The following is a 70,151-nucleotide window of genomic DNA, read 5'->3' as shown; positions in this document are numbered from 1 at the left end:
GCCGTTTAACTGAGGGGGCAAATTAGATTAGTGCAGACTCCAGACAGGTCAGTGCATTAAAAGCCAGCTCGCTGATTTCATTAAGAAGCTCGTAGTTTCTGTCACCTGCATGCTACAGCTTCACCTCCGTGCAAGTCAACGCAGCGTCAGAAAACCGAATCATTCATTTTCAGCCTAACAATACTGTTTGGATCAATGCATGAGACTCACTACGTACAGTTAGTTTTAGCTTGAGCCGGAAACAAGCCACCCTTTAATCCTGAACCAACATGAAAGATGCTCCATTGTGAATAATACTAACATTACACTCCCATCCACATAACCTGTGATGCATTAGCAATCCTAAATTAACATTCGCTTCTCTTTCATTAGCTGCTTGGGGTTTATCTCAGCAATTTTGTTGCTGCCCTTTCTCCTTGTTATGACTTCACAGGACGCACAAGCGTCCAGGTTATATAGACAGAGAATCTTCCTGAAACTCAATGAGGCAACTTCAGATGAACCTCACCAGGAAATCAATCGTTGGAGCGACTCACGCAAGTTGCAGCAGCAATACAAAGATACAACTAGTTACTCCATTACTTTTTAAAAAAAGAAGTATCGAGTTACTGCAATCAAGTGCTCATTTTCAGTTACGCAACACTGCTAATCACACAACGTCTGTCAAAATAAGCAGGGTCACGTAATGAAATGCTGATCAGCTGCTCTCTGCTATACAGGCATGTTTGATTTATTGTTTACTAATTCATTTATAAGAAACTGTGATTCAGTCATAAAATGTTCAGCGGCACCAGAGTCCCTCATTAAAACACAACAGCATCATCTATCATTTCTTTGTAGAGCATCAGGCTTTGCTAAAACCATTTCCCATTTTTTGAGACTGGCCCGGTAATTTACAAAAATCTATGAATAATTGGTTTCGCGTGTCAACAACATCTGCACCAAATATGTGTTGCAACGACTCTGTTACTCCATAATCTCATCCTCTTTAAAGGGAGAAATTTCAAATACATGCATGTTGATTTAAAGAACCTAATTCAAAGGCATGCAGCATTTTAAATATATTAATGTCCATTATTCACATATATCTTTGTGGTAGAACTGCTTGGTTAAAATCCGACCCTCCACAAGTGAGGATGGGATTTGTGTGGCCCTTATGGCGGTTAGATCTCTCCATCCCTGGTTTAAACCATTAAAATCCCTCTAAAAACATCATAATAAATAGAAAGTGAGGGCAGCGTCTAGCCATGAAAAGCATTGAGATAATTGCTCTGTTCTTGTTTCACATGCTTGCAGCCCCAGTCATTTATCATTATTAAGCACCTGGGTGCACAAGCACAAGACTTTTGGTTTCCTTGGCAATAAGCAAGCTAAATTCTGCTTCACTTCTTCAGGTGGAAGTGAGTCAACAGAGCTGTTGTACAAATCGCCCCCATATCATCCTCATGCTTTGAGCGAGCTCGTTGTGGAGTGGAGGAATGAAAAAGAAGATCCGAGGCGAGCGACAGGGTCCAGTATTTGACGGCGAGGTTGTCAACACAGGCCGAGCACTCACAGACACGCAGCATACAGCTCTCTTTTCACTCATTCATTCATGTAAACACAACAACACAAGTGCTCCATTTGCTCCTTTGCAGCTGAATATGAGCTCAGATGACACATCTGGGAGCTGTTAGTACATCTGACATGCTATTAGCATCTGAATAAACAGTGCTCGTTCATTCAGTATAAAATACATGTGAGGACGAAACTCAAGTCTGCTCTTTGCATTTTGCCGTGTGTGTGTGTGCTTTTAATTTCAACCATTTATGAAGAATCCAATCGATATATTCATTGATCCTAAACAATACCTCAACATTTGGCTCCTTTTTTTCACAGCTGCCCTTTGAAATTTGTTTGATTAATTGATTAACTAACATCGACCTTACTGATTAACTTCCTACCCAGTTTAAGGAATGTTGATTATAATATAGGATGTATGTATGTATGTATGTGTGTGTGTGTGTGTGTGTGTGTGTGTGTGTGTGTGTGTGTGTGTGTGTGTACTCAAATATAGATGATCTATTTTTTCTTAATATATTTTCATAATATAACTTTAATTACTTATATTATCATTAAAGGGTTTATATATGGATTTATATGTATGTGGGTATCTGGAGTGTATATGATTGCACACATGTTTAAAATATGTCTGAAATGAACTTATAACAAAAAAACATGTCAGTGATGTATGGAATCTGTTGCAAAGTGCAAAACTGACTAAATATTATTTACTTGATACTACTGTACTATTGCATAATGTGTTATTCACGCAAAAACGCCACACATTTAGGCACATTGTCTGAAAATTGAATATTGGTTTTCTGTGCACAATAACTAGATCAATCAATCCTTTTTCCGACCCCTCTGACCCTGTTGTACATGTTTTCAAGTTGAAATCTATACTAACTGTGTGCGTACATTATAGAATGGTGACTGTGACATTGCTATGTGCATTTTCATCCATTTTGACAAATTCTACAACACAACAATCTCACTATTTAGCAGAGCTCTTATTTTTTCTGACTGTGGTTAATCTCGTATATATTCATTCGTTTAGTAAGAAAAGAGGAAATCTGTGAATAAAATCAAGTGTCTGGTCAATAAATGATGACTTGAATCTTTTGCATATTTGACATGCATTATTTTATCATGAAGAGACACGCTGCATTGTCATAAGTCTCAATAGACACCCCAACTAAACAGAATGTAGCATCAACCAGCATTATTCGCTGGTTTAAGCTCGGTGTGACGTACGACCAGCATATCAATACCAAAGCACAACATACAGAATAACCAGCAACGGAGCAGCACACACCAGCATAGATAGACTGTTCATTGATCCCTTTCCGGACATCGTGTGGTTACAGCAGAAAATCAAAAATGCCCAACTAAAGCAAGAGCATGCTGAAGTAGAATTGTGTAACAGAAACAGACTAGCTTGGCCCACCATCAGACCAACACAGACCATCACAGAGCAGCAAGAAAGTGCCATTCTATACTGTTTCTATTAGCAAGTATGTGTCATTTCTTTTATGTTCATACCTTCAGAATTGAAATAAGAATTAATCGTCTTGTGTATTTTCACTTCACTGAGATTTTTCTGCTGAATGATTATTTAAAATGTTGTAACACATGACTTCATTATGATATGACACACCGCTTTTTCATAATGCTGAAATCCTCACAAAATAAACAATCATATGCAATCATATAAGAGAATTAAATTAACAAGTTAAATCAGTTTTCCTGCTTTAAGATACTGGCAATGCATAAGGTGACTGAACAGCATCCAAACACTGAGGAGCCCATGCAGGCGTGGCACTCCTCTCCTATCATTTTGCTGAGAGGACGGTGAATATGACTGTGGCAAGCCGATAAAATGGCCCGGGAATACAGCTCTGTGGTAAGACACAGCAGCTGCTGCTCTGAGGACCGTTTAAAAGCCTTTATTTAATGGCATCACGGGAATAAACACTACAGCACATGTGATGTCTGTCTAATCGTTGAACAGACAGACGCACAAATCCGCGCTGTGAATTAGAGCAATGAGAGAAGAGCGCGTTTTGGTTTGCGATGCAAATATCAACGATCCTTCGGTGTGTTTGACTGATTGTCATGAGATATGTCGGTGATATCTTAATTACACTGTGGTGCCAGAGATGCCGTTGACTCAGTCAGCATAAAATGCCAAGTCACCATGGTAACTGAGGATGCAACACACACTTTGTAGAGGCTGATGGAGACAGAGGACTATTCACCGAGGGACATGTCGCAATTTAAATCGAGGGGGATTAAAGTCGAAGAAAAAAAAGACGTGGAAGAAAGAGTCGGATCAGATTGTGTGCACCACGGTCACAGCTTGTTGGGCTACTCCAGGTCACGTTGAAGCTTCTGCATATTATGTAACTGCGTTGAATTAAAGTGGTAGCAATTACTGAACGCTGACGAAATCAAAATTTACACATGGACGTCATTGAAATCTTCAAAAATATTTTTTGATTCACCCCAAAACAGCGCCAGTGTCTTTTTGCGCCAAAAACGCGCTCGTTACCGCTCCAGTCCACAAAGTTGCGTAACATTTCTGCCACATTTTCCCGTTTCATAGTGTTTACTCCCATTCATGAGTTAATTTAAGACGGGAGAAATGTATTAGGAAAAGAGCAATCTTCCAAACCCTCGAAAATAAGATAGGTGTGTAATTCGTGGCAATTAATCGTTTGCGTAAAGTGCGCGCGCATTTCTTCCAGTGCGCCCACATCTGGAACCAAATTCTGACGTGCATGTTATGGGTGTGGGGGGTGCAGGATGGACGAGATGTGCACCTACCTGTGCGCAGGTTGAAGGAGAGCCGGGCTTCAACTAGATAGGGGGTATCGCTCTTGGAGCGCAGTCTCCTGATCGGTCGGCGGTCTGTGCTGGTGGCCGAAGTGGTCGCCATCAATTAAAGCCAGTGTCCAGTGGTGACTGCTGGCCGACTGAGGCAGACGCGCAGAACCGAGACCACCGACACGCTGGGAGGTAGATATTGATGACGGGGGAGGAGGGAGCAGATACACACTCCAGGAGAAAGAGAGAGAGAGAGAGAGAGAGAGAGAGAGAGAGAGAGCGAGAGCTTGTGTGTGTGTGCGTGTGTGCGTGTGTGTGTGAGAGAGAGAGAGAGAGAGAGAGAGAGGGAGGGAGAAAGAGAGGGACAGAGTGGCGTTGGTGGATTTTGGCATGAAAATAGTGTGAAGGAAAAAATAAATACGGCATAACATGTGATCTATTGACACATTTAAAACAGAAAAGGCTTCTTTTCTTTTTTTGACATATGAAAGTATCACATGCCTGTAAAACATAATTCTATGACTTGAATCACATTACATTACATAGTTAGTAAATTGTGGTTTATCATTGATATAACACATGTCTGCAGACAGCATAACAGATGGCTTGTGAGGGGCACAGTATATATATATATATATATATATACCCATGCTATATCACACAACAGCAGACCTACTGTCAGCCATAGAATAAACAAAACATTATAATAATAATAATGCACAACAACGCACATGATACAATGAAACGCTCCTTGACAATAAAAGAGAAGCGGGATCTAAAAAGGAGCATGCTTTTGTTTGATTTTTTGAACTATTTAAGAGAAAACATGATTGGAATGGATGCATGAACACATTGGAAGCCACAAAGAGATTTCTAGGTCGATTTCATTTTGTTTATCATGGATTTTATGGTTTATGATCTGATATGGTGGATAAAACTGTGCTTTTCAGGATGTTAAATGTCTGTTGGCGTGTATGAAATGCTCAAAACCTCCGGTGAATGAATCATGCTGAATGAATAGCTGTTACCACAGTCTGCCACCAGGAGACGCGCCAGATGAACGTTTATCTCTTTTACGTCACATGCCATTCTTCACGACAGTGTGATTCACTTACGGCAGTGTCAGAAGTGCATGTAAACAAGCTTCTCTTCGTGATTTTCTGTTCCAAACGTTTTAAAAACACCACACGGCGGGGTAAGTGTGACAACTTAGTGAAGAAAACTATTTCGTACACGCGTGTGTTCTCTGTCCTTACTGTGTTGTCACTTTAAAACCCATATTTGAGTGTCGACCCTGCTCGTGCGGCAGCGAGCAGGTTTAGGTCGTTTCTTTCGAGTTCAGCTCAAGATTAAAAAAACCAAAACAAAACTGTCTTTAAAGTGTGTTTTCTGTTTGGAATCGTGTTTACTGCTATCGGAGACAGCTGCAAATTCCATCTACGTGCGATTTTTACGGGCAGGCAGATTATCTCCGTCACTCCGGGATTAACTTTGTGGTTTATTCTCACCTGTGACAAACAGCAGGTCAGATTAACGCAGTCACATTTGAGTTTATTTATATTCATTCAATTGTAAATGACTTCACAGAGAGTTTGCAATCGGATGCTTTTGTAGGTCATTGTTGATTTATAAAAACGTATTCGTTTTCAATCAAAATTCTACTTCCAGGGCGCCTGTTCTGTGTATTGGTCAAAAACATGTCTAACATGCCATGCAGCATGTCTGTTTGTTGATTTTCTCTATTATGAATTTATCCAGTTTCTTAGTATAGATTATTGACATATGAGTATTGTGACACCTTATTTACGTTATACAATCAAAGCTTCTCTCTTTTAGAATCAAATTATCTCATTTAATATAAATCACTATGTGGCTGGAAAAAAATCAGTAATCAGTTCAACCATCCATCATCCATTTTTTATATTGCTTTATGCTGTGTAGGGTCGAGGGGCGCTGGAGCCAATCCCTGCTAACTATGGTCTAGAGGCAGAGTTCCCCCTGGACAGGTCGCCAGTCCATCACAGGACAAACGCAGAGGCCGACAACCACACACACGCACACACACATTCACACCTAGGGGAGAGTTAGGGGTCACCAACTAACTTCATGTGCATGTTTTAGGAACGTGGTAGGAAACTGAAGTACCCCGAGAAAACCCACAGGGAGAACATGCAGACTCCAGGATTTTTGGGCAGGAATTTGAACTCTGATCTTCTTGCTGTGAGGCGAGAGCACTAACCACTTTTCCATCGTGCAGCCCTCAGGTTTTTAATTGAGTAAATCAAAATGTGAACTTAAACAGGCCTCTGTTGCACATTTGCGAAACGTCCTGTGAACATATAAATGTCATTGTCTGACATGTCTTGATATGAAGAAAACCTATTGCGTGTTGTTGAAACTTCATTTATTTACAAGAGAGAAATCTACTTTCAGGATGTTCTGGATCTTGACACAATCCAGATATTCCAGCAGTACAATTGCCCAAAACCGATTCATAAGCCAGTTGTCAAGTGTAATGGCAGTAAAAGATTCCAAACTCAACATTTGTTTATACAAGCCAGCCAAATGGAGTGATCATTTTAAAAAAGGACCTAAACTATTCTTAACACTCAAGCTGACTCAGACTTTGATTAAAGGAAGGTTTTCAAATAGTTGCCGTTGTTGATTTGCAGGAGAAAAGGTTGAATGCTTCAAAAATGTTTCACCTCAACTTTTACACGTTGCGTTTTGAGTTGATCTTACTCACAATATAAAATGAAGATTGAGTGGCCTGGTCTTTGCATTAGGCCTGAGCATCCAGTTTGACCTGTTTCAACACAACTGTTGGTTAAGGTGTGTTTGTACGCCCTTTTTTTTTCTTTTTTCTAAAGAAGCTAAGATACGGTCGAGACATTTGTTCTTGGTGGATTTCACACCAGACTGTACACACGTTTCTTGCTTTAACTGAGCCTGAAACCAGGTTATCAGTTTTGCTGTCATTGCAGGCTGCAGAGTGCAGAGTGCCACCGCTCTGTTATATACTGGCATAGTTTTCTCCATTTTTTACACCGTCACTGTTTCTTCTGTAGCTGTAAATACAAAAACATTTTTTTAAACAACCTGCACTGACTAACTTCTTGTTAGGGAAATTAAAAAAGCTGTAAACTGTATGTAGAATTCTCAGTCCTTATCAGTTCTTTTCTGTGTTCTTCTTATCTTCTTATCTTCTAGTGACAATGCTCCTCCAGCAAAGAGCCATCACTGCCCTTGGCCTTCGCATGTGCTCCACTCATGTGACCAAAGGACCTTTGATTGATGCAGCGAGGCCGAACTCGGGTATATTCACAGTACAGAATAAAAACTCGACAAACATTTCACAACACCCAGAGTCACGTTTTGTTTTTGTTGCTGTTGTTGTTTTTCCAGATATGGCTGAATTCCGCAAGGTCTTTTCCAAAGCCAAGCACATCGCCATCATCACGGGGGCCGGCGTCAGCGCAGAGAGCGGAGTGCCAACTTTTAGGGGGACGAATGAGAAGTGGAGGAAGTGGATGTCTCAGGTAATGATTTTTCAAACAAAACACGTGCACTCTTGAGTTACATCGATCACCACAACATCTGATACACTTATTCAACTTTATATGTGTGCTGTACGCGTGCAAACAATGAGCTGTCAACGTGTCTGTCCTCACCTCCGCCAGTCTTGTCAGGAGTGGAATCTGCTACTCTCCTTCTCGCAGAGATTTGTTGTCCAGGTTTTGTCTAGATTTGAAAAATAATCTTATGTAAGGCAAAGTACTCTACCCATCCTGTTTTGATGAAGAACTACGGTGTTACTTGGTGATTTGAAGAGTGTGTAGCTCATGAGACACTGAGCAGACCAGGAAGCCTAAAGCCTGAGAAGGTGTAGTCTGCCAGTTTACACTACGAGCAAATAAACTCCTGAGTTACAGACAAATTGTAAAAGAATAGAAATCGCAAACAAAACATTGCATGGACATTCATCTCTCAAAAATGATGTTAATCACATTATGTGTACCTACAATTCTAAGCATGCAGTCATTATCCTCATTATAGACGTGCAAAAATCGTTCCTTGGTTGATCTTGACAGCCTGCGTTCAAATCCGGTTTGCAAAAAGTGCATCCTGGCAGCGTCCGAATAGACGAATCAGAAAACACATACAGACTACTGTGGTAGCCCCACATTTGTAATTGGTCGGTTACGTATCTACATTAACCGTCAGATGAACAAATGGACCAGTGTTGTGGCTCAAAGCTGATGGGAGATGACGCAGGGTGAACCACACCCTCAAAAGTTGTGCTTAATAAGTCTGTATCCACAGGACCTCGCCACTCCAGAGGCTTTCTCCCGCACCCCGTCTCGAGTCTGGGAGTTCTACCATTACAGGCGGGAGCTGGTGCTGAACAAGAAGCCTAGTGCCGCTCACCTGGCCATAGCGGAGTGTGAGGCCCGGCTCAAGAAGCAGGGACGCTCCGTCGTCGTGATCACTCAGTGCATAGACGACCTGCACCAACAGGCCGGGTCCAAACACATCCTCAAAATCCACGGTGAGAAGCAGATTTTTGCCGAACCATCAGAAGAACTTTGGATGAAAACTGGTCTTGTGATAATTTTATATATATATATATATATATATATATATATATATAAACACTTGAAAGCTTTTTGTTGTGCAGAAGAGTTCTCACACTGACATAGAAGCACAAGCGTAATTTCTTTTTTGTGGTAATTTACTCCTTGAATTTACTGGTTTTGGATGTGATATATGAATAATTATACTGGAAGCTGGCGTACATTTAGTTATTAATTGGTACTTTGACACATGTTAAGTGTTTTACTGGGATACGGAAACGTCTGAATCTGCTTTTAATTCTTTTAAAAACTCGTTTTGTTGCGAATTGTTGCAGAATGCGTATTAAAACATTTACTAATTTCTTATCATCTTTATTTAATCCAAGGAGGGTGTGTCTTGGCTCATAAAGTGATCAATTTAAATGTCTTTTAGTGATCAGGACTTTCTTTTTTTTTTTTTGACTGCTCCGAGCCTAAATGAAAAGCAGCTGTGTTCTGTGTGGAATGACAGGCAGCCTGATGGAGACGCGCTGCATGAGCTGTGGGGAAGTGACCGTTAACAAGCGGAGCCCCATATCTGCCGCTTTAAAGGACAGAGGGTAAGAAGCAGCACATCTGACAAGCGTTCAGACTGTGTTGATCATGTCTCCCGGTTCTTTCCGATCGTGAACTGCTTTTCAACCCGTGGTGTTTTTAATTCCGCTCGTGTGCAGTGCACCTGGTCCAGATGTCCCTGATGCGGAGATCCCAGTGGATAAACTGCCAAGGTGGGATTGCTTTTCTGGCAGATTTGTCAAGTTGGTTCTCATGCATATTGTGACAAAGCAGCAGAGAAATGATATTCGCACAAATTTTGCAACAAAACTAAATTAATGAAGCAGCGAATTGAGAAGAAAAGATTAGACTGGCCTACACAGTGTGTTGAAAATGTTGTAGTGTTGGCCTCCACAACGATGGTGCTGAAATAAGTTCTTCCACTAGTGGGCAGTGCTGCAAAATGTGTTAAAATTCCTTCACTAATAGATATGATTAAATAAGGATTTTAACTGCTATCCTGGCAGAGGTGGTTTATCATCCTCACTTATCACAAGAATAATTCCTACATCATTTATGAGATCGACATGAAAAAAATAACACAAAGCAGAGAAATGGAAGTACAGTCGCTGCATATTGCTATTTTCTCATGTAGGAGGTTCTGTTAACGACATGAACTGATGGAAGCACTTAAAGGGTAAAATGTCTTCTAATGCACTTGAACAAGTCCAGTTGATTTGATTCAATTGCTTTGAGATACAGAGCGTTTTGGTTTGAGCTTTTATATTTTAGTCATCACAGTAGCATCCTCAGTACTATCAGAAAAAACACTAATATTTCTATCTTGGATTAAAAGAAACACTCATTCATTTCACATGATCTGACACCAAATAAAGTCCAGGAACAAAACGGTTAAAAGTTACACAACAAAATTGAAGTACTGGATTCTTAATTTAGCATGCGCTTTATCTTTCTCTCGCTTCTCGTCATTTGTGTGATGACTCATTATTCCGAGTTAAAGGCATGTGTGGTGTAATTAATATGGGGACTGTCTGATCCTGCTGTATGAAGGTGTGATGAAAGAGACTGCCACGGCCTGCTGCGGCCCAATGTGGTGTTTTTCGGAGAGACTCTGGACTCGCACATCCTGACCAAGGTGGAAAAAGAAATGGAAGTCTGTGATCTCTGCCTGGTGGTGAGTCATCCTTGATGTGTACATAACATATTTGTCCTGCTTGCTACTATTATATAATCCCCCCAAAAATAAATTTTAAAAATCAGTCCAAGAGATTTAAATGAGCCTTTTGGGGACATTTCTCCCTGTGTGTTTCCCTGCAGGTCGGCACATCTTCTATTGTTTACCCAGCAGCCATGTTTGGCCCCCGGGTTGCATCCAGAGGCGTTCCAGTGGCAGAGTTCAATACAAACGTCACACCAAAATCAGAATATTTCACGTGAGTCAGTGAGAACGAGTGTGGTTTTAGCGACGCCGGCCTCCAATTTCAGACCAGCCACACAGTCATCAGAGTTCTTTGCCACCGCTCTTTGCAGAGTGTATATCAACCTCAAACACAAAAATACTGTGAGCGGCATGTCCTGCATGTGTCAAATCTTCTTCAGTTTTTACTGTCATGAATTAGGAGAATTTAACACAGATATCAATTGCAGTATTTCTCTTTATATACTCGTAATACTACATGCATTTAGGTGTGAATCCTATCAAATACATGCATGTTATGAATGTAAAGAACAGACATGTACATGAAATAATAGAAATAATTCTGGTATCTACTTGTCCTTGGTCACAAACCGGCCCTCAGGTAGAAAGGATGAAATGTCTGTGATCAAACTTGAGCTATATTTGCTTAAGATGTATGGATGTCTGCTTGAACAGGTCACCCTCAGGTTTGTCACGAGGAGCTTAAGAGCAGCCTTTTATAAAGGTTGATTTCAACACCAAACAATCTATGAAATCTTAAGTTACAACAGGAAAAGCTCAGAATGAGAACGGAGGAATAAAGTCATACAACAACAGAAACGAGGATTTCCACTTTCAGAAACTTAAGTCGGTCATCAGTGAGTCCTTTTAATTGTTGGTCTGGCCTGAATCGGTCCCACGTATTTTGACCTTGTCTTTCCGTTTTTCTGTGTGTGACGTGGAACAGGTACCATTTCCAGGGTCCGTGTGGAACCACGCTGCCTCAGGCTCTGGCACAGCACGAGTCTGAGGTTTGAAGAGCCATCAAAGGGACTTTAATGGTCTGTAGCCTCCTCTACAGTCTAATGCAATTCATAATTATGGGATTTCATAACAGGGTTTCCAAATGTTTTTCCAATCGCTTTAGCTGGTGATTCTGGTAGCTGGATCGTTGTAAATATTTGTGTGTTCATGCCGCTGGGACCTGGGAAAGCAGCCAAACAAGTTAAATTGTTGGAAATAAACAGATAAATGCACACACACACATGAAACAAATTTACACATTTAACAATGCTGCCCGACTGTTTCTGCAGCCAGCTATCGATTTTTCTCTATCGTCACTCTTGACTGTGAAAATGTTGGATTAGTACAAAGTGCATCATCAAGAAATATTTTCTTTGATGTACAAAGTGATTCCCACTTTCCCATTGGGAATCGTAGGTAGACAGTAATTTCCCTCACTTTGCAAGTCGGAACTTTCCCACTTCCCAGTTCCTCATGAACGCAGCCTAATTTAGCTTTTTGACCTTTTTGAGCTGGAGCTTTGATACTTGAATGATGCAAACTGGAATCGGAACGTATTTTGTGTATTGTTTGCATGGCTGAATTAACCCGGAGCTTTGCAACCCGGTGAAAGAAAAGGGACTGCATCATGTTTGTAGCATGTGCAGATTTCTCCACAGCCACCAAGAGAATATCCCTTCATATAAGACGCTGTTGTTTAGCCTGTTGTACTTTCGAGGCGATCGTACGACATGCGGTGCCAATGGAAAACTTCCCATTTTCTCTATTTGACCAAATCATCTTGTTTGCAGACTGTAACACAACTTTGTGCCTTTCCAAACTGTTTACAGAACCATGACCAAACACTTGTGTTAAACCTCAAGTGCAAATCAAACAATGTTACAGAGATTTAGTCACGGAAATTTAGTTTACTGTCGACCAAGGACAGGGAATAGCCTGTAAAGCCTTGGATCATAATGTTTTACTATGTTTATTTACATCTGTGTGGTTACAAGTCATCGGTTTCTCTCTGTTAATTATTGTATGTTACAATCTATGTTTTCAGAAAGAAAAAACAAACTATCTCATGATAGAAGCTGACTAAGCGAAAGCATTCTTCTAAAAAAAGCAAATAATGTATGGCTTTTTTGTCTATAAGCATTACGCACAATCTCTTCTTATGTAAACCTTCTGTGCATTTATACAACCTTGATTATTAAAACACTAAAACAAACAAATTTGTGCCATTGACTGCTTTTCTTTTTGACCCACAGTGGACGCCTTACTGTAAGTGCTTGAAATGAACAGTAGATGGCAGCATTTCACACAAATAGTTACAAAAACTCAGCAAATGATACGGTATCCTCTGAGATCTGCCTTTTTGTATTTAGGAGTGAAAATGAACGCGGACATCAACAACCCTGAGGCGATTGGGTTGTTACAGAAGTAATACCGTTATGTTAGTTTACTCATTTGGGTTAAAACAAAAATATCACGTGTATTTGCCATCATAGAGTATTGCTTGGTGCTATGCCAACTTGTGACCATGATTCACCAGTTCTGTCTACAGACTAAAAACACTTCAACTTCCTGTGTTATATCCATCCATTCACAGGGCAGACAGACAGTCGTCGTGGTGAATGTGTTAACCACTCTGCTACCCAGGGTTATACTATGTTTTTGTATGTCAGAAGCATAAATGCAATATGAATTCTACAATGATGAAAACTAGTGAAACTACTTTTTGTGTGCATACTCTGCTTTTTTTTTCTTCTTTACTTTATATTGGAAGGTTCTTTGCAGGGTCTCAGCCTCCAGGTTTTGGAACAATTACCCAATGAGGTACTTGAGTTTAAAAAGGCAAATAACAAGAGACCGGTGTTTTTTGGAAAGAAAAGTATTTTTACAATTATCAAAATTCAAAGGTCTGCAAAGGTTCAACGCTCTCGAGCTCATGGATGGAGCCCAGTGACCAAAACAAGTTGACCCATTGGTTTCCCCTTGGAGGCGTTGAAGATCTCGGTAAAGTTGAAGTTCTCACACAGAACAATTCTTTCCTATTAAAGCCAATCTGGCTGATTGAACGGACGAAGTGCCGCCCAGTGTGAGCCTCTGATGGAGCTGGGAGGCAAAACAGACGTGGAATGACGTCAGTCACTCAGGCACAAAGTGAAGACACAAAAAAAAAAGAAAACTAATAGACTAAATGTGTCATTATAAGAGTACAACACTTCAGAAATACTTCATAATTGATGGAGTGATTCCTCATTGTTGCCACCAAGCAGGACAGTTATCAGTTCAACAGCTGCACCACAGTGACAAAATCTCTTGTTTGATTTGAGTCTCTCTGGGTGGAGTTTGCACGTTCTCTCTGTGCAGATCAATGTCCGATGCTTCCAAGCACATGCATAATAGGTGAGTTGGGATTAGTGTGAAAGAATGTCTTTGCTCTGTGATGGATTGGTGACCGATGACCAAGTACAGAGGGTGGTTGTATAGATGGAAAGAATAAGATCATTTTGCAAGCGATGGCTGAAACTCCCACAGAATGCTGTTGTAAGTAAATGTTAAATGCTCAAATGAAGTTGTGAAGAGGTTGACATTTTCACAGAACATCAACTCATCACTTTGGTCAGCGAGTGATGTTCGCAGTATTCATCACCAACTGTACAGAATCTCACACAAACTTTAAAAAAAATCAAGTGATCGTTTTCAGATTTCACAGCTTTTGAGAAAAGAGTGGAAGTAAATCAGACAAACTGTACTAAGACGGCTTTCTGTGGGGCCACCGAGCCCCTGCAATCCAAACACTGCTACCACATATAAAGCTGTGAGTTTGTTCTTCCCACACTTTGTTCAAATGACCTTAAAAAGTATTATCCTGCTGTCTGCTTGGATGGTTCATTTAACTTTATTGTCTGTAAGACCACGACGGGACTTAAGGAATCATTTTTACTGTAACTGCTCTGAGCAAGGTTTAAAATAAATGTCTGATGTTGCTTTTCATTTCATTTGAAATTGCCTTGTTTGCAGCATCTGATCTTGTGCTGGTGGAGCGTCTGGACAGCCCGCGCTCTCTGTCTAATGCTCCTGAATGTCTGCAGCAGCGTGTCTGCCCATAAAGCTGACTTTGAGTTATGGCGGTAATAAAAGTGGCTGTGGTGATGCAGGCGCCAGATGTTGCTGGAAACAGAAGATTTTCAGTGATTTCTTTTCTGCTGTCACAAGTGTTGTCACAATGCCTGAAATTTCCCTTTAATGGTCACACTAAGGAAGCTTTCTTTTTTTTTTTTTTACTAAATGCAGTGACGAGTGACCCAGTCAGTCCTGCTTAGCAAAGCTTCTTGTTTCTTTTGGCAGTGATTTTTTTTAAGATTTTCTTTTTCGGTGGAGTTTCTAAATTGATTCTTTTCATTTTTTATCAGACGAGAAAGGAGCAGTAGAAATATGATTGAGGTTACATTGCTGAAATTGGACTCGATTGCTAAAAAATAGTCAAACCATAAGATTGAAAAATATAATTAAATGAATAGAATTGAAAAGTTGCAAAGTAGATTACATGTGTAAAGTGCACTTAATGATGAAGAACATTATACACGAGACAAAAATGACTAAATCCTTCCATCTATCACAGGGCAAACAGCAATACAGTCAACCACACACAATCACATTCACATCTACAGGCAATCTAGAGTCACCAATTACCTATAATGTCACTTTTTGGACGGTGTGTACTCTCCATGGATGTGTAGTTCATTATTTTCACCCCTTATTATTACTTTCTGGTACAGCTACATCACACGCAATCTTTTTATTTCTTTATGTTTAAATGCTAGCATAATGTGCTTTTAATACAAAAATGAATAACAACTTGCATTTCAGCAGCAGATGTAAATTAGAGCCCCAAGATAAATGCAGCTCCAAAGGTAAACCTACAGGAAACTATATGACTGAATGTAGGAAGACGACTTGACTCAACCCAGTAATAAAGTCTGTTTTTAATCATTATGTCACAACTCTAAAAACTGAAACAATGAAAAGGAGGAATGAAGGAAGGGAGATGAAATTCAAGGCTTTGTGCTGATCAGAAGGTTGAATTTATGGAAATGGCTTGTTACCGTTTAAAAAAGAAAGTATTAAATAAGGAACTGTTTGGACATAAGCTGATGCCAACAGTTGGTGCAGTCAGAACAAATCAAGCTTAAAAGAAAACAATTAAAGAGCTTCTGGGAAATTCAGTAAATACGAATAACAATTTGATACTGGACTTTTATTACTACCAAAAAATGTTGGTCTTACAATGACGTGTTCCTTGTGTTATATGTATCACGAGTCATACATGTACATTAGTCATGATACTGTCACTTTAATTGCACTTGCATTGCCCATATGCTCGCCATTGTATTTCATTCAAACCTGATTCATGTGTGCAGGAGCTATCTGCTCTCTAATTAAGGCTCCGTGGTTCCAAATCTGTGAGGAATGTGGAACATCTGAGCACCTTATGGAAGAAACTTGGGAGAAACCTTTCAGCTTGTGCCACTTAACAGCAATCAGTCAAATAAACGAGGCGCCATCTTGTAGTAAAGTTGTTAATTCCTCTATGTTTCAGAGCAACATAATCTTGAGACTCACCTTTTCGGTTATTGTGGATCTGAGAGGTGCAGTAATGAAGCAGCAGCACTCGGCTCAGCATGCTGAAACCTCAACTAGCTCTGGAGAAAATGATGTCAGAATAGCAGAAGCATCCTCACAGAAAAACAACAACTGCCTTTTCAGGTCTTTGATGACATTCCACTTTTAGGTTCAAATTACAAGTGATTTTAATTTGCCTGCTTTCCTGCAATTTGATCCAAAGACGAGTTCCAAGAACGACAGCAGGAGAAAATCAAAGGAGTGACACAATGGAGGATGTGAGTCACGATGAAACCCCCGACCCCGTGACTCTGTGGTTTCTGTGTCTGCGGGATCATGGGAAAACCGAGCAGGATTCCAACTTAAAAGGCTCTCAGAGGGGATCGGCTGCTTTGACTGGACTTACAGTAAAAGTGATTATTTTTTTTGTTTTCTGGCTCACTGAGCTATTCTTTTTTTTTTTTGGCAGGGAAATGTTGGAGTCCGTCAAAAGTGCAATATTTGCAGATTCATTCAAGAACTCCTTTCTGACGCTCCACAATGAGCTATTTCTGTCTCTGTTTCTTTTAGACTTTTACTGACTTGGCTGGAGGCAGAAATGGCCCACCATTCTATTTTCCTCTCGGCGCTTTTGAAGTGTGATTCAAAAATCCTCAGACCTCCAACTGTTTTATAATTTAATCCTTCTCTTATGTATCTCTATGTGGATTAAGCTGCCTTTTTGTTTGGTTTTCTGTATGGCATATTTGAATTTACAATTATACAGTATTTCTTTCAGTGCGTCGGCTGTGCTTCTGGTGTCTCTCCGTCTGAGACGTCCAGAGTTACAAACCAGATGTTCAAATCTAATGTCTGGGGGACACATTAGCTCTTTCCCTTGTCTCCTTCTCCTTCTCCTCTCCTTCATTTTACATCTTTGCTTCTCTGTTTCCTCTCCCCTCAATTATTTTCCAGCGCTTTCCTGCTCCAGTGTTTCCTCTCCGACGGTGCGGGTCGTCTGGCTGGAAACTGAACCGGCTGAAATATTCAAAACTGCTAAACCTCTTAAACTAAGCAAATGTGTCCACATGAAGAAAAGGAAGTCTTACAAACCAGAAACCGACTTATCAAATGCCATAAACTATTTCACATATTTCTCACGTCATGGTGATACACCATGAAAATCTAATTCACAGTCATGGTCTGAGTCGATTCCGGAGCCTTTTACGTTAAGTCTAAAAAAAAAAAAAAAAAAAAAGCCTCTTTTCTATCATCCAGCTTTCTAGCAACTGCACCAGAAGCATATTTCAAAAATTCTCCCAGACGTGCCTGTGAAGAACATCCACAGATGCTCAAAATGATGAATGACAGGCTGTGCAGTTACGTAACGGAAGCTTTGGATTGATTTTCCTCCCTCCAAACGTGCACGTTGGCGTTGTGTCTGACTTTCAGGAATATCATCAGAGCACTTCTCCCCCCATCATGCCAGGATACTCTGTTGAGTGTGTCCCACCTGTTGAGGAGAAAATGTAGCTCTATGACTGTGGTGGTTCCCATCCCATTTCTTTAACCAAGGGACAGCCCAAGAAGCCTCCCTCTCAGATCTCATGCTGCCAATGGCTTTCTCTCCATTCTAGATTTCAGTGTGTAGTTTCCCTTCACATGTGCAAATCTAATCTGAGACGCCACCAACGGCGTAGTGGACCTTAGGTCGATACCCACTATTTAATCTGACATCATCATTGAACTAATATGTGCATGTTATGAGTGAAATGTAATTTAAAAAGCAAGCACTTAAGTGGCAAAGCAGTATTTCTAGGTGCAATAATTGGAAAATGGAAAATCAGAAACAGTTGTCACAATTTGTAAATAGGAGCTCTCAGGAGAGAAAAACCCCAAACTACTCCAAAGTACTTCAGTATACAGTTATTTTGGCAGGCTCACTTCTTGCTCATGGACAAAGTGCATATGTAGGAACATTTTATCACAGCTCACTAATGTCCCTTGGCAGCGACCCACAGCGACTTCTGGTAAAGTTTTGCAACACTGGTGTTGTTTGAATGCTGGAAAACAAACATAGCTCAGCACTTAGAAATCAGGCTCCAAGCTTTCAGTAGAGTTTGACTTCTTTCATTCAATATTCATTGGAGCCCCCCCCCCCACCAAAAAAAGGCAAAAACAAACAGATGTCCTCAATATGCATCCAAATCCAGGAACAGCAAATGTGTGTGTCACTCTGCAAGTGAAATAAAATAATCCCAAAGTATATGCTGTTTTGTTTTCCTCTTTTTATTGACCCCACTGTTCTAGTTTAAGATTTTATTGCTCAAATCAACATTATATAAATAAATAGACACACGAATTAAAGCCACGTGTTTACCAGTGAATGGAACATGAGGACATTTGACATGTGAACGTGCCGACTCATCGATAAAGGGATTACTTTTTCTCTTTTTCAGCCACACAGTGAATAAAGTCAATGTAATGCCTCTGGTTTTGGAAGGAGCGTTTTCTTTTAAACTGATATTATCATAAGTAATGTGAGTGCATAAGTTGTCACTTTTGTTTTGCATACGAAAAGTTGCAGAGCTGCTGTCTAAAGCTTATTTGCTGTAACTAGTAGAATAACTCCTCTGGTGATCATAGTGTCAGCCAAGTGTAACGAGTCGCTACTTTTAACTAACTTGTGGGACAAAGTTACAACTTGACTCGTGCAATAAAGCAATTTTGAGTTTCACTTCTCTCATTTTTCCTGACACTAAACTCCATGAACACATTTCAGTGGGAGGAGAGATTTTTCCGTGAGTCATCTGGCTGTCAAGCTTCAATCCATCATCTGTGCTGCTTCATGCTGTAGAGAAAATAGCCAACACACACTCGGACATTCATTCACACCTGCTGGCCTGTTTCTCTGGGCTTGAAACACACGAGACTAGAATCAGTAATTCCACAGCTTACAAACAAGTTAAAACTGAAAATATTCTTCCTGTGAGGAGTCAGCTCTGCACTGTGTCGTATCAGGTAAAAAAACGAACTATTGTTTTTACACATGAATTAATCTGTAAGTCTGTAAAAGACACCCTCTGCTTATTTTTGATACAGATAATTTCATCAGGCCTTTTCTTCTTTCTTCTCCTGTTTCCATGACCTTTGACCTTTGGTTCAGTCGTCTTCTCTGTCATCTCTCTCAAACGAGCCCCGTCTATCACCCAGTCTTTTCTTCTCTCCCTTGGTTCTCTGCAGTTAAAAATAAATGTCCTCTGAGTGGAGTGTTCTTATGCAACAAAGAACTTGATCTCTGTGATTTGTCTCCCATTTTCTTCTCTTTCTTTTGTTCAGTGTCTCAGTTCACTGGCAGCCGGGAATGCGCATTTAGATACCGCTGCTATCTTTGAGCCAGACATTATAACGTTGTGGGTGTGCGCTCAAAACCAGACATCTCACTGAGGGAACTCGGAGTGATAGCATCCTGCGCGGGTTTTCTGCTGACTCTGCGTGAACGTCTACTCGTGAGTGTTGTTGTGGTGACCTGGATCTCTTAACACTCACAAACAATTTGCGTTTATCTTAAGCCATTATTGAGCAACGTGAGAACATCTCTTTTTAAAGGGATGTCTCGCCAGTACAGCAGTTACAGCCCAGCAAAACCATCACCAAACTTTCTAATAAACAAACACACACTATGTTTATATGATGAAATGTGATTTAAACCTTACATAGAGACCGCAGTAAACACAATCATGTGAAACACTGACACAATCACATCCGGGACTCCAGAGATCATGCAAGTCTTTTAAACTTTCTAAAAGAGATTAGATTTATTTTTAGCTGGTATTCATCTGTAAATTACTTTGTGAATGTGGCAATGCAAATTTAAAAACTTTCCTCAGAACAACCAAGAGCGAACAGTCTGGCGATCGGAGATTCAAAACAGAGGACAGAAAAGGAAAAATCAAGCTTCAATGTGTCAAAAAAACCAAAAAAAACCCCAGCATTTTTAGTTGAGGACATGTATTAAGGTTGGATAGTGTTTGGGTTTGGTTAAGGTTAATATCAGGGTTATGGTGAGGCAGGTAGTTGTTATGACTGAGTTTAGAGTAAGTCTGCAGGAAGTGCATTCAAGAATTTAAGCCAATTGAAAGTCCCCAGAAAGTATGAACACACGACTCGTGTGTGTTTGTCATTGTTTGACCCATTTTGTAGGGTCTGCAACCTGAATAAACACTGCTCTTCTGGGGACAAAGTGCTGGACCCTACAATGTTAGACATGCTAAAGAGTCAAACTGTGAGTTTCTTTTCTTTTTTTGGTTAAGGTTAGACACAGTTATGGTTAGTTGATGGGTGAATCTTACAGTTCTCCACACATGTTTGTGTTAGTTCCACCTGGTTTTGGACATTCCGAGCAAATAGTTCAGAGACTGGACAGAAAACACACACAGTGTATTCACTCTGCATCCTTTTGGAGTATGCAGTGGATGTGAATGGGCGTCTGTCTTGAGCATCCTACTAGGTGGTCACTTACCACACACACACACACACACACACACACACACACACACACACACACACACACACACACACACACACACACACACACACACACACACACACACACACACACACACACACACACACACACACACACACGGTTATATAACTTTTAATGTCATCTCTGGAGGATCCAATGGGCTTCAGTGGAACTTTCCTGTTGTAATATATGCTTTTCTGGTGAAGATCTCCTTTATGCTCTAGCATTGCTTCTAACACTGTTGCTTGTAGTAAAAAAAAACTAACAACTACTACTTTCATTGTTTTTCAGGAGATTAAAGTTAAGTGTATGTTTGAGGTCTCTCGGGAAACTGCATGAACCTCCTGTGTGCTCTCCAGCTTTGGACCCATGCTGTTACAACTCATCTTATTTTCACTCCATTTTGAGTTGAGGCGGATACATTTTTTATGTGGAAAGAAATGAGCCGAGCAGATTGGAATGACAAGCAGCAGCACTTTGTCTTATCAAACATCGCTCTATCACCCGGTCTGAATGTGTGTGAGGCTCTATAGCACGTAGAGGGGATGGTCTGTGTCCTGAGTATTCCCAGCTGGAGCTTTGCCGAAATCTGGCCTGGTGCTTATTATCCACACTGGGATCCTTCCAGAGGCTCTACTGCTTCCAGGAAAACTACAACAGACCCCACAAATAATGTCCGCAGCAGGCTGGACAGCCACACACAGAAGAATTAAGACTTAAAAAGGACTGCTTCCCAACATTTTTTTTTAAAACATTTAATTCCAAAATCAATCAATCAAATAGGAAAACTTGTAGTGAAGCAGTAAAAAATAAACATTGTCATAGTTTCTTAATAGAAAAATTAGGAAGGTAGTAAGAAGTGTGTACCGGTGTGAAAAGGATTGTAAGCAAATCAATTTAACACTTTTAAAACATATAAGAGGGCATCAAGTCAAACATACAGCTTTAAAGACAATCAACATGGACTTCGGCCACATAAAAAGACTGTAAACTTGATAATGTTAGATTTTGCACGAACCTCGAACAGAAACAAGATATTTACATCTCGAGTCACATGATTCTTATGACTTCTGTTACCTGACCACCACAGTTATTTTCAGCAGAATGAACTTCACTCAAATCTTAATGAGCTGAAAAATAATAACATGGACCATTCTTTTATGATTCTACACCCGCATTTGCAAGATTAATGTGCACGGATGTGCGTGAGCTCTGTGATTTCTCCACCACAGTCGGAACATGCTCCACGGCTATGCTAAAATCAGGAAAAAAAAAAAAAAGTTCAATTGACTAAGTAAAATGTAAATCGTGTGCACGTATAAATACATTCCTTCCTATCATATTGCCCCGGGGGTTTTGGGGGGTTGTTTTTGAGCAGCAACACACTAAACACACAGAATTCAACTGATCCACAGTCAAAAGCAAATAAACATACAATTTCTCATCACGTATTGCTTCACGTCTGTTGTTGTGAGCTCTTTGCACTGTTTCTTCCATCTTTGAGTCCTTATTGTACTAATAGGCAAATATGACATCATATGTCATCTGATGTCCATTATCCCATGCGTAAAGCTTCTTGTCCAGTGGGCAGTAACTCAGCTGGGAAGTGTGTCCGTGCGTGTTTGTGAAAGCCAGACTCGGCACGGTGTGTGTGAACGTGTGAGTGTCAAAGGCGTACGTCACGTTGGCGTAGAGGCGCTCCATGCTGTCCACGCCGTAGAGCACGCCGCAAACCAGGAAGCTGTTGCCGTAGCGACTGCGCCGGAGACCCGTGCGGAAGCTTCGTATCGTTCGGAGTTCCCGGTGGTCGAGGTGGACGAGCAGGATGACTTCTTGGTGGAAACCCTCACTGTCCAGAGCCGGGTAGAGCAGCCACAGACCCGACTCGTCAACAGCAAACTCCACCTGGAAGTTAAGCATAACGGAAAGACTTTACTTGTATTCAAATCGAACTTACCCACAAAGACGCAGCATTAGAAAAAAGCTATAAGTAGTAAAAGTGTACACTCAGAGTGATCGATTCAAACTCAACATTTTAGATCAAATTTATTGGGAAAATCTATTTAACTGTAATGTGTTTTAAGTAACTTATTGCTTTGTTTTACCTTTATTTCTGTAGGACCACCGTGAGTATTTAATGCTAACCTTTAGGATCACACTTTAACATTCAAGTTCAAAAACAACAATGAGCGTCAAATACATTATTTTAGTCTATTTTAGTAAAAATTCATCACACCTTTGTTAGTTCAGTGCATTGATTGCCAGTTTTCTTCCCTGGAACTTTTTTCTTCTTCTGTTTTCCTTTTGCATATTTAATTAATTGGTCTTGATGGATTTTAACACAGCAAGGTATTCCATTTTTGTGCCTTCAATCTCATTCCCAGAAACTCAGTAGGAAAAAATGTATTTTCAACATGCAGAGCTCTCCTTTTGAAGCTTTGTTTTTTCAACACCTCCAGCCGTTTTTTTCCAATCTTTGCTATTTGCACTTTTTTGAACCCTTTAGTGATTTGTTGTATTTCTGTGCACCCCACCGACCTTTAATGACACTTTAAAGACTCCCATGGGTAAATATTCCGTCATACAGCGTGTCTCGCATCACTAAACTAAACAAAAACGTAAAGTGAACCATGAGTCTTACTTCACTTTGTGTCCTGTGAGCCTCCTCCTCCAGTAAAGCATCATGCAGAGTGGTCCAGGCAGCTACAAATCTGTGTCTCAGGTCGTATCTGATGACGTCCCTGCTGAAGGCACGGTTGTAGTAGAACGCCCCATTAAACACGACGTGACCAGTTCCAGTGAAACTGTAAGGCAGCTTGTATGAATTACTGGGCTGACCTGAGCGGAAAGAACACAGAAAACACACACACGTGTCGTCAGGAAATGTCCAACCATAACAGCAGAAACTGTGTGTTCCACCCATACACTAGCCACAAACGTACTATTTTCCCTCTTAAAAACCTCCTTTAAGATTCTGCAATACAAACTTGTATACCTGATTTGAAGGTGTCAAGGTCCCGAAACTCCTGTAAAATGTTGCCGTAGTGACCGTTGGTCAGGTAGATGACATTTCCATGGCCGCGGGCGTCTCTCATCCAGGCACCGTCACTGAGGCCATAAGAGTTCTGCTGGACCGGTTCTGAGATGCTGGCAACGGTGTCTTTGCACAATCCTACAAGAGTGCAAAGTAGGCGAATCAAAACGTCAAACACAAGGTGTCATAACTGGACTCCTACTCCATATACACTGATAATCCACAATGGTGACATAGTCATCTGCAAACAGTCAGACCGAGCCTACTTGACAACCATGTGTTGGAGCACTTCCAAACTTTGAGGTCATTTGATTGGAGTTCGGTTAACACAAATCAAAGAACTCCAATTCGACCAAACACTGGGCGTGTGGCTTTGAAAGTGAATTTAATATCATATACATTTCATAAATTGTGACAGCACTGATGTGGAAGATATACTGAAAATCCACACTATGTAAGATACATTTTTTTTAAAAAGGCTTCTTGTGAGGCAGCAGAAATCATGTGCCCTTGGAACCGACAGGTATTGTAGCAGACGTTTTGGCACGTTGGCTGAACGGAAATGTAATTGTTGCAGTTTCATGTGCAAGAAAATAAAGTGAAAATACATGCTGCGAACAGAGGAGCTCGTTTATGGACATTTCACTGGAATTTGCATTGACAGAGGAACGTGCTGACCAGCTGCAGGTCTGTCCGGTCTGCAGGCTGTAAAGCCACAGACCCGAAGGCTCTCCAGAGAGTGAGTGGAGGAAACAAATCACTGGCACCTCTCGTCCCTCCTGTCAAAGAGTTTTGCCGCAAAACACTGCGTGACTAAATTGTTGAGGGTTGAGGCTGATGCCGCTTCACAACGAGCTTGTCCTTTCGTTGGGGGGCATTCACAACAACTCAAGCCTTGCTCTTTTGATTTTTCATACCACAAACATTCCCTGAGTTTGTGTTTAAAAACCAAGATCTTAAGCCATTCATCACTTTGTTTGCGAGTGGTCATATGGTTTTGGCTTTACCTGGTTTTTTCGTGGTCTTTGGCTGATCAGCTGGGCTCTCGGTCCAGCTGATTCGACTTCTGGACTTTGGCTGAGGTGCTGCTGAGGGAGAAGCTTCAGTGGGAGTGCCAACGTTGGTGTCTGATAATGAAGTGGTCTGTTTGCTGGCAACTGTGGTGGGTGGAGGAGTAGTTGTGGGTGGAGGAGTAGTTGTGGGTGAAGGAGTAGTTGTGGGTGGAGGAGTAGTTGTGGGAGGAGGAGTAGTTGTGGGAGGAGGAGTAGTTGTGGTAGTAGTAGTTAGTTGGGACGTCGTCGTGCGTTTGGTTGTAGTTGGTATTGGAGTTGTTGTCGTGGGTAATTCGGTTGGTTTGATGGTGGAGGGAGGGGGTTTTGTTCCTGCAGTGGTTTGCAGGCTGGTTGCTGTGGGAGCTGTTGGTTTAATGGTGGTTCTCGATACTCTGTTGTTGTTTGGTTCTCCAGTAACAGGTCTGAGAGGCTGGGTAGGGGGCACCTGGTCTGAGATCAGCAAGTCCACAGAAGCCTTTGTAGTTACAGTGGCTGTCAGACAAAGAAAAAGAGATATATGTGCTAATTATATTACTGTTCCTCACACAATGGCATCATGGAGGCAAAGAAATATCTTCTATTCTCTTCTATTCATGAGAAAGCACAACACTTACTGTCCTTTCCTCTGGCTTTCTTATCCTCCTCATCTTCCTTGAATCTTTCTTCCTCTGCTTTGTAAAAGGTCACCCCCCTGATGACCATGTTGTTTTTATCTTTGACCGGCTGTCTTGGCTCTGTCTTTTCTTTAATTGGGTTTTGAGCCGCAGTCGTGTTCTTATTTGGCTGAGGTTGTTGCTCCAGATCACCTTGCTGTTGGGTTTTCTTCAGCTGATTTTCATTTGTCTTCTGCAACGCAAAAGCAAAGTTTTGTTCATGAAGAAAAACAAAAGGATTTTAGTCGAGACAACACAATACAGAAAGCAGATATAGTGTGACTCGGTATTGAGAAAGTACCTGCTTGATGGTCAAGACACCTGCTCCCTTTTTACCTCCACCACACTCCAGATCATTGGTTTTCTTCTTTTTCTGCTGGGCCTTCTTGTCTTTGTCCTTGTCCTTTACTTTGTCCTTTGCACGCTCTTTCTCTCTTGCTCGTTCAGTAAGATTTCGAGTGAAAGCCTGTTGTGTTGAGAATGAACACACAAAACATCTCAGCTGATAATAGGATTTTCATACGTTTCGGGGGTTAATGCAGGAAAACTGGACGCTGACGTGAACAGAAATGGATGAAGAAGTTTCTGTCTCTGTTAATATGATTATGTTTATGAACAAGAAACATCACCATTAACCCTTAAAAATAATGAAATGATTATATTGCTTTTTTTGATAATTGCATCATCGTAATGATGATCATTGTGGTTTCAGACTATCAACGGTAAATAATCTGGGCGCTGACCTTCTCCATGTTGTCCATTCTGGTGAGCAGCTTCGTAGTGACAGACTGGAGCTTCAACAAGTCCAATCCATACATAGAGCCCTCTAACAAATCAATGATTGTTGCCAACTAAATAAAGAAAAGCAATGAATGGTACAAAGTTATAAAGGTGAACCAAGAAAAAAACAAACAAACAAACAAAGTGTATTTGTCTCCAGCAAGAAAACAGTGGCACTACCTTGATGTCATCCTTGCTCGCCTCCTGTAGTTTCTTAAATCTGTACTCGCCCTCACAGGGGTTGACAGCAGTAGGTGGCGCCATGCACACACACTTCTTGCAGTCTGTTCCCTTGGTAATTGTCTCTACAGTGTAAAACTCCTGGGACAGAGATGCCGGGTCGCTGTCATGGATACGGCTGCAGTCAGATCGCTTGATCGGTCTGACAACGCAGCGGCACACACAGTCGGACCCCGATGAGACTGTTTTCACTTTGTCGTAATCGCCCAGCAACTGAAGAAGAGGAATATGTGTTTCTCAGTATATTTTGAAGTTCCAGACAGTTCAGAAGAAATGCAAAATTAGACAAATATTTCACTGATCTCTCCTTTAAAGGGATATTTGACATTTTGTGTTCATGCTCAGAGTGAAACCAGCAGAAACTCAACAACTAACACTGATGAAAGGGGCTGCAGTGTGTGTGACGATGTGCAGCTGCAGCAGTGGTGAGCAGACTGGGAGGAAGAAGATATCTGCAAGCTTTTACAGGCACTTTTTGGGGGGGTTTGGATTGGAGCAGCTTACAGTTTGGAAAAGTTTTGAGGCTATTACAAAACCAACCACCAAAAGGATGCAAACGCTTGCCATAGTGCGCACGCACGCACGCACGCACACACACACACACACACACACACACACACACACACACACACACACACACACACACACACACACACACACACACACACACACACACACACACACACACACACACACACACACACACACACACACACACACACACACACACACACAGTCTCAGGGTTCATTTACCATGTTATTTAAGCTAAATTGACAATCTGTGGGTTTGGACGTTCTTAAAAGAAAAAAAAAAAAGAAAAAAGTAGGAATATTGACCTACTTGTCTGAGTTACCATGACAATAACAATCACCAAAATTGGTATTGGAAAACAGAAATCTAAGGTTTGCAGATAAAATGCAAAACAAATGTCAGAGCTACATGTGTTTTTAATTTACAAGCTTGATGGTGGTGATGGAAAGTTTTGCTGAGTTGATTTTAGTAACCTTAGCGATTTGGATTGACACAAGATTATTGGCAAATTAGATGAAATGCAGTGTCCTGCAGTGGGAGTTATGATCACAAGGAATTCTTTCCATCCATTTATCCATCACAGAGAGATGGGCCACATCACACATTCACACCTAGGGTCATTTAGAGTAATAAATCAACCCCAAGAGCATATTTTTAGACTGTGGGAGGAATCTGGGGAAACATAGGTCTACATGCAATCTGCACGTTGAGCCCAAGACCTTTAGATCACTTAAACTGCAAGAATACACATTAATATTTTTTTTTTACATGCTTCTAGTGTCAAGTGTCCTTTGCATTGCGAAATTTGACATTAAAGAGAAAGTTTGAGAAAAAAAAGCAAGACTTTCAAATTCTTAAATAAACACGCATCAACTCATATATTACACACGGACCTGACTGATTATATTCTCCTGGTTGTCCTGCTCATCCTCCAACGGTGCGGCGGTAGTCTTTGGAACCGTCCCCGCAGCAGGCGCCTCCCTGCCCGGTGCCAGCGGCTCCTCTCCCCGCTGACTGTTCTCGACCTGACCCGCGGTGCTCGCATCCTTGGCCGAGGAGAAAGAATCCAGCTTCTCTTTTTCATCCAGCAGCATCTTCTCCAAGAAGGAGTCCGCGCTCCCGTTCGCCTCCAGCGCGCCGTGTGCGCGTAAAGCGCAGCAGAGGATCAGCAGTGACAGTTTGCGCCACATGTCTCCACAAACACACACACAGAACAATGGACAGCACAGTGTGTATCGACTGCTTTCAGTAAAATAAAGTTGGGGAGCCTGACAGCAGTAACCAGGTGGGCATCAAGCTTTTCCAGGATGTCGTTGCTTCAGCTGAGGTCAGTGGGTCCTTAGATTAAAACAAAAAGGAAAGAACTTGTGCGCTCGAGGAATCTGATGAAGTTAAAAGTAGTTTAAGGGCATTTTTCTAAAGTGTCACATTTTAGATGAACTTAAGCTCGCTGTCCTGCAACGTGTCACATCAGAGAAATAAGGATGAGAGAGAGAGAGAGAGAGGGAGAGAGAGAGAGAGAGAGAGAGAGAGGTGAAGTCAGGTTGGACTCTAAAGTTTTCCAGCCAATCACATCGACTGTATAATTACCCAAGAACAGAGGGGAGTTGTTATTGGTGTAAAATTAAAACAGGCGGTCAATTTCAAAAGGTGAAGCTGAGGACATAAAGAGATTTCAGACCATTAGGCAACATTTTGAAAACAAAACTGCACAATTTACTTTTGCAGACAGTTTCAATGTTAATATTATGACGCCTGCGAAAAGCATAGCGACAAAACGGATTTTAAGAAAACGAGCCAGCAACCCCCATAAATGAAATATGCATATATATGTAGCATATTAATATACAGGACATATGATAAGTATAGTGAGAGAAAAAGTGGTGTGGGAGTGAATCTCGAAACCTAAAAAGGTCGTGGTATGCAGCCAAAAGTAATAAAAATGAAGGCTGCATCTGACACCTCTCTTGAATATTTAGTCTACTTGAGCAGGAAGAGATCTTTTGATATTTAATTTTATTAATTTATTCATCTTGCACTTTATGGAGTGCTATCCTTTATCTTTCTAAAGGGAATGCACATGCAACATTTTCTATCACTAACATACTGTAAAGTCCAACTGGATGCATATTCAACATCTGTCTCTTCAGTGGGATTAGTAGACTAATTAACAGATACAAACACACACACAAATCAGTAATATGAAATCAAGGGGGAAATCATATGAAATCTATCACTTGTTCAAATTAATTTCAGACAAATTTAATCAATTATTGACATCAATCACCTTGAAATAATTTAATCAGGATTGGGAGTGGGCTCACGGCAAAGTACATCAGGGAACTGGGCCTCTCCTTGTGACTTAGTTTAATGAAATACTCCTCTATCAAGTGACTTCTAAAGAATTCTGTTGCCATAAAGTAACTAAAGTAACTTTCTTGTGGAAGAACATCAGAATATGTGTTTCAAAATTGGGACATTTCGTGAGATTAGTGTGGGGGACTCAAATACAGTAGTTGTTTCATCTCAGTGCTTACCAGCAGATGGGGCTACAAGAGTGATTGTGACATGTATGACGTTGCAATACTGAGAGGACTGCTGCTGTGTCTCCACACATTTTAACTAATTTCCCGCCCCACGCAGTGACTCGACCACAGCAGAGGAAATGAGCTGAGCATTAAAAAAAAAACCCTCTTGACATATTAGAGAAGCTCATCTAGTTGACTGGCTCTCTGCAACTTTTTGTCGTTGTTGATAGATTGAATTAGCTTTTCTGAAAGTATTTGAGAGGAGGAAGAAGATACACTATGGGGGCATCTTCCTCTGGCTTGTTAGACGAGACCAAAATCAGCCACATCAAAGGTAACGAACAACATTTTATTTGTTATTGTTTATGGAATTATTCTACAATTTGGTCCTTACTCTGTATCTGGACTATGTAGAAGAAACATAAATAGATATGGTAAAATCATACATTATTTCTGCTTGCATTTATTATTATTTTTAAAGTGGCTGTAGTGATAGAGCACTAGGTTGCAGGAGTGGGTAAAGAAGGAAATATAAATTATATAGAAACTATAATTCATAATACGCCTCAGCAGAACATTTTTTTCATTTTGGAACATGTTTGGTATGCAGATTACTTTATTCAGACAAATTGGATTGGACTGTGAATTTCGCAGATGTTAACAACTTTTCTTTAGAATATTAAGATGCTAAACATATGGTCATTTTTTTTACCTAACTAGTCTAAAGGTTATTGACATGCAACTTACATTGGATGAGAGGAAAAACTGACGTAAAGGTTATTAAGAGAACTTCATATGAGGGTCATTTTAGAGACTGTAGTGTGTTGTTGGATCGCCGTCTCTGTGGCAACATGAATGTGTTCTTGTGTTTATCAGGTGGTTTTGACTAAAGAGGTTGACAGGAAACATGTGGAAGAGTGTGACATGCAACAAGGTTCCCCTAAACCAGACCTGGTGACACAATGGGTTTCTCTACAACTACAAAGCCACAAGATGACTTTAATTTGGAAGTAGCGCTGAAAATGAAATAATGATTTGAAGTTTGATGGAAATACACGCGTCTTCAATGAAAAATACCAAACTTTGTGAGAAACCTGGTGCCTTTTTTCCCATGTGTGCATTCCTATGTATGCTATCAGCACTGTCACATCTGGTCACTAATGTCCTCTGGAAACAAGAATGCAATTACAGCCATTTCCAACCATTATATTATCATGGTTTGTCTGATCTCGCTCTTTCTCACTCAGTTCGTATGTAAGATGAAAGTCAGGCAGGGCTGAGACCCACTCCTAGAATATGAGATACTGACCACACACTGTAAACAAAATGATAAAAAGCAGATTATGACATTATCTACTATGGCAATCCAAATTGTAGACATACCAGAGCAAACAGCATTAAATACATAATTGAGTGTAAACTTTGGGAAAAGTTTAGGTCCATTACATTTCCACAAACTGTGGACTTGTGCGTGTATTTCCTTCAGTTAATTGAGATTTTTATTTCACCCTCCCATACTGACTCAAGTCATGATTACCTCTTTACTTACACTGCACTGAAGCATCATCATATGTAGATTTATAATATTTATAATAGATTATACAGGACTGTGGAAAAAACAGCATTGACTTGATGGATTCAGATTTCCCATTGAAACTCTTTTTAGTTTTTATTATTGAATATCCACCACCTCAAACTCAGTGCGAAACTGTACTTTTGCTGGTTCATAGCTTTAATCTCATCAAAATTTCATGCAAAATCTAATTTTATCAGAAATATTAACTGCATTATATATTTCGTGTTTCACCTCAAAACCAAACTCTTATTAGAGCACTTAATAAAATTCTTCCTGAAGGTTTATTTAATGGTCCAATTCTACCCAACACTTTTAAAAGTCAATAAAGTAGCATACTGACATTGTGACGTGCCTTTTAGTTATACTGAATTCTGTGGGAAAAGTATAAAACTGACCACTATTGCACATATTACATTGAGTGAGTGTTGAAAAATATTCTAAATATGAACCATTCCTCACTGTATTTCCATAAGAGCTGATATACTCTAATTCAGTCCTACAATGTGATGAGTTATTTACAACAAAAGCTGCTAACCAGGCCACCAATGTGTCGTTCTTTAAATACGGTCATATAACACTGGGAGTAAGAGTTTTTTTTTTTTTTTTATGAATGGTTTAACACTTGATAAACGTTTAATTGTTTGTGTTTCTTAAGCTATTAGTTCATTCACCTTTAAAATGGATTTAAGTTGCAAATATTGAGACCTAAATTATTCAGCCTCCTGTACCGTGACTTGCATTTTTGCTGGTTTTCAGACTGAAAGAAAACTGCGTGTTGATTATGTTGATACAGCAGATAATTCCATCAAAATAATAGTTAATAATAATAGTAATAAAAGCTATTATGATGGCGGCTATTCAGCATGAAAGTACAGGGACACTTTACAACAGGATGTCAGTGGTGACACAGCAGCTCAGTCTGCTGGATTGCTGCAGAGGTGAGTGCTAATTCTGACAGCAAGGTCTCAGAATGCACCATGTATTGCAGTTTGTTGTGTTCTGAGAGCCAAAGGTGACCTGTAAATGTAATTGTTTTTATACATCAGAAATAATGTAAGGGAAACTTATGCTTGTTTGTTTGCTCTTCCAGGACTTGTTGAAAGTTCCCTCCAGAGGTTCAGTGCGTTTTACCATCAGCAGTATGCAGTCGCCTACTTTGCACACCTGCAACAGGAGGTGGAGCCCAAAAAAGAGGGGCGGGGCTTGTTGCTGACACACAGGGTGAGAGTTGAATTCACCAGTTCATTCATCAAACAACAATCAACACAAGAGACACTGTGTCAATACTGATGCATCTTTCTCTGTGCGTGTGTGTGCGTGCGTGTGTGTGTGTGTGTGTGTGTGTGTGTGTGTGTGTGTGTGTGTGTGTGTGTGTGTGTGTGTGTGTGTGTGTGTGTGTGTGTGTGTGTGTATAGCCTCAGTACTCTCCAGAGGAGGTGCTCTACCAAAGCAGTGTTAAGTTCTCCTGCTGGGATGAGCAGGGAAAGAAATGTAGGGAGAGATATGCCATCCTGAGGAGAGACAACAAAGTGGAGATACATGATAACCTGGAGGTAAAATTCACACACATTCATGCATGAAACACGTCAATCTGCGTCATGTTAATGTGTTGGCCATTGTTTCTCGTTCTTTCTTCTTTCTTATTGAAGGCCTTCCGTCACGGCTGTGCAGCCAAGATGGTTTTCCAGCCGGCAGGAGCCAGTGTTTTCACCACAGAGGAAGAGTCCAGAGCTCACCTGGAGAAAACCTGTGCTGGGGTCCTCAATGGTGATGCAAACACAAACACATGCATTTATTCAGCTCATAATATTGTGTGAGGGATTATTTGCCCAGATTAAGACTGGCTCTGTGTATGTAGCGGAATATGGACCATTATGGGGAGTAACACAATCAGGGCTACATTATTCTTCCACTTGAGCGCTCTTTGAGCCCACAGATAGAAATGGATAAAATTACACGCCTCGTTTATTTTTTAAACGGTCGTGCTGCATGCATACGTGTTTATTGAATTGAATCCAAGTTTGACCGAATAATCCACAGCAGGGCTTTACGTTTCACATTTTAAAGCTGTTGGTTGTTGAGTCGACATATTAAAAAAATAAATAAAAATAGAAAAAGAGGAATTGTGCAAGTCGAAATAGAAAAAAAACCTGTCATCCCAAATCTTTTGCAATCGGTTCCTTCCATGACTGCCTTTGAAAAACAAAAAGTCTGTAGTTTCAGAGCATTTACTCAACTCGACCAGAGCAGAGAACTCTCAGGAAATATAAAGCGAAGTAAGATAAACTTCACATTTCATGCTACCAGAGAAACTCTCGCGAACTGTGGATGTCCTGCTTTAAAGCGGTGATACGAAACTCATAGTGAGGGCTACATAAGTTTCATCCTCTCTACGAGAGGGCCAAATTAGAGCTACCAATTTGACAAATTATTCTCATTTAATCAAAATACATGCATTTTGTTATTTCCGCCTTAAGATGCATTTAGCTTGAACTTTATTAAATCTCCTTGGAGAAATTCCTTTTACCTATGCTATTTGTAGGACATGGTGGGCGGCCACATGACAGCAGTCCGGGGAGCCACAGTGGTGATCCGTCCGCTGTGGGATTCAAACCTGGAAACGTCCAATCCCATGTCTTTTTCTCTAACCTCTTGGCTGCCACGTCCCTCTGTATACGGTCATAATGTGGTGAACTGACCTTCTTGCAGCAACTTATCTCACAGGTCACAAAGAAGGTAGCCCAGGGCCACAAACGGCCCACTGGCAACCAGATCATGATGTATGGAGGTTAAAAATCCACTCTCAAAACCAATATAGATGATTATTATCATATTGAAGAAAGGTTTTAGAGATTGTTTTTTTTAAACATATCTTCTGTCTTTGTTGCATGAAATGCACTGATAGATGCAAAGATATTGTTGCTATTAGGTTGTTGTGAGTGTTCCTATTTCACCTTATCCCAGCTTTATCGTTGATGTCTTTGTGGGCCCACGTGTTTGTGTGCAGGAGTGAAAGAGGACTCTTCTCCAGGCGCGTCGTCTCCAGATGTGTTCGCTGTGTATCTGCACCTCCCTTACAGAGGACACACCTGCTTCCTGTTTCAAAAAGAGGAGGAACGAGACGGCCTGCTATCTGCCCTCAAGACCTGCATTCGGCACAGCAACCTTGGTGAAAGTCAAACACACACACACACACACACGCACACACGCACGCACACATGCGCGCACGCACGCACACGCACACGCACACGTACACGCACACGCACACATACACACACACTCCTCAGCCCATTCACTGACACATAATTTCTGCCTCAAAAACATCCAATATTCTGAAGTTTACATTACTTTTACATGAAACTCTAAAGTCTTTGCATTTCCAAATACTGTGAGCAGCCACAACATCGGCCAACCTGATGAAACACATCAAATGAAATAACTAATTGTAAAATTTGAGTAAAGCACAGCTGCCACATTCAAAAGTCACACAACCTCCTCTGATATTATGGTGTCACAAACACCGCACACATTCTGAAAAAGCAAGTTATTCACTGCTCTCTGTACCTCCAATTGAATTTATGTGACATTTAGATTTATATTGTTCAGGAAATAATAGCACCACAAAACTCTGTTCACTTTAAATAATGTGTTTTGCTTGTATTTTGACAAGTTACGTGAGAAACAGATTAGGCTGATTGACAGTTGAAAGGGCTTGAAATACGTTTTATTTTCTCAAAAGTCGGCATTTACATGTCAGGGGTAAATAATAATAATAATTTCAAAGAAAAATACCTTAGACAATTACTATACAATTCTTAGTTTGTGACTTTAAGTGGAACTTGTGAAGTAAAGCAATGAGGGCTGTGAATTATATGAAGTTGGAAAATGGTCCTTGATAGTAGTGTAATGTCAAATGATAGTGCCTCAAAGTGTAAAAATGTTTCGGTGGTTGCCACTTCTTCAGTCCCCCATGTTGTGGTCGTTGCCAGGGTGACTGCTAAAAATAATATTTCTTCTGACTTCCTGCGCGGTTTTCTAAGCTACAACCAAATGACACGATACTTAAGGTTGCAAAAGCATCATGTATCAGCATCTGAAACAGCACACAGCGAGCCACCAGGGAATAAAAAAAAAAAAACAGTGAGAATCTTAACACTGTTTAAGTAAGTTATTAGTTTCTTCCTTCCCTGATCTCAACATTTCACTTTATTTAGGTTAATATTTTTATAAACACAACTAGTCAAAACGTGAAATAATTTGCTGATTGTGTTTAAAATGAATTTATATTAATTATAAAGCAATAGATAACTTAACAAATTATACTATGGTCTACAAAAATTTTAAGACTTTGTAAAAACTAACGGGGAGCTGTTGAGGAACTCAGATGGGAGCTCTGTCTATTGTTTCCATTTACCCACATTTGACTGCGTGTCTGTCCCTCGGTGGTGAAATCAGATAGGAAATGATTTCATGCCACTTCATTTGTGAGCTGCATTCAAGTGATTCATACTGATAGTGCTGGCAATGACAAGAAATACTCTGCAGGAGCACGAGTGCAGCTCTCTGTTCCTCAAAATTCTGAAATCAAATAATTACGGCATAAAATTCAAACACCCCGTGAGAACTGGACCACAGAAGGTACAGAAATGAGATTAATTAAAGAAAAGTTGAAAATATGAAAAATAAACCCTTGAATACAACAATCAATATAATCACAACCTTCCTTCCATGTCATTTTACTATATACTGTATACAGTATCTTGAGGGACTTTTGATGTATTTAAGTAGTCAGGTGATAAAAAAACAATTACTTGTTCAATACATGTACTATGTAGTATATTTTTTGTTTCCGGCCACAAAACAACAAATGTTTCTAAGTCCTTTCATTGTGATGAAACATTTTCCAAACAGCTGAAGTCTGTTCTTTTCAATTAGAAAATAGTCAGAAAAAAGATCTGAAGGTACAATTCTCACCCTTTAGCAAGTATTTGTGGCAGCACACAATTATGAAAGGTTCAGATAAGGTGGACTGCGTGTTCATATGAAGATTGATATAATAATTCCCTTTCAGTTCATGGCACACTTTATCCAACCTGTTTGAAGAGACTGCTTCTTTACTCACTTTTCACGAAAGAAACCCCACATGATTTCCACCAAACTCCATTCGACTTCTAATTAAATACATTTTTCAGACCCCTGGAGTGATTCGTCATATGAGAGTCAAGCGTTCACTCGAGCTCTGCGATTGTACCGGCAGGACAAAGGATGCTATGAATCGTGGGAAATACTTCTGGGCACCGAGGGACAGGTCAGCAAAGACAAACACCTGCACTACTTTCCGAATCTCTCTGTGGCTCTGGATCCATGTGCTGCATAATCACTGTACTTGTATATTTTTTTTTAGGTGCTGGCCTCGCAGGTGATGGAGGAAGTGTTGCCATGGTTACAGAGCCAGCTTCAGTCCCGAGTAAAAGGCAAGAAGACTGAAAGGATACGGTTGTGGCTAGCGGTGAGTTCAAAATACACACTGTACATGAAAATGTTCATCTGGCATAAATAATTGGATGAGACACCTTCACTTTAATATGAATGCATTAAGCCATTTTTCCACAATGCATTTCTCTTCGAATTGAGCTACGCCTGTTTATACTGAGGCTTGTCAGAATCTGTAGTGAACGATGGAAAAACGGGGTCATTGAGTGCCCGGAAAGGCGCAAATAAACTGTATTATAATTGTTATTAAGCCAAGTAGTAGCTCAGCAATTGTGCATAGTTTTCTTCCTGTACTTCTGGATATAATAAGAAAATTCCACAGGAGGGACACCAGAGGGAAGGGAACTATGTCAACAATCTCAACTTTAAGCGGAATCAACTCAAACTTCAAGAATTAAAAGAACAAGATACTTTGAAATAAAGTTTCACTGCAAAGCACAATGGTTTAGTACATAAATACATACATATTAATCAGCAAAAACTTTGAAAAGGCCTGGCCAGGATCAAACAACACACATCAATACAGACAAGACGTAAATATAAAGGGGCAAATAGCTGCTACAAAGTGAGACTAGAACGAGGCAAATTGTACAATGTACAATTGTTCTTGCATGTTTTAATTAAACTCTGGGTTCTATGATAATGATATTATCGAGTATTTGTACGCATACAGACAGTGCAGGCCACCTACATGTTGGTGCTGGAACAGCTGAACACCAGTCTGGAGGCTCTGAGGGACGAGTGTCGTCAAACAGCATCGGCCAATCAGAATCTCATCAGATCCAATCTGGACCAGATCGTCTCCTCTCGCCGCTTTCTGGAGCAGAAAATCAGAGGTTCAATCAGCTGACTGTTGACACTACGATAAATCCTGAGCTTTTTCTAAAAGCAAACTCAACTGCAGCATTGTAGACTACACCTCACGTCTAAATGATTTGTGTTTTTGACCCAAATGTTTGGATGTTTTCCAGACTGTATATGTGAGGAAGCAGAGAAAGTGTGCTGCGAGTCAGTTTCACCCTACGTGTCCTCCATCCTGGAAGTGCTCTCGGAACATGTGAGTGCAGGGGTTATCGGGATGCGAGACGCACTGCATTCTCGGATGGGCTCGGCCTTTTCAAACTCAAATGGAGGAGCAGAGAAGCTGAAGACGGTAAGATGAGCATTTTTACCAAGTGTGCAGAGCAGTAGCATTATAACAGCCGCTTAAAGTCAAACTAGACGTAGTGTCTTTTCATTTCTAATAAATACAGCAGGAAGAGCATTAAGATTACCCGCCGTGTATTGTTTATTGCCACATAAATACAGATGCTGTTTGTTGCTGAAATGTATACTTTTGACTCTCACAAGTATGTTTTATTTCTGTATAAATGTATATGCATATATGTTTTTATTATAGGTTTTATAATATTTTAACAATATCAGATGAATCTCATAAAAAAAGACTTTCATCTATGTAGCACAAGATGAAGCTCACATAGTATCACTACTGTTTAGAGTAAATTAATGAAATAACTGAACATGATGGGCTATTTTGCTTGCTTGGTGTTGGAAGCCACTTTGTAGTGTTTTTGTTGCGGCCTTGAGGAGTCTGTATCTTCTGGCAAAAGACAGCAGGATACACTTAGTAATTTGGATAAATTCTTCATGTGTGTCTGTGTTTGTGTGTGTGTTTGCTTCAGGTCTTGTCCAGCCTGAGCTCCATCAGTCTGGATGAGTCCTACAAGCAGGTGGACAGGTTCTCAGAGAAAGTGGATTTGAAGCAGCGTTTTGGATTGAGCAGCAGTCAGAGGCTGCTTCACTCTGCACACCTGGAGATACAGAAGGTATGAAGGAAGAACTTCAGTCAAACTGTGCATTTATTGTGACCCCCCCCCCCCCCCCCCCCCCCAAAAAAAAACAAAAAAAACAAACCAGAAACAAAACCACCTGTGTTTGTGCTCCAGCTGCTGGATAGTGCTGTCTACACTTTAGAGATGTATCTCCAGTCATCAGCCAAACAGTCCTCTCAGGTCCCCGTGAAGATGGAGAGAGCTAAAGAGAGAGTGCTGAAGGTAAATAAGTAAAAAAAAAAAAAAATCCAATGTAACATCAATGTCAATCACAGATGAATATGTAATCTTAGTTAAGGTACTGGAAGGTCATAGAATCACTACTGATGACTCCGGACTGTAGCCAAAAAACTAAACCAAAAACTATTAAAACTGCTGTGTGTGTCTGAGCAGCAGCTGGATTACGACAGCAGGGTGGTTCAGAGGAGGCTCTACAAGGAGGCTCTGCTGGAGATCACTCTGCCCTGCCTCACCAGAAGGATGGATAACAAGTGGAAAACTGTGCGTTCAACATTCTGCACTTTGTTCACTTTGTCTTTCATTATATCAAGCAGTGGCTGATATTCTTAACGCAAAGCATTCTTGTTTTTGTTTTTTTTTCCCATTCAGGAGCTGCAACAGTTCGAGCAGTACATTTTCTCTGACTACAGCAGCTTTGTTCTGGTGCAAAATATCTACGACGATGCTCTGCGAAACATCCTCAGTGACGACATAATGAAAGGTAAACATGCTGCAGTAGCTTTTATACTGTGATTTCTACCCTGCTGCAGATTTATTTCTGGCATTATCACACACAAGGGATGTTGTTTTTGAGGATTTGATACCAAACCCACAGTGTGACATAATCCACGTAACGATATAGGTTGCAGGCATATAGCATGATAGCGGCGCCTTGTACTGTCGTCCTCCTGAGCAGATATGTTAACCTTGCTGCTTCCTCTCCATCAGTGGTCCAGGATGCTGCCAGTAAGAAAAGCAACAATCTCCATTTGTACGCCTCAGATCTGACTCTAAGTCAGTACAGCCTGCTGGAACCGACTCCCCCTCGCTCTGCACCAGGCAGCCCAGCCGTTCAAGCTCGAGACATGTCCTCAGCAGGGACCAGTGTCAGTCATCATGCTGCTGCTGTGCTGGATGATGGAGTCCAAGCAGCTGACATCGGCCCTCAGTTTGAGCCAAAGCTTGGCGTTGATGCTAAATCTGACCAAAGCGCTCCTGATATTCCAAAACAGGACACAGTGCTTAGCCCTCCTGTGATTCTTGTGACACAGCAGTTTGATGAACCTGAAAGCCCAGAGGCTTCACGCACCAAGCAAACAAGTGAAGAGGTCCAGTTTGGCACTGATGAACCGACAACAGCAACAGAGGCAGCTGAATATACCAGCTGTGAGGCTGCTGTTACACATGATGTCAATGCACCCAATCCACCTGCTGACCTGGAAGCTGCAACCACAGACGCCCCTGAGCCCTCTCCTCTGGTTTCACCACAATCTGAAGATGTCCAAGCTGGACAGAATCTGACTGCACAATCTGAGATCTTGCTTTCATCTGAGCAGAGTGCAGCGGCTCCGTCTCCTGTGATGGTTGCAATAGATCAGTGTGATGAATCTGAAAGCAGAGAGGCACCAGGCTTCAAGAAAACAGGTGAAGAGGTGAATGTGGGAGCTGGTGATCAATCAGCAGCGACAGAAACCGCTAAGTCTTCCAGTTCTGAATCAGCTGCCACAGATGATGCTTGTACGGTTGCTGACACGCAGGTTGAAGTCACAGGCTCCCCAGAGGCATCTCTTCTGGTGTCATCAGACGATCGGAATGCCCAAGCTGGATGCGATCAGCCTGCAGTTCCAGAAAACGGTATTTCCCTCCATCCCTCCGCATCAGAAGAACCCTCAGTGGAAGCTGTTTCCAACCAGCTTCCATCACCTGGCACAGATAGTTCTGTAATCAGCCTTGGGTCACTGACAGAGGCGATTTGCTGCAGCTCCACACAAGCTTCTGTAACTCAGACGATAGTAAAGGAGAGGACTGACAGAGCCGTTTATTTGACCGGAGAAATGAAAAACAATTGGGTGATGGAGAAGTTGAATAAGGAGGAAGACAAAGAGGTTGTGGAAATGTCTGGAAATGAGATGATAGACGGGGAGAGGGAGGAAGTTGAGAAGGAAGAGAAGACCAGGGTGGAGAGTGACGTGGCTCCAATAGAGAGCGAGGTTCTCGATGAAGGCTACAGATCCTCTGGCTCACCAGCAGAGAGCACCATTGCCTTAACCACGCAGAGAGGAGAAACGTATAGTGATATGGATGGGGAGCTGAAAAAGGATGTGGGAGAAGAAGCCGCAGGGAAGGCAAATCAGGTAGAGGAAGAGAAAGAAAAGGTGGAGGTTCTCCAAAGTCCTCCGCCAACAGGATCACAACCCGAGCATGATTCTGAGCTGCAGCCGGACAGTGTGGCTCTTATTAGAGGACTTGTGACTGAGATCATCGAGGTGGAGGAAATAATCACATCCCCATCCTAACAGCCAGAGCACACACCGAGAAGAGCAATAACAAGGTCTCACTGTCCGTCAGTCCAACTTAAACCCAACATATTTCAGTTTTTGTATCAAATGGAACTGAACATACAAAAGGCAGACTGGATTCCAGAGAGAAAGTTTTTCTATCTGATAATACCAAACCGGTGTTTTCTTTAATAAAGCATAAAAGGATGCATACATGGTGTTTGTGTCAACATTGAATAATTCATCTAATAAATATGTTTCACACATGATGTTTTCATTTATTTTTGCTGGACAGTGACAAACTGAAACGCCACTCAATTATCTTACTGACTCTATAAAGACGATGCAAACATGCATACAGGGTGATTTGTCTGACCCATTTGATATGCAACAATATGTGGGATTTATCAGTTCAGCACACACTGTGATCTAACCATTTCCTGTCAAAGGACGGTGTTTCCAAGTTGAAAAGCTGAGCTGATAGGACGCTGAGACAGCATTTTCTAAAGAAACTTTGAAGCTGAAGCTGCTGCTTTAACGGGTGATAAAAACATTGCACTTTTGCACTCAACTTAATATATTGTATTTACTATTGAACATAGTTTTCAGCCTCTCAGTCCATTTCTTTGCAAAATGCTTAGTTGTCATATATACGGGTGAGGAAACGCATTTGTTTCGACACCTTTCTACATTTCAGAAGCTGCTGGTGAGTTTTTAGCAGATGAAAACACAACCACAATAACTCAACATACAATGTGTTGCACAGAGCACAGCAATGTTGTGGAAATTCTATTGCAAAATGCACAAAAAAAGTTTTTTTGATGTTAACAATTGCTGGCCTGAGTGCAAATGAGAACCAAGTTCTGTATTTTTCCAACAGCACCCCTCAATTAATCACTCCCTTAGAGAATGAGAGAGCATTCTGTATTCATTGCTGAAGGCACAAGTGACATTTCAATTCACATATTCTAATTCATCACTGTAATCGCTCTGGTTTGAATGAATGGCACTACTAAAGATGCCTTGTTAACACAGATCAGAGATTTAAGAGCGAACACTATCGTGAATTAAACCAGCTTTCATTTACCTTCATATAAAGGAGTGACGACTATTTGATAGAAAAATGAAGCTGTGTTCATAGAAGCGTTGCTCCAGTTTCACTTTATTTCAGGCAAATGTATGAACAAAGTATTAACATGTGTCGTAAAGTAGACAGTAATTCAAAAATGTCCACAAAGCAGCACATTAGTAAGGTCTTAAGAGCAAGTCTCCACATTTGTAACAAACATATAAGGATGAATTCATAAAGATTTTTGTTTTACTGTCAATCAAAAAAAAAAAGACATTTATAAGAGCACATATTCAAATCAGTTCTAAATGAAAAACCACACTTGGTTTTTCTCACATTTAATACAAAACATCGCAATGCCAATTACAGATTCTTTCAGGCTCATCATCTCTTCTGTCCCATGTTAGTCTTCAAATACAGTTATTATATGTACTTATAGTTATTTAGGTATATCCATGTATCAGCAGTAAAGATGCCTAAAGTAGAGGCGTGTGTTCCTGATTGAGATTTTCAGTAGACAGTTTCACCTCACCACCAGTTCACGGTGAGATATGAAGACAATAAAACAGTGCTTTAACATTTAACCAATTATAAGATGCAGACATTTGAATACTCTGGTATATATTTTTCTCAAATAGTTGACACAAACTGAGAGAGAGAAAATAAAAAAAAATGAATTCACAGATAGATAGGAAATAGAAAACGGGGTCAATAAAATCACTACATGCAAGTATTTTTTTTGGCAGTAATTCCGCACAAATTTCACACAAGGCGACTTACAAACAAAATCTTGACTATCTTTCCAATGAAATACTTTAAAAAGGCAAACATGAATTCAAACATTGTCTTGAAAAGGCATTTCATGATTAGAGAAATCTTGACGGTGTTAAAAACTACAGCTCAGGGAGATGAGCTTGACTGGAAAGCAATGTGCAGACATGACACGTAATTTGAATTTTGATGCATCGCAAATCTACTCCAAGTGATCACTTTATCAAAACAAGACAATCTAATAATGTTCGACAAGTGAACAAAGAAGGTTTTCTCATGTAAACAGGCGATAATGAGTTCATGGTTCAACTGAGTATACGAGACATTCATTTGGGTCATAAAAAGGTGTTGAATTGAGCTCTGTTGCATTGTTGCAGCAGTATTTTTGCTCTCGTTTACAGCCGAGGCTTACCAATAGCTCGGAAATGTGGCCGCCATTGTTATGAGTGGAAGAGAGAAGGTTTAAGGCGGGGTGGACGAAGAGGCACAGGTGGCCAGTATTTTCTGGATGACGTCAACCTTTATGTTTCCCTCTATCGCTTGATAAAGCTTCCCGAGGGTGCATCCGATGCTCCCTTCTTTCATCTTCCAGCGCTCCAGCATCTGATGCACCATCTCCGGCAGGCCGTCCCGGTAGTAGTCGTGCTCTATGGTCTCTATTTCCACGCTGCTCAGGCCGAGGCGCCGCGCACAGCGCTTCCATTTGACACCGATGTTGTCCCGAAGCAGGTCCAGGTGAACCTCGGTCACAGCATGGTCCTCTGAATCAAGCAACAAGGAAATATTTTAGGACAGCAAAATATTTCAAGGAGGAAGAGTTTCAAGTACTAGCACTGTTTGTTAAAGTACAGCAAGTCTCGTGATAATAGCAAGTACAGCGTCATTCCGTGGGATAACTTGGAGAGCGTGAAGGTTTGTGGGTTAATTGATTAGTGAGAAACTGAGTCAGTGATTCCTCGTCCAGTTTTGTACCTTCAGTACATTTATTCAATATTTTCCACTGAGTGACGACATTCCTTACGGGAAGTCAACCAGCAATAAAAAGTCATAACAACTAGTGCACATGGGACATGTAGTAAAGCTGCTTAATTATGAGGTTTCAAGTTTGTGCTTGAGCTCGTTACTGGCAGGGCTCACACTTTTCACCCTGCAAACCATTAAAAGGAAGATTAACATAGAATTTGCCAAGTGCGGTGTGTTTCTCAAAATATTACTTTGTAAAGCTCAATGAACTTTGAATAACCATCACCAGACAAAACAAGCAGAGGAGCTCAAGACTGGTGCACATGTGAAACAGTAGCTCACAGCAACCATGCAACAAACTGCTTTCTTTTCCATGTGGCTCTATAGGAGAATTGACATACAAGAGGACAATATTACCATGCCAGGACACACAATAATCTTCCAGTAAGGACAGTGAGAAGGGGAGGATTGTGAAAATGTGGCACTTAAATAAACATCACACGTCAATCTTGACTTTATGAAGTTATTCACTGATATTTTGATCTTGTTTAACCCCCCCCCCCTCCAAAAAAATGGACAAATAACCTTTAAAAAAAAAAAAAAAAAAAGGAAACTTGATGTTAATACAGAAAAGATGAGAAAAATGTTATGGTTTACCATATTTCCTAATGGCTTCTTTGATGGGAGAGTTAGCGGAGTCGTTAGCAGGCACAGATAATGAACTAATGGGGGACTCATAACCTCTGATACTCATCATGTTATTGCTTCCAATCTGGATCCCACTGGCATTTTTAATGTAAAGAGATCCTGCAATGATCACAAAACAAACACAGACAGTCACGGCGGTCAAACATGTAAACACCTCAGGCAGTCAGATGTAAAATCGGATATGTTTATGCGTACCTGGATCCTGTGCGGAGCCACATTTCGAAGAGGTTAAGAGACGCCCCAGAGTGTGGTCTGGTGCAGACGTGTCAGACACTGGAAAAGCCGGCAAGGACTGCTGGCGGTCCAGGTGGGAGTGGGGGTGCTGCTGGTTCAACTGTGAGAACGAAGGTGTGCTGACCGACGTCAGCATCTGGGAAGGAATCGAAGAGTTCATGGACTCATACATGCCGGCTGGGGGGCGATACCAGGGCTCCTCCGGGCTGGTGGGCTGCACCGGCTCCGCCTTCGTCCAGGAGTGCACAGACGATCTCTCCTGTTCTGGTTGCCTCAATATCTGCTCTGACGATCTGAGTTGGTTTGGCATTAATGGACTTGACAGGTTGGTGTGGCAGCAATTGGCAGCTTCGGGCTCACTTTCACTGTTATAGCTGCCGTGTTTGTGGTACTGCAACTCACGATCCAGTTTCTCCTCTAAACCCGAACGGTCGGCTTCTGGTCTCGCGTCCATCTGGATGCACCCGTCAGATTGCTCATACTGGCTGTTGTGTAGGTCCTCAATACTGGCTTCAACCGGGGCAGATAAACTTCTGACTTCTGAACTCACTAAAGGAGCCGGAGAATCTGCCAGGTCAAGAGAGAAAATGGAGCAAAAAGACTTGACCCCTTTCAACAGATTCCTCAGGATTTTAGAGCATTTGATTTAATGATTTTTACCCACCGTGTAAACTTGCTGGAACACTTCCATTGGTCATTGACAAAGATCTCATCTTCTCAATCAGTTCGTCTGGACCTTCATACATTTTCTGCATAAACGTAAAAGAAGGATGAAATACGGTGTAACAATCTGCTCTTTTAGAATGTCTTCTCTGATTGTTATGCAAGAGTTGCTCTTACCTTCAACCGAAGCAAATCTTCCTCTATCTGTGGCTCAAGTTGTTCTTTGTAGAAAGGAAGGAAATGATCATAGCACTCTGCAAGAGAGGTAAAAAAAAAAAAAAAAGAGCAAAGTGATGAGAGGAGGACAAACTATCACCATTTAATTCTTCTGCTTGAAATTCACCGTCTGAATGCACGGAAAATATGCAATGACAGAAAGTCAACAACCGTGAAGAGGAGGTTTTATTAAGTGTGGGAATGTGACCACATGGGGGCGCCAGAGAAGAACAACATGAAAAAAATAAAATAAAATAAATCCTAGCTCAAGTGAGAAGCCAATTTCAGGGTTGGAGGCTAAATGCACTGATTACAGAAAGTAATAGTAATTGAGAAACTGAAGTCAACAACAGTAGTTCCAAAGTTAACGTTGACTAAAAAAACTCATTGATGTTATTACAAAAAAGGGTTAAAAAAAAAAACTATACAATTTGCTACGGCACTAAAGAAAATCAGACATCAGCACATGCAAGTTCCACAATTGATATTATACTAATGCAAACATATTATTTCCAGATTGGTTTCTAAATAACTAATAAACACAGTTTCAACTGAATCGTTGAAATCAAAATGAATTTAATCACGTCAGCTACTGAATAACTGAATCATGGATTATATATAAGCTTTGTCCAGTCACGGGGGGGGGGGGGGGTTAGAGAATTTGGGTTGCAACATGGAGACCAAAGACCAAATTGCAACTTTAAGACACACACTATCAGATGTACCTTTGAAGGTCGGCCGTTGCTGCGGATTGTCATGCCAGCATCTCTTCATGAGGTTGATCATCTCTGCAGGCGTGTCGCTGGGAATGAGGTCATCTGCTGGACGGTCACCGTTACGAACACACTGGCTGATGTGGTCTTCACTTCTCGCGTCTGGTCATTACAACACAATCGATTCAAACGTCTGCATGCTTTACTTCGGATTTAATAAGTCCTTAGTAATCCCCTCTTACTGGCATACGGTTCTTGCCCTGTGAGGACGACCCACAGCACAATAGCGAAGCTGTAAACGTCAGAACTCTCGGAGGAGGCGGTGTGGATACTCTCCAGGTGCTCGGGAGCCATGTAGCTGAGCGTGCCGGCGCCTCCTGCCCCGGCTGATCGCCCCCGACTTTTCCGGTGAGATTCCTGCTTTACGAGCTTGCTCCATGTCTGGAAGGTGGCCAGGCCAAGGTCTGCTATCTACACAACACAACACAACACAACACAAAGCATCTAAGAGTAACTCAAAATTCATGAAATAATACACAGTGATTTTCTCATATGACTCATTGGTCTAAGTGTGTCATGTACCTTTATGTGAAAGTCCTTATCCACTAAAATGTTTTCTGGCTTGATGTCTTTGTGTATGACGAGTCTTTCGGTGAGATACATCATCCCTTCCAAAATCTCTAAAATGATTCTTCCCTTGATGGAAAGTGGCACACTGACCTAGAAGCAGGGAGAGTGAAAGATCTTAATAATTCAAATAATTCAACTTAAAACTACGAATGTTAAAATGATCCAAGAGCGCACACCGCGGATGAAAAATACATCATTGTACAGATTGTCTATACTGCTATCTGTGTCTATAAAACTATGATGATGAATGAAACTTCGGTTTTGCAGAAGTAAAACATCTCTACCTCCCAGTCAGGATACCTGATGGAGAGAAAGGCACAAAGTGCTAGAGTGGTTAGCGCGCCGGCCTCACAATGAGAATATCCTCAGTCTGAGTCCAGATGAGGGCCTTTCTATAAGGAGTTTTGTTCTCAACAATCAGAAAGGTAAAATCCTTCTTTTTTTTTTCCAGTGATCACAACAGATGTTCAATGTACCGACCGTTTCCAGCATGATCAGCAGGTTTCCTCTGGGGATGAGTTCCATGACGAGGGAGCAGTCTCCGTCCTCCATAATCACACCCAACAACTTGACCACGCGCTCGTGGTTCAGGCTCGCCATGATGCTTCCCTCCTCCAGCAGAGACCTCTTGCTGTCCCTGCAAAGTATTGGGAAACAGCCAAATGTGACACTTCACAAAAGGCTAAATGTACAATCGGGCGTCTTGCTGCAATTGAGTGTTCGGACATTGTGTTGATGAACTGCTCCCGATACATCTTTAAATAAATCGTCATTAAGTAAGGCGATCTAAAACTACTCTGAGCTCTAAACTGCCGTGAAGCCAAACACTGAAGGACAACTCACTAACATATAGTCAAGAACCTGCACAAATATAAACAATTAAGAATTTTCCAGGCCTGCTTTAGATTGTAAGATGTGCCATAATGTTGTTTTTCTCGTTGTTTTGTGCACATTGGTTTTCTCCAACATAACAGCAGGCAAACCGCCGACAAATCAGAACAAAGCTTAAGGAGGCATTTCGGTACCAAACAATTGAATTCCATCAGAAAACTTTAGAAAGTCTTGAGTGTGGCCTCTGCCTTCTTATTCCATTCTAATTTCCTGTTCATGTAAATACCAAAGCATTCGAACAATTTAGCAACTTCTCATAGAGGCAGACAACCACACATTCACATCCACATCTACGCACAGTTTAAGGTCACCAATTAACCTCACATGCATGGTTTTGGACTGTGGGATTGAAACCGGAGTAGTGTGAGTACAGTAATGATGTTTCAGTGTGGTTTTATCAGTTGTATAGCACAGTGAATGACTTTTCCTGTTGAAAAGGGATTATTGCAACTCATACTGAGACGACTCAATATTTCTCACTAATTGATTGTACAGAAAAAGAACGATTCATTAACTGACTGATTCTGTGTGCCCCAACATTTGGTACAATATACGGATAAAGGGATGACTGAATTTCACCATGTGGGATGACTTAAATCTTACTTTATTATATCTTGTTTGATATATTATTAGTGCATAATGATAACAACAACAATAATAATAATAATAACACTGCCAAACAGAGAGTAATGTAGATTACAGAAATATCATAACACAACACATACACATTTGCTGTTGTTGCGTCTCAATAAAAAAAAAAAAAAAAAAATGAACACAATCGATGTAGCACTTGCTGAAAGATTCCACAAGTGCAACATAAGAAAATCTGGCAGAGCCTCAGATCTGAAAAGCGGACGTTAAAACTACATCCCGTTTTTAAAAGGCTAACCTTCCTCTTTTCCCTGAAAAGAGGGAAGTGATTTGAGAAAGAAGTGTGAGTCTTTTTCAGTCTGTTCTTTGTCGGGAATACACTGTTGTGATTTTGTTGATTCACATTGATAAAAATCATTCATTAAAATAATCAATGCTACAACACCTAACTCTGAATTAATATACTGGTGCATTTAAAATGGCAAAAAAAAAAAAATATATAGGAAAGTTCAAGACTTATCGTTTTTTTTTTTTTTAACAAGCTGTGTGTATTCTAAATTCCTCGCAGGCCAACTAACATGAATCTAGAGTTTCTTAGGAAAAGTATGATATGCAAATATATGCAAATATACCTCTAATAATCTAAATCAATTTGAATACGACATGGTAGGATTGAGTGGATCACTCAGACGCAGCGTCAGAAGTGCATTACCAATGAACAGGAGAAGAAGTGGACCACTGTGCAGAGCTGCAAAGTCCTCGTTTGGGATGGATTTTGGTGATGGATTTTATAGGAGAACCAGTGAAGCTGCGAAGTCTCCACAGTCAGTGATGAATTGAACTTCTGTGTCATCTCCTGCTGCTGCAGATCCACTGTGTCTTATTAAGTCAGCGAAGCGACTGTTCTGAGAGTTTGGAGCACAGGCTTTATAGAAATGCTGCTTTTGATAACCTGCAGGACTTTCCACCTGGCCAGACCACCCAGAGTCCTCAAAGCTGTATTACTGAGCTATGATTGGATGGCGAAACTGATCAGAATCACTTATGTATGAAAGGAGGATGACAGACGCGAGAAGGCCAAAGCAGATGAAGTGAAAGGTGCTCCTAGAGCTACCAGGGATCATGCAGACAAAACACCTCCATGCCACTAATAAACATCCATCGCTTGTGTGACGGAATGTCCTCTTTTGTCCGGACATGTTTGTTTTTCACGTCCTGTTTCGGGTGTAATTTAAATTCTACTTTTCATAGAACACCGCCGGTGTGCGGCTCACTCACACATAGTCACACAGACATCACGGCAGCGTTCTGTCTAATCTTGACCACAAAGTGATAAAGCATGAGCGCTTATTTTCAGAGGAACCGAAAAAAAAATTCCCTATTTACTGATTGAAGTACAGATATTTCATGTTCATCAAACTAGTATTTTTGTGAGACTATGTTTGTATTCTTTACATCATTAAATTGGAAAGACGATAGATTTTGTAAAAGCTGTTTTTTTTTTAGAACATTAATAAACAAACATATGTTTGAGACTTGGAAAAACAGCTTTCAAAAACAGTCATTATGTTGTTATTGAGCCATTAAAGGGTATTACGTACTTTTCAATTTTCTGCTCTTTGTTTTAAAGTTTATTTTAATATTGAACCGATGTTATCAAATGTTTAAATCTCATTTTTAAGCATTTGGAAATATATATATAAAGGTGTTATATGTAACTAGTTATTATTATTATTGTTGTTATTATTACTACTACTACCATCTATCCACAGATTTGTGTTATTTTTGTACCATTAATCGTGAACAAGGTTTTATTGCAGGCATAATAAAGCAGGGGGTGGTGGTGCAGTGGTGAGCTTCTCCCTTCACAGTAAGAAGGTTGTGGGTTCATATACTGGCCGGGCCTCTCTGTGTGGAGTTTGCATGTTCTCCCCATGTGTGTGTTGGTTTCCTCCGGGTACTCTGGTTTCCTCCCACGGTATAAAAACATGCGTTTAGGTGACCATAAATTGCCCCGAGGGTGTGAATGTGAGTGCGTGTCAGTCCCTCTGTGTTTGTGATGGACTGTCGACGTGTCCAGGGTGTATTCTGCCTTCACACACAGTGAGCTGTGATCGGCTCCTGCACTGAATAATGATGGATAATAAAGCTTATTTAATAACCTCTGAGTAACATATCTTAATTAGTATCTTTGCTTGTGTCTTCATTATCTCAAAACCAGGCCAAAATCTTGGACTTTCGAAAGCATAAATCTGATTCTTAATACATTGTTCTTCAATGACCAGGGAGATTCCCCTGCTCTTTCCTTCCACAGTGAAGCAGGACACATGATTCAAGTTATGCAAAGGGGAAACCCCCAGGACAGTCCAGACACTGACGCTCACACTGGAGACTTACTCTTTTCGTAGAGGGCCCGTATACATGGTCTTTAACACCACCTGGCCCAGAGTGACATGATAGCAGAGGTAAACTTGTCCAAACCCTCCGTAGTCCAGATGCTCCTTGATGATCAGATCCGTGGATCTCATGTGAAGTGAAGACTGAGGCGCAGTGGCCATCCCCGTTCAAAGGCACGACTAAAACATGGAAACAAGAAGACGCGTCGCAGCTTCAAATACACTGTTTTAATGCCGATGTATTATTTAACACACTATATAATACAGAAGAGACCAACTAACAGCACAAAGCCGCAGAATCGAACATGGGAGACACTGAAATCGCCGATGAAGTAAGCTAACAGCTCAAATATACTCAAGTCTCCCGCAACAAAACGGACTTTTAAGTTTTCATACTCAATCCCACAAGGCAAAAAAAACAACAACAACACACAATTAAACGTTCTTTTCTCTCAGTAATAACCAGGACCGGGTCGGAATTCCTACCAAAACAGAGCGTAGAGATCCACAAAGTGCACTTTGAGTGTGTTTCCTGAATTTCCTCCACGAAGCGAAACAAAACAGAAAGACTACAAACAGGCTGACCAAGCGATCACAGAAACACACAACACAGGACGGCTAGTAGAACTCCGTGGAACACAGATCGTACATAAAACACAAAGAATAACATAATAATAATCACAAGACGCCGTTTAAGCGATTTTAATCATCTCTCTTTGTTGTTGTTGTTGCTGTTGTTTTATTGTTTGATTTTTTTGTTTTTTACAAAGAGTCAGATTTCTATCTGAAAGCTGACTTTTCTTCAAACGTGGTTTTGTCGCCACCTACTGGTCAAAAATTTGTATTACTGTTTGAAAGTGAACCATGTCAGTGAATTTTTAGGGGTTTGACTCGAAGAATAGTGGAGACTAAATTGCTGTCTTGTTTCCGTCAATGTGTATGCCTCTGAACACAACCATAGCACAAATATTTCCAAATCTCACTCAGTAACAATCCGCCCCCCCCCCCCTCAAAAAAGAACAACAACAAAAAAAAAAAAGAAGAGAAAAATGTGATACGAAACCATTCGGTAATCATTTCATATCTCCTACTTTAAAATAGTCAAAATTACCCAGAAAAAGAAAAGGGTTACATTTGGTTATCATTTTCTGTACCTAAATAACAAGCAAGAGGAAATTGCTGGTTTTCTATCTAAATTGCCGCCTTACAGAACTTGAAAATGATTCCCATAACGTTGGGCTATTGTGTAAAATGTAATGTAAACAGACTGCAATGATATACACATCCATGAATTAGGTTTTTTCGCTTTTTAATGAGACTTAATACAAAATGAAAATAATAAGTATTAAAAATGAGTGGCTTTATTTGATTTAAAAGTTATAAACCAAACCAAGTAAAATATTAGGAGGTGGGGATGGGGGCATGTTCCTCTCTGTCCGAGTCCACTTGACATGATTCAATTGTTTGCTTTGCGATGCCTCCTTCCTGGACAATGTACATTCAACATACTGAAAATAAATCTCCACTGCAGGCAACAATGGAGACTTTGCTAGTCGCAATCGGAAACAGCACACAAAATCCACACCTGCAAAATTTTCTGACAAATAGAAACATTAAAAAATAATGATTCATTGATAAATCAAGCATTTGTGTGAAACTAGAGCACGGGAAACCACCTGAATTCTAGCCCCTCACAGCATGAGCATCGACTGACGTGGAGGCCTTCATTTTGACTCCCACACTGTGAATTCCTCCTTTTGGTCACTCAAGCCACAACAAAGCACCGCCACATTCATCCATTTTTATCGTCTCGTTTTACAGTTAGCGGGTGTCTTTTACAACTATTTGTTGATAATAAACTTCAAGTTATTTAGAAAGCTTTCACACTGTATATGGCAAAGAACACAAATGTTGCACTAATACAAGCAAACTAAAGAAATACATTTAATATGCTGTTGTCTGATATTTCAAGGTTAATCTACATGATAATGATCAAGTAAGCAGCACCTTCATTCACTTCACTCACCTTAATTTTGAATAGGGCATTATTACCGATATTCAGCCATGAGGAAAACACATTTTGGGGTATCACCAATCAATTTAGATGGACAGTAGGAACTGTTAATCTTATTATTCAACCTGCGGTGCTACCACTGATCATTTCAGTACTCTCATGCACCAACAGGTTGTGTGGACTGATTACATTTGTTGGAGGCCTCATTACTCTGCAGAACTTCCACATGTTGTACTCTGGTGGCCATGCACATCAGAACAACACATCATGAGGAAGTTCAGCCAACAGATGCCTGCCTGCCTGCCTGCCTGCCTGTGGTGTGAATCTGTTGTAAATGTGGGGCAGTGGGTAGCAGCTCTTCCTGTTGATGTTATCATGACAATTAGTTCAGACCAGCCAGGTGTCTTTTCTCTGTAGTATTGACACAGATTCCCTGCTGATGAGTGGCCTGCTTCAGAACCACACTGGTTTGTCTTCTACCAGCAAAGATGTTGCAGACGGTGGGGGTTTGTCTTTTATTTCTTTGTAAAGCGCTGTGAATTGCCTTGTGTTTGAATGGTGCTCTATAAATAAATTTCCCTTGCCTTGCCTTGTGGGGTGCTGCATCAAGGTGCCAAACAAATGAAACATTGGCTGCCAAGTGGTAATTACAGTGACTTCTCCCTCTGCTGGTGCTTTTGAATACCATCAAAAGAGACATCTTTTTCACCATCCATCCATCCATCCATCCATCCATCCATCCATCCATCCAAATTCAGAGTACACCCCCACTGTCTCAAAGTCAGACAGTTACAGACACTCACACCTACACCAACCAGTAATTTTAGACTCAGCAATTCACCTCAAGTGCTTAGTTTTAGAGTATCTGGAGAAAACTTACGACTCACCAACATCTCAGTTCTATTTCTTGCCAAAAATCACAAAGGCATACCTGAGCTCACATCAATGCCATAACGATAAAACAAGAAGACTCTCACAGTGGTGTCAAACATAAGGCCCATGGGCCAAAAACAGCCTGCTAGGGGTTCCAATAGAGTAAAGAGTAAAAATGACAAATGAAAATCTTTAAAACTCCATGATGGGTTTTTAAAAGAAAATGCATGTATATTATTTTAGAAAAAGAAGTAAAATTTTATTTTTTCTTTTCAAATTTAGTGATATGGGGATCACACTGTTTTAGTAGCAGATATAAAACAAAACCACACTTTACACCGGAGCTGCGGCACCATTGAGGCAGCAGTGAGAGGGAGTGTTGTAGTAAAAGCCACGTAACCTGAGACCGAGTCAAGACCAAGACCATTTAGAAACAAGGCAATTCACAGTACTTTACAAGGGGTAAAGGGGATACATTAAAAGAAAAAGCAATTGAGAATCTTAATCTTTAACCACAAAACAAGGTGATTCAGAAAGGAGAATAAACAAAGTAAAAGCTTCATTAAAATAACAGTAATAAAACAAATACAATATATGGTTTCATGGAATGCATGATAAAATAATAATGTTTTAAGGCCTGGTTTAAAAGAAGTGAGTGTGTCAGCAGCCTTCAGGTGTTCGGGAAGTTTGTTCCACAAGTGAGGAGGTAGGAACTAAAATCTGCTTCACCCCGTTTCTTCTGACTCTGGGTACAATTAGGGAACCTCTTCCCGAGGACCTCAGGGTCTGCATGTTTCATATTTCACTAGTACACTTAAGATTTATTTAGGCCCAAAAGCTTTAAAGACAAGAAGTAAGATTTTGGAGACTACATTTCCCAGAAGGCACCGCGGGCTGGCTGGTAGCAGCGCACGCCGGGCTCTCTCTCTCTCTCTCTCTCTCTCTCTCTCTCTCTCTCGGTCTCCGTGCTCCGGCTGGTTCTCCCGCCGGTGCTGCGGCGGGTTTAGGAAGCTATAAAGACGCTGGGTGAGCGTTTGGAAACAGCGAAGATACAGAGCGACATTTCCTTGAAGTGTTGCCCTTTCAGACGGCGTCCTTCAGGATGGGGAATGGCATCAACAAGGTGAGGTTTCCACGAGCTCTGTGTGCACGTGAGTGCTGCTCAGTGTTTCAGGGATAGGGAGCTTTTTCGTTTGCATATATATATATATACACACACTGTATATATGTATATAGTACCAAGTCGTGCTTTCACATCAGTTTTGCAACATCAGGAAGCAAATATGTGGAGCATTTTAATAAATTAAAACTTGATTTGTCCACCTCAAAAAAAAAATTGTTTTTTGCCCCCTTTTGTTTTTTTTTTAGTAATTTTGTAGAATTTCAGATAACTTAGTAGTTTCCTTGACCTTTTGATCAAATCTTTTGTAGTCACCTTTTCAGATTTAGATTTTACTCTCATGAAGCAGTTTCTTCTTGAATGATAACTATCACCTCATCATTATTGATACATGGTGACTGTGTCTTGTTGCCTTCTGTCCTTGCAGGTCCTGCCTGATTTGTACTTGGGAAATTTCAAAGGTGTGTCTCAGTGTGTGGACAGATGAATGGTGTCTTCTTGTCCTGTGCCTGCACTCATTCGTGGTTTTGTTTGTTTGCCTCAGATGCAAGAGACAGGGAACAGCTTGCGAGAAACAACATTACGCACATCCTGTCCATTCATGACAGTGCAGCTCCGATCCTCCAGGTAAGAAGCTCTCCATTTCCTTACGCCTTCAAGCATCTTAACCCCTAAATGGATTTTTTTGAAATGTGTCATCTTCAGCGGCTCAGTAAATCCTGACTCCAGTCGTAAATAAATTAAAGGCCGATGATGATTGCCCACCTGAAAGCTCTTGTGCTGTTTTGGCACCTTTTGCACATGACCTGAGCTCTGACACAGACCGGTTTGTCAGGTTGTTCGGGAAGAAGTGCACGGTTGTGCTGCCTGATCCTGTAGCTTCCCGAGCAAACAGTTGTCAGGCCTCCAGAGTGAGTAAACCTTGAGGAGGGAGAGAATCTTACTCATGTGATTCTTGGAAAGCATCATGAAAAAATGCCAGTCAACAACAGTTGGCTTGGTCAGTGTGCCGAGTTGTGCTGCGTGGGTTTCAAGAGTAGGTGGTTGTTCTTGCTTTAACCAATGTGGACTGTGCAGTCTCTCTTCATCATGATGATGATTTATTTTTATTTCCTGGTTATTGATTTAGTTCTGCACTTCCTTTATCATTTGGAAGTACAAAAGTGGCTTTGTCTCGGTTGTTTCCTTAAAGACTCTCAAATGATTGATTGCATGAAAGTTTATTATCGCCTCTCGTCTCTCACTTAGAGTCTGTGGTTTGCAACAGTGAACACAACACTTTCATATAGTGATTGTTTGCTCCTATTGTTTGATGATTTGTGGAGTTTACATGAGATCAAGTGACTGCTAATCAGTGACTAGTGTGCTTTGTCCACCAGGAGATGACCTATCTCTGCATTTCGGCAGCTGACCTGCCCACACAAAACCTGTAAGTACCACAATGTGCAGCACAGCAGCGCCCGAACAAAAGAGAGGCTGAAGCAAAGCGAGAGAGCTCCATATCCATTGGGGGCTGTGCAGCGTGGGCGTCAGAGGTTCATTTTCTTCAGGCTAACGTGTAAATGATACGCTTTCAAAAGCTCGACATCAACCGTGATTGTATTCTCCTGCTCGAGCGCAGTGGTGCAGCTGTATTCAGCTCTTTGTTGAAGCCTTTTTTTCTGGGGGGGGGGGCATGCATACTTGATGTGTTCAAACTCTTGCAATTATTTAGTGACACATCTGTCACAATCTTCCACTATTAACTCATTTTTAAAACCATCTGTAACTAAAAATCGGTGTTGCAGCAGAAACGGTACAATTTTTACGCTGTACTTTTACTTATCTAAAAACAAGTCTCCAAATGGAATAAATGTCCTCATGTTGATCTAAACAGCCCCAGCAAAGATTTGTGCACACATGTTTAGACATGCAACACAGGTGCACACACACACACACACACACACACACACACACACACACACACACACACACACACACGATGGTGTAGCCATCACCCCCACTGGCCTTTTCCTAACGCAAGTGAAATTTGAGTCTTTCACACCTGACACGAGCGCACCCTGATCCGGATTCATCCAGGATGAAGTGTCGCACACTGTACACGCAACGCACCGTGTGCACAAAAAGAAAACAACACATAAAAAAACAAACTATTTTTGAACTTGTATCCAATCAGTCTGCTGTAATTATTAGTCAAATAAAATAAAGAGCACACGGTAGGAGGTTTTGTAGCAGCCCGAGCTCTGTTCCCATGTGGTCCGTCTCAACAATTGTCTTGTCGTTTCCCACAGGACTCAGCACTTTAAACAGAGTATAATGTTCATGCACGAGTCCCGCCTGAAGGGAGAAGGCTGCCTTGTTCACTGGTGAGAGCAACATTTCTTGTGTCTTCACTTGGAAGCTCAGATTCAAGTTTCTCATTGAAACCAGAGGTGATAGAATTCCTCCCAGATATCTCATACAATGGACATGAATGTTCAGTTTATGTGCATAAATAGAAAGAGAAAAAAAAAGGTGAAGTCACCACACAGAAGCGCATGTGAACTCATGTGTAGCCTCTGTGCAGAGTGGAATAAATGATAAGAGCAGGCCTATAATTGAACTTCCCAAAATGGAGTACAGTGACAAGCCTGGCCACGTTGTGTTTGTGTAGTGAGGCTTCTGACCTTGTGTTCACAGTGTGAGGTTATATTTGGGAAGACAGAGGGGCTTCTCAGAGATACAGCAGGCTATTTATAAGCTCCACATTGACTAAAGTGGCTCTGTTTCTCCATTTCATTCCAAAGGTCAGAGTTCATTCAGATATATGCTGTATTGATTCCATGTTCACACTTCAGTTTCACCATTATGTAGTACATTAATATATACAGTTTCCTATGTTTTATGTGCTCTCCATATGAGAGTAACTCCGGTAACGCCAACAATGTTTAACTGTTATTTCTGATCTGTTTTCAACCTCGAGTCGATCATCACTCTTTTTTTAGTTTCCTGGTAACAAACTTACCATATTTTCCAGTAAGCTACAATCAGCTTACTCGTCAAATGTTTTTTTTTTCAATGTATGATGAATTAAAATCGGATATATATTCTAAATTGGATATCTCAGCTTACTTACGTTGACACTGATCAGCCATAACATTAAGACCACTGAGTTACACTAAAAATACACAGATTGGCTCATTATCCTGATACCTGTTAGTAGGTAGGATAGATTAGATAGCAAGGGAGCATTTTCTCCTCAAAGTTGATTTGTTTAAGCAGAAAAAAATGGCCAAGTATAAATATGTGTTTACAAGGGCCAAATTGTGCTGTCTGGTTCGAAGCACCTTCAAAACTTCAGCTCCTGTGGGGCGTTTCTAGTCTGCAGTGGTCGGTGTCTGTCAATAGTGGGCCGAGGAAGGAAAGTGCTGAGCTGGTGACAGGAACATTGTCTCTTAATGCATGTGGAGATTGAAGGACGGCCTATGTGGTCTGAGCCAAAAGACTGCAGCTCTAACTGCTGTCCAAATACACAGCACATCGCAGCTCGGTGTGTTTGCAGAAAAGCGGGTACACCTACTCGGTTCTAGTCAGGTGGTCATAATGTTATGGTTGATCATTGTATGCACTTGCCTATGAACTTGCATGCACTCTTACATTCAAGTATACTGAAGCGTATTGCAATCGCATGACAATTAATTTTTCCAACAAACTTGATAGATTTAAAAGCAATGAGTGCTCTTTTTAATTAACAACATTCATCTTATGCAATTTTTTTTATTTCTCATTTAGACTTGGCCTACATTTTCTTTTACAAGTTCTAATCTCATTCTCTAAATCATCTTGAGTCATTTCATAAGTTGAGCTTGAACATTGTTGAATTGTGCTCCATCAAGCAAGTTGTTATTTCCCCCTCATGTGAATGCAATTAGGTTTTGTACAAATTCACCAACGATCACAATGAAGTGTAACGACCAATGTAAACCTTAAACAGCTGAAATCAAGATAAAGTAGGCAATGTTTTTGTATACATATTTCTTTTAAACTGCAACACAATCCTACACAGGGTCTGAAGATATGATGGAAGTAAATAAGACGATCGTGAGTAAAATCAAGAGGTTCGGTTGGAAAATGAGGATAATAATGTACTATAGGTTTTCTTTTCTTGGGCTTTGGGGTTTGTTATGTGATGAGCTTGACTATGATCCCTGTGTGCTTATTCAAAAATATTCATTTGTGGTTTATTGGTGGCTGTGAAGTTAATCTCGCTTTTGTTTTGTTTTTTTGGGCCCAGTTTGGCAGGCGTGTCCCGCAGTGTCACACTGGTGGTGGCTTACATCATGACGGTCACAGGACTGGGCTGGCAGGAGGCGTTGGCTGCTGTGAAGGCGGTCCGACCCTGCGCTGGACCCAACTTGGGCTTCCAGCGGCAACTCCAGGAGTTCGAGACCACTCTAGCTGAAGAGGTTCGTTTTGGGGAAACGAGCAGTGACAATTGTTTTTAGCATTTTGTAAAATTATTCACAATCTGTTCTTCTTTTTTTTTTTCCCCCTTGTAGTTCAGAGAATGGATACGGCAGGAATATAAGGACAACCCCTTTAACGATGAGGCCGAGGTGCGTGTCCTGCTTGCCAGAGCATCCAAAGTGAGCGGTCAGGAGGTAGAGAAACACACGTCGACGCCTTCCGGGGGGATTTGATCACTCCGGTTCTGGAGATCTTTTGCAGCTCAGCCTGCAGGATTACAAGAAGGAGAGAGAAACGAGGAGAAGCATTGTGGACTTCTGTATGGAGGTTCACCTCAAATGAAGCAATTCTCCAAATTTCATGGACATTAAAGCTGGAGGAGACAATTACTATGTACAGGTCATATTCATGTTTTGTATGTTGTTATTGTTTGTTGTGATATTTACTTTTTTTATATATATATATATATGGAAGTGATGAATTGCGTTTTTCCACTGTGTCGGTATGATTTCAAATTGTTGAATAAAAGCAGTCAAGTGAAGCATGAGGGTCTCTGTCTTATTGGAGGTGATTAGACGCATTCAGCACTCTGTTTACAGCTTTATTTCCTGCTTCTCTTCCTGTTTGTCTCATGTGCGAGGACCGTCATGTACGGTGGCATTAAACACAAACAGATCACACTCTTGTAGCACTCTTTGCACACTTGTCATACATCCTGTGAAACGGAGACAAAAATATAAAGATGTCATGGTGAGCTGTGGCAAAAAATCCTCTGAAAATTTGTAACACTTAAGGCGTGTATTGGTAACCACTGGAGGGCAGTAACTATCATACATTACTTTAGAAATGTACAATATTTTGAAATAAACCATGTGTCTTTGTCTTAGATTGGATTATTATACACTGAATTCAATATTTTCCTACAATAACATGTAAGTTTGTAGATTTTTTATTTTTTTTCCAATTGATCTGTCTTTCAGTGGAAATACTTTGGAGCTGCTGACTTTGAGAAAAACAAAACATGTAGAGGGGATATTTTTAGTGATTGTTACATGTAAGATTGTTCCATTTCGTCCCATGCCCGCTCAGGGCTTCACTGAAGGGATTCCCCACCGCAGCGCCATACGTGGGCGCAGAGTTTCACAGAAATGAGCGCCTGTCTTGTTTGCAGCGCCTCTCCTTTTGAGCTTCTGAGAGCCCCGGTGGCTCCTCCCTGCATCAAGATGTGATAACATTTAAGAGTAGGACCTCGAGAGTTTCTAAACTGATTTCAGCACTGGACGGTGGGCTGCACAGTCAAAGGTAAGCAGGAGAGATTACTGTGAAATGAACATGCTCAGCATAGCTTTTTAATTGAAACTTTCAAAGCAACTTTATGTTTCTGCTTGTGTAGAAGGTCTGATTTCAATCAAGAATATTTCAACATCACATGGAGTAATGTTGTGGGCACGTATTTGTCTTTAACTTTATATTTGTTTCAGCTTATTACAGAAGTTTATTCACGGGAGCCGCGCTAGTTTTCCTCTGCAAAAATGAGAAATGTGCCAAGTATATTTAATACCTTTACTTTCATTGATGCACTTTCTATCTTTGCCTTGTAAGGTTCTGTTGTTGATAGTATGGCTGAACCTGTCACATGAATAGCTTTATGACCATCTGGCCTCACTGACATCTGAATTTATATCAATTGGTTTTAACCTTTTTGATTGAAGATTTCCATAACTTATGTCAAACTGCAAATTGCTGTGTCTGAAGTTCTGTAATGTTCATTCTGTCATTAGGAAAAGATGAACCTGGATGAGGACAGTGGCCTGTCAGTCAGTTGTGGCAACGGCAAGCTGAGACAGTGGCTGATTGACCAGATCGACAGCGGCGGATATCCCGGCTTGGTCTGGGAAAACGATGGGAAAACTATATTTCGGATTCCATGGAAACACGCTGGAAAACAAGACTACAACAGAGACGAGGATGCTGCACTCTTCAAGGTCAAACCAGCTCATATCTCTACTCACATTGAACTTAATGCAATGTACAGTCCATCAGTTTATCCATTCAGTCTGTATTGAATGGACCAGTCTTGAGAACAGTGCACGTGGAAAGTTATAAATAATGTGTATTTCACTAAACTCCAAACTATTTTTGGCATTACTGAAGAGGAACTGTTAGACAAAAAAAGTTTATATATGAGTTTGACGGCTGTTTCAGGCATGGGCCATGTTCAAGGGAAAACATAAGGAAGGTGTGGACAAACCCGATCCCCCCACATGGAAAACCAGACTACGCTGTGCTCTCAATAAGAGCAACGACTTCGATGAACTAGTCGAAAGAAGTCAACTGGACATCTCAGAGCCATACAAAGTCTACAGGATCATTCCAGAGGAAGCAAAAAAAGGTCTGTATTTATTACTATTCTCATGCTCAGATGCAGTACAGCTCCAGATTGCATCACAGAAGAAAAGAGTATTTTCGATGTGCAACAAATGTTAAGAATAAAGTGGTTAATGGGTGGATTTGATTCATAAATATATGATCTCTTTTCTAAATCCATAGCTACAGTCGACATGCATAAACTGAATACAGCTTCATTCCACACTGCTGCTAAGCGCTCTTCAAAGACTATTTGTAATTTTCACATGCACATGCACCACTGCAGTCAGTTCTGATGAAGCAGGAAGCACAAAGGAAGCCAGCGCATGTACCAAAAAGGCCGTAGTGCTTTTTTTAGAGGGCTTCAGTTACCAAGTGTAGGGTGCACATAACACAACCAGACGGCCTCCAGCCTTGCATAACTAAGTCTTTGCCATTAAACACATTTTTGTCACACCAGTTTTTTTTTCTTCTTCTTCTTTTTCTTTTTTTTTTTTTTTGCTTTCAGGGCTGAACGCTTGAAACTCAAACCGATTTAGACAAAGTACTTCATTGGTTGCAACCACCGCTCATATTTAGATGGAAATGGCACAAACATAGATGAGAACAAAACATTTGAACTGTAAACTTTCTGCAAACAACTTGGTATGCAAAGTACAAAAACAGTTTTTGGAAGCAGAAGTCTGTCGAGTGAAGCTCATGTATGGACCTTTTTCTTTTTGGTGACTGGAGTGCTCGCATGGAAAACATTGTGGATAAATGTGTCTGTACTTTTTCTACATGCTCAGGAATGAAATTGAACAGTATGGATGAAACACCATCGCATCTAAATGCCCTCAACTATATTCCTCCGTATACGTCACTGCACAACCAGGTACGGTAGATTTTGTGGCTCCAAAACAAATATCCTCAGTGCAATGACCTCTTAATGGTGCGATCATCGTCTTGCTCCCTTGTCAGGTATCTGGATTTATGGTTCCTCAGGAGAGAAGGGACTGGAGAGATTACCACGCGCAAACAGAGCCACAAGCTCTTCCTAGTGCACATCACCACAGCTCACATGCAGAGCTGCAGTACGGTCAGTGCCACTACCCGTCATCGATGAGCCGGGCCTGGCCCGGGGCCCACACAGAAAATGGTGAGATTCAAACGCATGTTCTTCACAATGTTCAGATTAGAAAACTGCATGGATTTGGTTATGTTGTCATACACTGGGCTGATGGCTGAAATGCATCGGGCTCGAGCCACTGCTACAAAAATGTCATTTTTAAATCTCGGTTTGAACAACAGACTAAAACACTCTTAAGTCAAGGGCAGTTGCTCAATAAATACAACCTTATATAGGTCAAGCATGAGTCATCATATTTATTAAGTGTAACTTAATCTTGTGTGACTTGAGAGATCTGATAGTGTTTTGGCTTTAAACAAAGCTCTGCACCAACTGTGGTCATAAAAATGAACAAGTCATTTTCTCATGTTAGATAATACTCATTTAATCTCAGAGAGAATCTGAGAGCAGCATGGATTGCTGTATATTTTAGACTTTCGTTTAAAGTTTTTCTCTTCTGCATGGTTTTTCAATACAGAATGCAGCCATGCTGTTTCTTCATCGCTTCTCCCCTAATTTTAATGTAATAGCTATCGTATTATCCTTTTTTTCCTCAGCGAATTTCATTCATATCTTTTTGAATGTATCTGGTTTTTCGCATTAGTTTTATCTTATTTATTTTACTGTTTCATCGTACTTCTTTGTCTTGTAAAAAGTATTAATTACCTCAGTTTAAATAACCTTGTACTATTTTGTCTTTTCCCCTCTAGTCTTGTATTTACAGTTTTTTTTCTTGCTGATTTCCATTATTATTACTTCTGTCAATTACTTGTGAAACACTTCATTGTACCTGAAAGGTCCCACATAAATATAAAGATAATAACAAATGTTTTATTCAATAAGCAACAAATTATTACATAAGTATACCTTAGAAATGATACCAGTATGTCAGTTTAATACACTTATCATTTTTGAGTCGGTCTTAATGCAATTGATCACACGACAAACTTTAAATTAAAATATAATTTACAGATATTTTACAAGAGAAAGTTTTGACAAACAGTTTATTCAACAACCCTGGCGTATTAGCCTGTTGTCGATTTCAACATTTAGTTAAATTTTTTTAATCTTCTCAAATACAAAGAACATCATAAATAGCTGGAAGGTCATTGGATTGTTTTGTTCTCTCTTAGAGGTGAGGAATTTTCCTGATCCTTGCTAAGTAGTAGTCTCAGCGTCACATTCAGGACTCTAATCTTGGCGTCTATTTTTCTCTTAAATTCAGGTTTTCAGCTCTCCTTCCACACCTACTTTTCAGAGTCTCAACCACCCATGTATCCCGTTGACAATGCTATAACAGGTAAATAAACAGTTATCACACTTAGATGAGTACACAAACAAGCTCACATGGTTTTTTTTTTTTAAATATGCCATTTTAAATGTATTTGCATATTGCTAAAAAAAAAAAGAAAGTCTGAACTCCTCAGACAACACTTACTTCCCCATTCTGAGACTCAACAGTTGAACACTTGGTTGTGATTGCGACTTATTTAAAAGTACATCACATGATCATGGATTAAAAAGAAACGAAGGATTAAAAAATATGAGCGCCATTATTCTTGCCAATTATGATAATGCAACATAATGTAACTAACAATAATGCTGAACTTTGACTCTTTCTTCCAGATTTTAGCCTTCATGTATCCCTGTTCTACAGAGAGTCGTTGGTAAAAGAAGTTACCACCACCAGCCCCGAAGGATGTCGAATCACCTCCTCGTCCTCCTCCTCTCCATCCTCTTCCTCCTCTTCCTCCCCATCCCCAGAGGACAGGTTTCACAGCGGGGCAGAAATCATCCTTTTCCCAGCGCCATACCCCGAGTCTCAGAGGCAGGGTGCTGAGATGCTGCCCAACATACTGGAGAAGGGGGTTCTTCTTTGGATGATGCCCGATGGGCTTTACGCTAAGCGTCTGTGCCAGGGACGAGTATACTGGGAGGGTCCACTGGCTCCGTACACCGATAAACCCAACAAGCTGGAGAAGGAGCAACCGTGCAAACTTTTCGACACCCAGCAATTCCTTATTGGTAAGACTTATGATACAATTGTTGTGGATGTATTTTTTCCTCTGTTCTGACACAAACCTTTAGAAATGCATGCATTTCTGTTCTGGATTTGCATTCATGGTCACATTGAGTCATCTTGCCTGTGATGATAGAGATATCAATGGCAAAGGGGAGGCGACAGGTGCTTGGGCTGGGTAAGTCCCTGTGAGTGTTTAGGTAGCACAGAGAAACCACTCACGTTCCCAGCAGGGGGGCCAAAGTGTGTGAAGTCCCCACCTACCTCCTGTGGTCCACCGCACCGCATGACTAGATAGTGTTTTCTGTGCCATTTTCACTTTGAATTTCCATTATTCTCATCTGTAGTTTCCAGAAAAACACATCATGATGAAGGAAAATGTCATTACAGCAAAATATAGATATATTTTTTCAAATATTATTATTTATTCACTGAATGAAAAAAATCATTTGTTAATGCACCTCTTCCTTAATATGTTCCTGCATTTCCTCTGCCAGGGCTTCAGGAGTTTGTCCACAATGGGCGACCTTTACCGAGACACCAGGTGGTGCTGTGTTTTGGAGATGAGTATCCTGACCCACAGAGGCCGAAGAAATTGATCACAGCCCAGGTAGGCTTCCAGCTCAATGCACCCTGATCCCTTAGAGAATAAACTGTTTAACTGGTAACAGTATGACGTTAAATAATCAGCTACAGTAATGATTCACCATTGTGGTGTTTATTTGAATTTGCCCTTCTTTAACAACCTGTGATATGCTTTGCAACACCAGAAAAATTGCAAGATTACAGTATATTTGCTGAGAAATACAAATTTTAAACTGTAAAACAATACTTGTAAGAGTGTGTCCGGAGTAGGGGAGACCCACTGAAAAACATTATCTTGCAAGGATTGGCTTTGTCTTAAATCTGAACATTGTCAACATTTGCAAAAATATACTCTAAGTTCTCTGTTCTTAGTAGTTTCATTATGTATTGTATTAGCAAGGATTTCATTAAGGAGAAAGGTGGATATACCCACCTGTGGTTATTTGTTCCTGTATGTTTTGAAGTATTTTCACTGATCAAAATGAAAAAAGGCTATTTTTAAGCTGATCCTCACAGTGATCAATGTGACTTCACCAACAAACTGGACAAAACAAATCAATTCCAGTTATTTTACAATACAAGTAAAACATCCACAGTGGAATTCACACAGTACACTCTAAATATTCTAGACTTCTTGTATTTTAGTATTAAAAAGATATTATCAATGGCTGATCCATCGGAATGTAAAGGGTGAAAGTTAATGCTCTGGCAATGTATATACAACAGCCACACCAGTTTCAGTTATGGCATCGCAACTTAAAGTGTTTGACAACTTTAAGTTATCTGCTTTGCCTTTATGAAGTCAATTTTCCTTTAAAACATTGAGTTCAAAATTGTGTTTTTAACAAATAAATCACGATCAATCCTTTTTTGAAAAAATGGAGCAGTATGAAAATATAATGTTTAAAACTCAGAATTTTTTTATTTTTTTATTTTTTTAAACTTGTGCTCTCCGCCTTCATGGAGCATGAGAAGATGACACGAGCATTGATTTGTTGCAGGTGGAGCCAATCTTTGCCAAGAAGCTGGTCTACTTTTACCAGCAGAACAATGGTCACTACCTGCGGGCCTACGATCACATCCAGGACCAGAACGCCGCTACAACCATTGACTATCTCTCCCAGAGACCTCTGCAGCATACCCACGAGTGACATGTATGCGAGCACGTGCAGGTCAGGAGGGCACAAATGTGAAAGTCAGACTTTTTTTTTTATTTTTTATTTTTTAACTGTGACTGCTTTCGTATTTACAGTAAGTGGTAGAAACTGATATGACACTGAGGGGTCTTGCTAAAAGGGGAAGACCTGGGGTGGTGTTTTTCACAAGCACACCTATGCATCGTCTTCTTTGAGTCTGTGACTGGGGGTGAAGTTAAGTAGGTTTTTTTTCTCTCTCTCTCTCTCTCTCTCTCTCTCTCTCTCTCTCTCTCTCTCTCTCGCTCTGTGAATATTATTGTGACAGTATGAAGGATGCGGTTTGAGGGTGCAGGGGGAGGATGAGGGGAGCACAGGGCAACTGAGACAGGAAGTAGTAGCACAGGTGCACAGGAAGAATGGCCCCTAAGAGACAAACACTGATATGTTGAGGGGGATAAAACAGTGTGTGAATGGATTGTAATTATTCACAGGTAGGCAATAGGGTTCTTGCACTCACGCCACCGTCTGACACCGTGGAAAATATTCTTTGTTTGGTGTGGCAAGACACATCAACGTGATTACTGCCGTAAGAGTAATGTATGCATTTACAAAAATGTGTTTCTAATGGATTTAGTCTGCTTTAAAAATGACCAGATTTTCTTCAAATATGTTACTTGATCAATAATTATGCCTGCTGTGAATATCGAGATGCAAACTACATGTCTTTTCTACATGCATGGCAATGGACTGTTTTGTATTACACAATCCGCAAAATGTCGGGACGATGTGTAAAATGTAAATAAAGACAGAATGTGATTATTTGCTAATTTCTATATTTAAATACTATTTATGACAGAGCATAGACGGTATTTTAAAAGTAACATTTTCTTGAATTCAGAATTTGCTTATTTGACATTTAAACACACAAGCTTGACACAGTGGTAACAAAATGCCAGAAAGGCGGTGCTGAAAAAAACCCCCAAAAAAACAACTAACGAACAGTTGGATTAGGCTCTTACTACCAATTAAAATCACTTGTATAGAACACAAAAACCTACTTATGATGAAGATCTAAAACCTTTCTGTGGTGAGATCATTCACAACTTTAATTTGTTAGTTTACCATCATGTTGCAGCACAATTGCAAAGTGTACACCCCAAAAAATACCTAGCAAATCAAAGCATCCAAATAAAACTGAGAGTTCAGATTTTAATTAAAAAAAAAAAAAATTATAACAGGTACATGTAAGGCAGCTTCTGTATGTTTAGTTCTGACTTATAAAACAGTGATTGTAGGAATGAGCTGGAAGTCTGGATGGTTCATAACAGAATAAGCGTTTTGGTGTATTTTGGGTTATTCAGTGTTTTATAAATGAGAAATTTTCTTTGGAAGTCAGTTTTCTGAGTAAGAGGACATCAGTGCAAAGGTCCCACTAGACGGGTGAGATCAATGTAAAACGGGGAATTATTTACATTTCAGAGCTTGTTTGTGTTTACTTTTATGTCTTAAACATGTTGAACCAGAACCTTTGCTGCAATTTTTTTGTTTTACCGCACACCTCTTTTAAAGTATTTTACCACCACTCTGTGTATCACATGTTGGATTTTGTTGGTCACGTCTGACTTCAGCAGACTAAAACATGTTTACTGGAAAATCAGACTCATCCTGTTACTTGCAAAGAAAATGTACCTGTTCCTCTTCACCTGAAACTGGTGGCTTCACAAACGGGAAGAAAAACTACCTTTTGTGGGCTGTTTCCCAGTTCACACTGGGAGTACTTCTCTTGTTCCCATCCCTGCGATGCTTTATATAGCCCACATACTGAGTACAATGATTCATCTGCCTGAATTTGAATATCATGCATTTCTGCATTTCAGGAGTTGCATGATGCAGAGTAGGGTGGATTTATTTCTTCAGTTTAGATCCTAAATCTTAACGAAAAAGCGAGAGGAGTGTAAAGGCTCTCTCATGTTTTGTTTTGCCATTTCAAATCTGTGGTCCAGAGTTTCAATGTCTGCATTTAACTTCCTTCACACGTAAACCACAACACTTTCACATTGGCTTCAAAACTATGACCAAAATCACAGGCCAGAATACTTTTCCTCTTTTTTTTTTTTTTTTTTTTCATGAACCATAAAATCCTTTTTCCCCTCAAAGCGCTTCTGATTCTCTGCAGTGACTCAGAATCAATCAAGGAAATTCTCCACCTGCTTGTGTGTGTGTGTCTATATCACTGTTATCAGAAGCATTGACATTTATGAACTTTAAAGGACATGTGACTCACAGATATGAGTTACAGTAAAAGCAACAGTTTGCAAACTACAGAGGAAATCACAAAATGTCAACCGTTTAATGTATAAAACTGCTTTTGATCTGATTTATTCTTCAAATAAACTCATTTTGAATTAATTGTTCTTATTTCACGTTTCGGCTTGGAAAATCTGAAAAACAAAAATGATTAGAAGATTTATATGAGCTTTGGGCAAAGAGGAAAGAAAGAAGAAAAAAAAAAGACGCACACGTTCACACTTCTACCATGGTGTTTCCCCCTTTGCAGGAAGCCACATCATTTGTAGTCAGACTTCAGTTTTTCCGCCTAGCCGTTAGTCCAAGCGTTTTGGTCTGCGCTCATCGCACTCGGTAGTTTAGTCAGCTCATGCCCTGAAAGGGTTTTACAGAGAAAATGAAACCTGATGAACATCACATCAACTGCAAAACTTTCTCCAAAAGCTCTGTTACTTCCACATTGACTCAGCGGTGAATGTGACTGGCGAGGCTGGTAGTGAGACAAAACTTTAAAAAAACGGACTCGCAGCTCATATCTGTCACTGTCATGAACCTGTTCTGTTATCGGCATTGTTGCAGGAATCCGGTGAAGTGATTGGCAGTCTCACCTCACATCCTCAGGGTTTTCTGTGCCAGACTCGTGTGCATGTTCTTCCTGAGCATGCATGGCCTCATTCTCACAGTCCAAAAACATGTGCTTCTGGTTCCAGCTTTTCAAAAATTGTCGTGAATTTGAGTGTGTGGTTGTCTGTGAACCATCCATAGACAGGTGGGGTCGTCTCCAGCACTCACTGACCCTGTGCTAAGAAAATAAACATAGAAGCTTTACTTCATAAACTTACAGAATATGTTACTGAAACTAGATGTTAGTTATCTTAGTCTTGCAAAATTAACTGCATATATGACAGTATTCATCCTCATTTATTTTACCCAAACAGCAAAACAACGCTGTGATTAAAACTTTCCCTGAAGTCACACAAACGGTTGAATTTAATCTAATTTTATGTTAATATATGTTTATATATTTCACTTTTACTGTCTCTTATGATAGGTTTTATTCAGATTTATGTTGTTGAACCACTTTTTAGGATTGTGAAGATTTGCATGAAAAGCTCTAAAATGTTTTGCTGACATCTGCTGGTTCTTGTTGCTCACAGGCAGCATGCACAAGAATGGATTCTATCAGCTTACTCCAGATGAATAATGACAATGGACTCTAGCTCAGATGATACATAGGAACCTTTATCAAATCATTTATCCCCAGATATATGTGCATGGGTAGGGCAGAGCATAAAACCTTGGCAGTTTTCACTGT

General features: G+C 40.5%; 6 protein-coding genes across 8 annotated transcripts; 4 read left to right on the top strand and 2 right to left on the bottom strand.

Annotated features, from left to right (window-relative positions):
- The first annotated feature begins 5,468 nt into the window (after positions 1-5,468).
- Positions 5,469-12,902, top strand: LOC308115422 (NAD-dependent protein deacylase sirtuin-5, mitochondrial-like). 2 transcript variants are annotated; one of them, XM_080472908.1, is made up of 10 exons: positions 5,471-5,563; positions 7,579-7,683; positions 7,774-7,907; positions 8,692-8,917; positions 9,454-9,541; positions 9,656-9,709; positions 10,548-10,671; positions 10,815-10,930; positions 11,642-11,735; positions 12,743-12,902. In XM_080472908.1, exons 2-9 carry the CDS (start codon positions 7,584-7,586, stop codon positions 11,709-11,711), a joined length of 912 nt encoding a protein of 303 aa, XP_080329034.1. In that variant the 5' UTR covers positions 5,471-5,563; positions 7,579-7,583; the 3' UTR covers positions 11,712-11,735; positions 12,743-12,902. The 2 variants fall into 2 exon arrangements, with proteins under 2 accessions (XP_080329033.1, XP_080329034.1); XM_080472907.1 differs by having other exon boundaries at positions 5,469-5,563; positions 11,642-12,902.
- An 8,808-nt stretch (positions 12,903-21,710) lies between these two features.
- Positions 21,711-28,680, bottom strand: LOC308112980 (olfactomedin-like protein 2B). Its single transcript, XM_080468838.1, has 9 exons — positions 28,003-28,680; positions 26,518-26,790; positions 26,301-26,408; positions 25,859-26,023; positions 25,519-25,750; positions 24,860-25,396; positions 23,814-23,990; positions 23,460-23,656; positions 21,711-22,723 (listed from the first exon to the last, which is right to left on the bottom strand). Exons 1-9 carry the CDS (start codon positions 28,297-28,299, stop codon positions 22,334-22,336), a joined length of 2,376 nt encoding a protein of 791 aa, XP_080324964.1. The 5' UTR covers positions 28,300-28,680; the 3' UTR covers positions 21,711-22,333.
- A 1,120-nt stretch (positions 28,681-29,800) lies between these two features.
- On the top strand, positions 29,801-41,303 carry LOC308112971 (protein Niban 1-like). Its single transcript, XM_080468824.1, has 14 exons — positions 29,801-29,971; positions 32,304-32,434; positions 32,629-32,766; positions 32,863-32,980; positions 34,221-34,382; positions 36,406-36,521; positions 36,618-36,722; positions 37,380-37,542; positions 37,678-37,859; positions 38,389-38,532; positions 38,653-38,760; positions 38,932-39,039; positions 39,148-39,259; positions 39,487-41,303. The coding sequence occupies exons 1-14, from the start codon at positions 29,917-29,919 to the stop codon at positions 41,052-41,054; spliced, it is 3,210 nt and encodes a 1,069-aa protein (XP_080324950.1). The 5' UTR covers positions 29,801-29,916; the 3' UTR covers positions 41,055-41,303.
- An 847-nt stretch (positions 41,304-42,150) lies between these two features.
- Positions 42,151-51,454, bottom strand: ripk1l (receptor (TNFRSF)-interacting serine-threonine kinase 1, like). 2 transcript variants are annotated; one of them, XM_080463606.1, is made up of 11 exons: positions 51,368-51,454; positions 50,883-51,061; positions 47,484-47,640; positions 46,956-47,093; positions 46,616-46,844; positions 46,386-46,535; positions 45,622-45,698; positions 45,446-45,530; positions 44,743-45,348; positions 44,497-44,646; positions 42,151-43,637 (listed from the first exon to the last, which is right to left on the bottom strand). In XM_080463606.1, exons 2-11 carry the CDS (start codon positions 51,041-51,043, stop codon positions 43,339-43,341), a joined length of 2,052 nt encoding a protein of 683 aa, XP_080319732.1. In that variant the 5' UTR covers positions 51,044-51,061; positions 51,368-51,454; the 3' UTR covers positions 42,151-43,338. The 2 variants fall into 2 exon arrangements, with proteins under 2 accessions (XP_080319732.1, XP_080319733.1); XM_080463607.1 differs by having other exon boundaries at positions 42,157-43,637; positions 44,581-44,646.
- A 3,261-nt stretch (positions 51,455-54,715) lies between these two features.
- Positions 54,716-59,873, top strand: dusp22b (dual specificity phosphatase 22b). Its single transcript, XM_080486254.1, has 7 exons — positions 54,716-54,891; positions 55,316-55,349; positions 55,433-55,515; positions 56,268-56,317; positions 57,180-57,254; positions 59,162-59,333; positions 59,427-59,873. Exons 1-7 carry the CDS (start codon positions 54,871-54,873, stop codon positions 59,565-59,567), a joined length of 576 nt encoding a protein of 191 aa, XP_080342380.1. The 5' UTR covers positions 54,716-54,870; the 3' UTR covers positions 59,568-59,873.
- A 645-nt stretch (positions 59,874-60,518) lies between these two features.
- On the top strand, positions 60,519-67,369 carry irf4a (interferon regulatory factor 4a). The gene is made up of 9 exons (XM_080488436.1): positions 60,519-60,636; positions 61,116-61,319; positions 61,540-61,726; positions 62,490-62,575; positions 62,662-62,839; positions 64,035-64,109; positions 64,436-64,834; positions 65,327-65,439; positions 66,416-67,369. The coding sequence occupies exons 2-9, from the start codon at positions 61,122-61,124 to the stop codon at positions 66,563-66,565; spliced, it is 1,386 nt and encodes a 461-aa protein (XP_080344562.1). The 5' UTR covers positions 60,519-60,636; positions 61,116-61,121; the 3' UTR covers positions 66,566-67,369.
- The last annotated feature ends 2,782 nt before the right edge of the window (positions 67,370-70,151 follow it).

This window comes from Lipophrys pholis (genome assembly GCF_963383615.2).
Source record: "Lipophrys pholis genome assembly, chromosome: 1".
In the NCBI taxonomy this organism is placed as follows: Eukaryota; Metazoa; Chordata; class Actinopteri; order Blenniiformes; family Blenniidae; genus Lipophrys; species Lipophrys pholis.
This window is presented reverse-complemented; position numbering and strand designations above follow the sequence as displayed.

Excerpts from the sequence above, each read along its gene's own strand:
- LOC308115422 (XM_080472907.1), top strand. The coding sequence starts at position 7,584 with ATGCTCCTCCAGCAAAGAGCCATCACTGCCCTTGGCCTTCGCATGTGC. Across the intron at positions 7,908-8,691 it reads GGAGGAAGTGGATGTCTCAG|GACCTCGCCACTCCAGAGGC; the intron begins GTAATGATTTTT and ends CTGTATCCACAG. Across the intron at positions 10,672-10,814 it reads TCTGTGATCTCTGCCTGGTG|GTCGGCACATCTTCTATTGT; the intron begins GTGAGTCATCCT and ends GTTTCCCTGCAG.
- LOC308112980 (XM_080468838.1), bottom strand. The coding sequence starts at position 28,299 with ATGTGGCGCAAACTGTCACTGCTGATCCTCTGCTGCGCTTTACGCGCA. Across the intron at positions 26,791-28,002 it reads AGGAGAATATAATCAGTCAG|TTGCTGGGCGATTACGACAA; the intron begins GTCCGTGTGTAA and ends CCTCTTCTTCAG. Across the intron at positions 22,724-23,459 it reads CTCACAGGACACAAAGTGAA|GTGGAGTTTGCTGTTGACGA; the intron begins GTAAGACTCATG and ends CTTAACTTCCAG.
- LOC308112971 (XM_080468824.1), top strand. The coding sequence starts at position 29,917 with ATGGGGGCATCTTCCTCTGGCTTGTTAGACGAGACCAAAATCAGCCAC. Across the intron at positions 32,435-32,628 it reads GCTTGTTGCTGACACACAGG|CCTCAGTACTCTCCAGAGGA; the intron begins GTGAGAGTTGAA and ends GTGTGTGTATAG. Across the intron at positions 37,860-38,388 it reads GAGCAGAGAAGCTGAAGACG|GTCTTGTCCAGCCTGAGCTC; the intron begins GTAAGATGAGCA and ends TGTTTGCTTCAG.
- ripk1l (XM_080463606.1), bottom strand. The coding sequence starts at position 51,043 with ATGGCCACTGCGCCTCAGTCTTCACTTCACATGAGATCCACGGATCTG. Across the intron at positions 46,536-46,615 it reads AGGGCAAGAACCGTATGCCA|ACGCGAGAAGTGAAGACCAC; the intron begins GTAAGAGGGGAT and ends TGTAATGACCAG. Across the intron at positions 43,638-44,496 it reads AGAAGCCATTAGGAAATATG|AGGACCATGCTGTGACCGAG; the intron begins GTAAACCATAAC and ends TGCTTGATTCAG.
- dusp22b (XM_080486254.1), top strand. The coding sequence starts at position 54,871 with ATGGGGAATGGCATCAACAAG. Across the intron at positions 55,350-55,432 it reads GTACTTGGGAAATTTCAAAG|ATGCAAGAGACAGGGAACAG; the intron begins GTGTGTCTCAGT and ends TGTTTGCCTCAG. Across the intron at positions 56,318-57,179 it reads GACCTGCCCACACAAAACCT|GACTCAGCACTTTAAACAGA; the intron begins GTAAGTACCACA and ends CGTTTCCCACAG.
- irf4a (XM_080488436.1), top strand. The coding sequence starts at position 61,122 with ATGAACCTGGATGAGGACAGTGGCCTGTCAGTCAGTTGTGGCAACGGC. Across the intron at positions 61,320-61,539 it reads AGGATGCTGCACTCTTCAAG|GCATGGGCCATGTTCAAGGG; the intron begins GTCAAACCAGCT and ends CGGCTGTTTCAG. Across the intron at positions 61,727-62,489 it reads TCCAGAGGAAGCAAAAAAAG|GAATGAAATTGAACAGTATG; the intron begins GTCTGTATTTAT and ends CTACATGCTCAG.